The 71,820-nt window shown below is 44.8% G+C and overlaps 2 protein-coding genes and 1 long non-coding RNA gene across 7 annotated transcripts in view; 1 reads left to right on the plus strand and 2 right to left on the minus strand.

The window, feature by feature from the left end:
* Positions 1-3,705: 3,705 nt before the first annotated feature.
* Positions 3,706-22,208, minus strand: LOC308576118. The gene is made up of 3 exons (XR_014003104.1): positions 21,873-22,208; positions 6,426-6,653; positions 3,706-3,824 (listed from the first exon to the last, which is right to left on the minus strand). It is a non-coding gene; the product is annotated as an uncharacterized lncRNA (long non-coding RNA).
* A 1,165-nt stretch (positions 22,209-23,373) lies between these two features.
* Positions 23,374-53,482, minus strand: STX2 (syntaxin 2). Of its 2 annotated transcripts, XM_081175125.1 has the most exons (11): positions 53,296-53,470; positions 43,504-43,578; positions 42,121-42,220; positions 38,013-38,087; positions 36,288-36,361; positions 34,813-34,921; positions 33,145-33,218; positions 32,810-32,947; positions 30,021-30,131; positions 26,833-26,960; positions 23,374-25,614 (listed from the first exon to the last, which is right to left on the minus strand). In XM_081175125.1, the coding sequence occupies exons 1-10, from the start codon at positions 53,323-53,325 to the stop codon at positions 26,877-26,879; spliced, it is 870 nt and encodes a 289-aa protein (XP_081031251.1). In that variant the 5' UTR covers positions 53,326-53,470; the 3' UTR covers positions 23,374-25,614; positions 26,833-26,876. The 2 variants fall into 2 exon arrangements, with proteins under 2 accessions (XP_081031251.1, XP_081031252.1); XM_081175126.1 differs by lacking the exon at positions 26,833-26,960 and having other exon boundaries at positions 53,296-53,482.
* Positions 53,483-70,054: 16,572 nt separating this feature from the next.
* RAN (RAN, member RAS oncogene family) overlaps positions 70,055-71,820 on the plus strand; it is a 7,791-nt gene continuing 6,025 nt past the window's right edge. The window contains exons 1-2 of one of the 4 annotated variants that reach the window (XM_081174496.1): positions 70,055-70,266; positions 71,255-71,303. In XM_081174496.1, the coding sequence (XP_081030622.1) occupies positions 71,265-71,303 (39 nt within the window). In that variant the 5' untranslated portion in view covers positions 70,055-70,266; positions 71,255-71,264. Of the gene's footprint in view, positions 70,267-70,560; positions 70,703-71,251; positions 71,304-71,820 lie in introns of those variants that run through there. The other 3 variants (XM_081174495.1, XM_081174497.1, XM_081174498.1) reach the window with 3 other exon arrangements.

The following is a 71,820-nucleotide window of genomic DNA, read 5'->3' on the forward strand; positions in this document are numbered from 1 at the left end:
AGGGAGGGGGGGAGAGAGAAGAGATACATGGACACAGTAGCTGGCATGGTTACTAACTTTGCCCCACATAGAAGCCATAGAAGCACAGCAAAGCATCATCAGCCACCAGCAGACCCCTGTCTGCCTTGTCTTAAGAGAGAAGGCCAAGATCCTGCCTGGCAGGCGAGAAAGGGTTAACCCTACCCCCAAACCTAACATCAAATAGATTGCAGGGGGGGCAGTGGGGGAATGGAGGGAATGAAGGACAGGATAGAATAATCTAGCAAAAGGGCTTAATCCCTTTTATATATATATATTTTCTGCACACAGGATGAGAGATGAACTCTCCTATCTGTTCAAGCAAAAACCTTTCTCTCTTCTCCCTCCCCCCCCCCCCACTCTAGGGAGGACCTGAAGGACATCCAAGCTCCCCCCCCCATCACATTCCAGCATAATAATAAAGTTTGCTTGCTTGCAGGGAGGGCTTTCTGCACCAACAACGCTGCTATCAAGAGAGGGCCGAGGATGTCTTTTACTCTAAGCCAGTTAAGCAGCCGAAGCTATTTTTAGGAAAGAGAAGGAAAAGTTGGGGAGGGGGGGAGAGGAGAGGAGAAGAAGAGGAAGAGGAGGAGGATGAGAACGCAGCGACGGCAGCAAAGCTGTCTCGTTCCTTACCTTAGAATTTAGCACTCCTCATAATAAGCCGGAACAGATGCTCGCCACCGGGAACCAGACAGCGATGTGAACAGCAGTAAAACCAGCACGAAAATATTAAGTAAATAAAAAGGAGACCGCAATCTGGGCTTAGGACTACCGGCTGGTCCTGAGAAGAGGAGGAGGAGGAGGTGGAGGAGGAGGACGAGGCAGCAGCAGCATCAGTGCGCACATTAACTCCGCTTGCGGTCCAGGCTCAAAATGATTCTGTGGCTGTCTGCAGAGAGGCAGGCGATGGGGAGAGCATCATCAGCCATGCAGCAGCTGCCAGAGCCTATGAAACAGCAGTGCTTTGGCGCGCGCATACCGCACACAGAAAAGAGGCACACACGCGCTCTCGCCCTCTCTCTCTCACACACACACACGCGCGCACACACTTATGCACGCACACGCGCGCGCGCAAAGATGGCTTTCGCTTCCTTTGCCAGTTTCTCCTTCACCTAAGCGTTTGCCCCCCGCGCCCCAGAGCAAGCGGGCGCTGATGGAAACTGACCGGAGGTTGAAGGCAAGGCCCCGAGGGCCTGGCTTCCAATGCAGGAGGGTGGAGGAGGGGAAGGAGGGAGGGAGGGAGGGAGAGAGAGAGATAGAGAGAGAGAGGCAGCTGTGGATCTTATTTTACCTCCGCGCAAAGGCTATCGCAGGACAGCCTCAGCAGGTCAGCCAAGACCTGCAAGCAAGTCTGGCCAATGAACTGCGAATTGTAGCTGCAATATTTTCTCTCTCTGTGTGTGTGTGCATTTGTACCCTATATAAATATATAAAATATAAGCACACACATATATTCCTTTCAAAGCCTCCCTCCTCCAATGCCCAGTGGAAGCGTCTGAGACGCAAACACAGAAGGGTATTAAAGGCAGATTAGCTGTTGGAATCAACCATTCTGTTTCTCCCCCCACCACTTTTTTTTTTTTAACAGAAGACAACTGCAGCCAGCACACACACACACACACACAACTTCAGCCCTTCGCTGTGTGATCTGGCAGCTGCCTAGCAACTGGAAGAAGAGCAGTGGAAATAAATATACTGTATACATGCACAGGACTATACCCCAGTCCTTGTGCACCTGTCTTCTTCTTCCCTCATTTGAGTGGATGCTTCTTCGTTTTATAAGTCTCTAATGTATGTTATAAGGACTTTTCCATTTAATAAAAAGCATTTGCCATCTGTGTGTGTGTGCGCGTGTGTATGTATGTATGTATGTATGTATAGAGAGAGAGAAAATAAACCCCTGAAGTTAAGAAATGGCTGTATGGAAACACTTTCAATTTAAATAATAAATGGAAACACTTTCAATTTAAATAATAATATGCATCTAATGAGGCACTAAGTTAAAGTCACTTAGCAGTACATTTCCTCCTCTCCAGAAATGTTTTCTTGCCAGCAGGATGTTGTTGTTGTTGCTGCTGCTGTTGTGCAAAAGAATGCATAAACAGGTTGCAGGTAACTTGGTTGCGCAATAGATTACACAATCTGTTGCTCCACAAGCCTCCTTTAGCACAACTGTTGCATGGGGTTCCTCTGCTATGCAAGGTGAGAACCCGCTCCTCTGCTGGCTGAAGAGCCCTTGCACCACAGAACAGAGACAGCTGGCTGCATGGCAACACTTGTTAGGTTTCTTACCCGCCCTTTCGCCAACAGTTCCTGGGGCAGGGGGTGGGCGGAAAGAACTTATTTATTTGTACAGTGGTACCTTTGGTGGCGCTGTGGGTTAAACCACAGAGCCTAGGACTTGCTGATCAGAAGGTCGGCGGTTCGAATCCCCGCGATGGGGTGAGCTCCTGTTGCTCGGTCCCTGCTCCTGTCCACCTAGCAGTTTGAAAGCATGTCAAAGTGCAAGTAGATAAATAGGTACCCCTCCAGAGGGAAGGTAAACGGCGTTTCCGTGCACTGCTCTGGTTCGCCAGAAGTGGCTTAGTCATGCTGGCCACATGACCCAGAAGCCGTACGCCGGCTCCCTCGGCCAATAAAGCGAGATGAGTGCCGCAACCCCAGAGTCGGCCACGATTGGACCTAATGGTCAGGGGTCCCTTTACCTTTACCTTTTTACCTTGGATTACATATGCTTCTGGTTACAGACTCCACTAACCCAGAAATAGTACCTCGGGTTAAGAACTTTGCTTCAGGATGAGAACAGAAATCGTGCTCTGGTGGCGCGGCTGCAGCATGATGCCCCATTAGCTAAAGTGGTGCTTCAGGTTAAGAACAGTTTCAGGTTAAGAACAGACCTCCGGAACGAGTTAAGTACTTAACCCGAGGTACCACTGTACTTCCAAAAATCTCTGTACCTCCCGCTTGCGGTGTTGTTAGTGCTGTTTTGATTACGTAAGCAATGGCACTCACAGCATGAATATATCTCTCTATATATTCCTTACCCAAACCTCACCATGAAATCCCATGGTGGGTTACAACAATTAAAAAAAACACTGGTATGAACATCAATTAAAACAAGTCAGTTGGCATCTGTTTGTCTTGGGAGACAATGGAGGAGTGTGTTTTTGGGGGTGAAGTCAAGCTGCTGGAAGTTTGCAGCACCCGCTGTGACTGTAGAGACAAATGCAGGAGAGACATGTTTTGTTGCAGCTGGGACAGAGAATGAGTCTGGTTGTGCTGATGCAGAAGAATTCCCTCTCCTAGCAGAGTGTGCCATTTTAGGGGGTGATTTTTGCAAATTTCTTCAGTGAGAGTCTTAAAAATGTGTTTTTGGGTGTGAGGAATTCAAATCTACCTTGGTTCTCAAACTTAATCCGTTCCGGGAGTCTCCAAACCAGGTCGGGGAACAGCGGGATGGCAGCGCTGCGCCTCCCCGCTGTCCCCTGAGCTTGTGGGCTACAGGCTGCTGCCTGCAAGCCTTGCGAGCCTTGCGAGCCCGCGGGAACTCCCCCCGGGCACACAAGGCTTGCAGACACTTGTCCAAAGCACGGGGCGTCCTCCGGAGGGGGAACAAAAACTTAAGATGAATCGAAGTTGTTTGCATTTTATACCCAGAGCAATAGTACCTTGCTTGATGGCAAAATGCATGCAGGTGTCCCGTCGGAGAGAAAAGACAGCTGCCTCTGGAGCCACAGGAGTTCCATCTGAGACTTCTTCATCAGCTCCTCCACGTCACTTGGCTTTTGACCCATCAGTCCTTCCTGTAAAACCAAACAATTCCCCTTCAATAGTTGTCTTTGTTCAGCTTTTGCTAAATATTTATGTTTCCTTTGCACTTAAAATGAATGGGGTAGAACAATGTAATGATGACATAATTTATGTAATTCATTATATAAATGTACATAGTTACTTATTTAAGACCTGTAATTTTGTCACAGTGGACAGCAAGGTGAAAAACAGTTTTGGGCAGGGACTTCCGGGTTGGCGCCATCGCCGAATGGCGGACTCCCTCTGAGCTCCGGAGGGAGTCTGCTCGGCAGGGGCTGGGTCCTACCGCGCCGGCGACGCGGGGACCCTTAAAAACCACGGGCACGGAGCCCGTGGACATGGGGACTCGGCTGGCACCGCTAGCGCCCTCCCGACTCGTGAAGGAGCCTTTTTAAAGGCTTCGGATCGGGTGCCGGGGAGTGGCGTGGTGCTTTGAGTCTATCGCTTCCCCTGCCGAGCGCAGCCGCATGCCATTCGACGGAGAGCGCTGGCTTCTTCCATTGGAAATTCGGACTATCAACAACAACCCGTGAGTAATTTGGAAACCGGGTACAAAAGGAGAAAAAAAGAAAAAAATTTCGGATTCGGCACGAGCGGGGGTGATCTAAAAAGGAAGTCAGTCCCCCCCTGATTGTAAACATTCTAAAACAAGGACTGGGTAACCAAGATCGAAAGAGAAGTTTATTGCTGATAAAAATCATTAATTCCACGATGGGAAATTACAAGAATTGTGCTGGAGGAGAAGAGTGGAGGGTGAGAGGGAAAATGCAACCCCCCCTGGGAACCGGGGCGATTCGTAGAGCCTGGCGAAGAGAGACGGAGACTTTGACAGCTGTCAAAGTAGCTGTCAAAGTTGGAGAATATAAAGAGGACTTTGTTACAAGGATTTTGCTGGCTAATTCTGTTACAATTTGACATAATATGGATATAAACTGTCGGAAAATAAGGAACAACAAGTTGACTTTTGGATTAGAGGATACAAAGTTACTGCAATCCCCCTAGAGGGGTTTCGGGACATTACAAGTGGTCGTACGTGGAAAATTACTCTGGGACTGGCACAGGACTTATCTTCTGGGAAAGCTGCAAAACTGAAATAGTATTTTGTCTACAGAGGTGTTTACATTAAAAGGAGACAATAGAATTTTCTATTGAAGAAAGGAAGGGACTGGACGTAAGTTTTTGTTCCTGAACAACAAACCTCTGTAGAGACACCAGATCTCGGAATAAGAACGTTTTAGCAGCTGAACAAGACAAGAAACCTGAGAAAGTAAGGAATAAAAAGAACAAAGGACTAACTACGACACGGAAAGAACAATGGGAGGAGCAACAAAGACCAAGGAAATTAAAGGCCTCTATTAGACTGGATTTTTGGAAGTTAAACATCATTAAAATAAACAAATTAAAAGAAAACCGGCAAGGTGGAAGGGGGAAAAATTTGGCCATGGACTTGAGACCTCCAGGCTGACAACATATAGACTGATGGACATGGGGAATTCAAACCGGGGAAGGGAGGGGGGAGTTTTGGAATCCAAAGGCTATATAACCAACTTTTTGAATTTTCTTATATTTTTTATCTTCTATTTCTTTATATAACTTTTCTACATTATGGTATTTTGATTTGACATGTTTTAAAAAAAAGGGAATTCGTGGAAGGAAAATGGGGCAGATCTTGGGGGAAAATCTTTTTTCTTTTTCTGTTAAAGATGAGGGGTGATGGTAAGATTGTATAATTTAAATTGGTTAATGGGTTAAACATATTAAGTTTTAAACTGGGAGTGAGAGCTTGTGGAACCAAATTAATGAAAGGGGAATATAGTCGGGAGGGGGAGGAGGGAGTCCTAGAAAGAAGGTAACGAAAGTAAGGTTTTAAATATATTTCTTTCTTTTCTATTTTTTCCTTTCTGTTATAGTGGAAACTCTAATAAATATGATTTAAAAAAAAGAAAAAAGAGAAACAGTTTTGGGCAGAGGCCGAACTGCAGTGAAATAGAGACAGCACTGCAGGGTAGAACTGAAAACTAGACCTACAGTACTTACATTACTACTTAGGGATATGGGTGGCGCTGTGGGTTAAACCACAGAGCCTAGGACTCGCTGATCAGAAGATCGGTGGTTTGAATCCCCTCAACGGGGTGAGCTCCCCTTGCTTGGTCCCAGCTCCAGCCAACCTAGCAGTTCGAAAGCATGTCAAAGTGCAAGTAGATAAATAGGTACTGCTCTGGCGGGAAGGTAAATGATGTTTCCGTGCGCTGCTCTGGTTTCGCCAGAAGCGACTTAGTCATGCTGGCCACATGACCCGGAAACTTTCTGCGGACAAACATCGGCACCCTCGGCCAGTAAAGAGAGATGAGCGCCGCAACCCTAGAGTCGTTCACGACTGGACTTAACTGTCAGGGGTCATTTACCTTTACCTTTCCATTACTACTTGGGCCCCACCTCCCACCTTTTCCCAGGTTTCAGCTCTAGGGAGAAGAACTGAAGCTCATTTCAGCTCATTCAGCTCATTAGATTCCAGAGCTTTTATAACAAAAGCATAAACATCCCTCCCCCTTGGTTCATTGCAGTCCCAACAGAAGTATGAGTTTCATATTTACCCTCAAGCACCCAAGCTTATTCCTGAGCTCCTCACACTCAGCTTGAAGCAGGCGAATCTCTAGCCAGTCCTTAAAGTCAGAACAAGACTGGCCAGCAATGATCTGCATCTTTGGGGTCTGCTTGTGGACCAGGTCCATTTTCTTCTTTGGCCGAGTTTTTTTAGCCGCTGATCTTGATGGCTGCTTGAATGAGGAGGAAGTGGAGGAATATGATGGACTACCAGCTTTCTAAAATAGAAGAGAGCAGGGAATAGAGTTGATTGTTGTTGTTTAGTCGTTTAGTCGTGTCCGACTCTTCGTGACCCCCTGGACCAGAGCACGCCAGGCACTCCTGTCTTCCACGGCCTCCCGCAGTTTGGTCAAACTCATGCTGGTAGCTTCAAGAACACTATCCAACCATCTCATCCCCTGTCGTCCCCTTCTCCTTGTCGTCCCCAACATCAGGATATTTTCCAGGGAGTCTTCTCTTCTCATGAGGTGGCCAAAGTCTTAGAGCCTCAGCTTCAGGATCTGTCCTTCCAGTGAGCACTCAGGGCTGATTTCCTTCAGAATGGATAGGTTTGGTCTTCTTGCAGTCCATGGGACTCTCAAGAGTCTCCTCCAGCACCATAATTCAAAAGCATCAATTCTTCGGCGATCAGCCTTCTTTATGGTCCAGCTTTCACCTTCCATACATCACTACTGGGAAAACCATAGCTTTTACTATATGGACCTTTGTTGGCAAGGTGATGTCTCTGCTTTTTAAGATGCTGTCTAGGTTTGAATCAATATCATTGAGGAGTTTCACCTTGTCCTACATTTACGGGGGAGGATTATGCTTGGTCCCTGCCAGTCCAAGTTGGGGAAAAAGGTGTGCGGGCGTGGCGACAGTGGCCCCACATCCACATGCCTCTTTCCCCAGCTCGGGCTGGCAGCAGCTCAGGCTGTCCTCTTTATTGCTCTTCAAGATATGGCAACCCTAATTGGGGCAAGTTCTCCCCAACTGATGAGAGAATTCCAGCAGAAATTTAAAATCACAAAGCATGCAGCAAGTTTCACTAAAATAGTCATTTTCAATGTACACATTCCCCTAATGTATGCATCCCCCCCCCTAAGCGTTGGTTGGTTGGAGAGCTGCATCACAGAATGTGCATAAGTGCAATTTTCAATAGATGGCTGTGTTTTGGTTCCCACATTGTTTCAGAAAGTGCTCATTTGATAGATTCACTTTCAGATGGGAACCAAATCAAATTTCTCTCCCATCCCTAGTATGAGAGGAAAAAGAAATTGCTCTGTTGGTGGGTATATAAAGAGAGAGTAAATGTGTGCATATTGATTAGGTCATTTTAAAAGCATTCAATTTTTAATTTCCATTTCCATTTTATTCTGTGTCTCTTTTTCATTTAGCTGATGATTTTACATATTAATAATGGTATCAGACAGTATTTCATCAGCCTACAGTTTTTCTATGTATTCTTTGTGTGTGTACGCACACACACATGCATATACATAAATACACATACATAAAGCCTGCTGCCGCTACACGGGAGATGTAAAACAAACTGGTCCAGCCCCATAGCTTGACCAATTGAAGTTAGGGGCGGCTAGGAGCTAGGTAGAGTCATACACCTAAAAAAATTGTAGACTCACATGCTGACCAGCTTCTGATTTTACCGTATTTTTTGCTCTATAAGACTCACTTTTCCCCTCCTAAACAGTAAGGGGAAATGTGTGTGCGTCTTATGGAGCGAATGCAGGCTGCGCAGCTATCCCAGAAGCCAGAACAGCAAGAGGGATTGCTGCTTTCGCTGCGCAGCGATCCCTCTTGCTGTTCTGGCTTCTGAGATTCAGAATTTTTTTTTTCTTGTTTTCCTCCTCCAAAAACTAGGTGCGTCTTGTGGTCTGGTGCGCCTTATAGAGCGAAAAATACGGTACATGAAATGTTTGGTTTTTGCTTCTCAGAAGTATGTAAAGGCAAGAATTGGGGGGAGGGAGCCCCAGCACGCAATGGTGCTTACCTGAGAGGTGCCGGAACTGCACTCCAGCAGGCTCTGGCTGAAAAAAAAGCTCCAAATGTTACACTACGTTAAGGTCTCTTAGTGGCATATTTGTTACACTGCCAAAAATGCTTTGTGCGAACAGGACCTTGCTGAGCAAGAGAATGCATAAGCAGCTACAGTGGTACCTCTGGTTAAGAACTTAATTGGTTCCAGAGGTCCGTTCTTAACCTGTTCTTAGCCTTGAAGGGGGAGAGGACAGGTTACCCCACCTAGGCCTGTGTAGTCCCCCCCCCCAACTAGGCCCCAAGAGTTTTCAAACTTCTTTCTTTGAGGATGGAAACCTAAAATGCATTAGCTTTGCTGTATAACAAAAAGTAGCTGAGAGTGGTAAACCAAGTTACCACTGTAAGGTATTATTTAATGGTACTAAGAGCCATTATAAAATTGGTGAATTAATTGAAAGGTTAAAAATTGCTTAGAAACATAAAGAGTAGGTTCCTATTTAAAAGGTCAGTCTATTGACGCTTATATAGTGGTACCTTGGTTTAAGAACAGCTTTGTTTATGAACAACTTGGATTAAGAACACTGCAAACCCGGAAGTAGGTGTTTTGGTTTGTGAACTTTGCCTTGCATGCAGAACATGTTTCGCTTCCTGTTGAGTGTGTTCCATTTGTAAATTGAGTCCCCTGCTGCTATGGGAAAGCACGTCTTGGTTTAAGAACGCTTTGGTTTAAGAACGGACTTCCCAAACGGATTAAGTTCAAAACCAAGGTACAACTGTATATTGAAATAAGTGTGTTGAATCAAAAGTCTTAACAAAACATCCTTAAACAATGAAAAGGCAACAATCATTTCATTTCCTACACCCTTTATTTTACACCAGTGTAAATTGTAAAAAATAAATGGTGTTTGCTATTTAGATCAATCCGTATAGCTCATTGAGTAGAGCACGAGACCCTTAATCTCCGGGCCGTCCTTTGAGCCCCACGTAGAGCAAAAGATTCCTGCAGGGGCTGGACTTGAAGACCCTCGTGGTCCCGTCTAACTCTTCCATGATTCTGTAATCTAAGGGCATTGCTTTCAAGTGAAATCATTCTCTGCGCACTCAAACACAGTTCAAACACATTCAAAGGTTTTAATAAAAAGTAATCTTTATTAAAAAGTTTTCCAGATGAAATACGTTGTTTCCGAGAGATTTGCATGGGGAAATTTTTTCAATTCCTCAAGAGTAAGGGGCAGTGGGGTGAGGGAGGCCAGGGCCACATCCACACCATTTCATGTGCTATGAAGCCGCTTTAAACACTCATGGCTTCTTCCCCCAAAGAATCTGGGAGCTATAGTTTGAAAAGGGTGCAGAGAGTTGTTAGGAGACCCCCTGTTCCCCTCCCAGAGCTACAATTCCCAGAGTTCCCTGGCAAAAAGAGAACTCTACCCCTACCCCTGACGCTAACCCTAACTCTAACGCTAACCCTTAACCTTTAACTAGAGCTACAATTCCCAGAGTTCCCTGACAAGAAGGGAACCCTACCCCTACCCCATAACTCTTAACTAGAGCTACAAATCCCAGAGTTCCCTGACAAGAAGGGAACCCTAACCATAACACTACCCCAGCTCAACCCTACCCCTACCCCTACCCTACCCCTACGCCTACCCTACTCCTAATCCATACCCCTACCCCTACCCTACCCTACTCCTAATCCATACCCCTACCCCTATGCCTACCCTACTCCTAATCCATACCCCTACCCCTACGCCTACCCTACTCCTAATCCATACCCCTACCCTTACCCCTAAGCCTAAGCCTAACCCACCTAACAACTCTCTGTCCCCTTAACCACCTACAGTTCCCAGAATCCCTGAGGGGAAGCCATTCCTGTTCAAAGCGTCTTCATAGCACTTCCAATGGACTAATGTGGCCTAATGTTTCCTCCCTCATTTTCTTCCCTCTCCCCACTGCCCCATCACTTGCAATGCAGCAGAGGTCTGCCTGCAGTCTTCCTTCAAAGTTCCTTCTCTCAGGTACGGCCACGGCCTTGTCCATTGTTCGCTCCCAGTATTTCATGTTCATTTCTCCAATGTAAATTGGGACGTCCTGCAGTTCTCTTCATGACTTTGAAGGCTGGACTTGGGGAAAACCTCACCGGCTCCGGACATCCCTGTAAGGCAAAGGCAAACAGGTGAGTGGGATGGCCACCATCCAACAGCGTCCCCCCAGACTCCTCCTCTGTTTGGCTGCCTGTTAACAAACAAGGCTTCCAAACCCCATTGCATCCATCTCTGCCAGCGTAGCCTCACGGCATCCACTAGCCTGAACGCAAACTCTTCCAACAGCCACCCACAAGCTGCAGCCTCGCCAGGTCCATTGCCAGACATCAAACAGCTTCAGAGCTGAATATCCGTCACCTTCAGGTAGCGATCCCACCAGCAAGTAAACTTTGTACTTGCCTTCTCCTTACTCCACAGCATCCCAGCACCAGCCGATTGCCTCCTTCCGCTTGTCAGCTTGCTGCCACGGGGCAGGAGACCACCAGGGCTGAGTGCCACCGAGCTGCCCATTTCTCTCTGGGAAGGGCAACTGTCAAGGCTTGCGCCTTGGCCCACATTTATACCCGCTCAGCTGCCAAATGTTTTTGTGGCATCACAGTCAACCCACAGACAATGGCATCACTGGGGAGGCATCACCACCACACCCTCAGCCCTCACAATGGGGGGGGGGCGCAGCTCATTTAGCTATGCTTTACCGCTCATTGCAATGCCTTGGATACAACTCGGCTGAGGAATGGCAATGCTTATATGGTTGGTATTCTTACTCTAAAGCGAAGAAGCTGACACTAATGTTTTACTGTAGTTTTATAATTTGTTTTATAACTATTATTATTGTTATACTACCTCTGGAGCCCAGCAGGTCATATTTTATTCAGGTTGTGCTTTAAGATGCAACACTTAAAGAAGTGGCAAAAGCTCTGCCCCCAAGGAGCTTGGAAGGGTGCTTATCAGCCTGGCCCAGCCAGGCCACCAGTCCCTGCCACTGGGTCCTCAGACGCTCTTCAGTGGCAGTGTCGCTTCTAAAAAGAAGCCAAGCTCACTCCCATCCTCTCAGGCCACAGATCCCTGTGATTAATTCTGAGTTGCGTAAAGTATTGGGCAGCTGCCACGGGTGGGAGTCCAGCTGAGGTCCCATTCAAAAGCGCTGCCTGGCATCCATCAGTGAAGGACACCCAGGGGCCACTGGGAGGCGGGGAGCACGTGATGTGCTTTTGCGGGGATGGCAGTTGTCAGCACCATGCCAAGGGCTGATCCTGCCCTGAGGGGTGGCGCTTACCTGAGATCAGGGTTGCGAAGAGCAAGGCGCATGGTGCACAGGCCAATTCCAATCAAGACGAACAGAGGAATCAGCTGTGATAAACAAAACGTTTTGAGATCAAAAGCCAAAGTTGAAACCTGGAATAAGTCTAAGTCGCCTATGACAGTGTGCGTGGGAGAGGTCAGCTACGAATGACACCAGATTCAGGTGGAAGGCCATGTTGATCTGTCATAGTCATAATAAATAACAAGATGAAAAAATCTTTTTTAATAATTTCAGTGGCACCTTAAAGATCAGCTCAATATAAGTTTTCAAGGTATGAGCTTTCGTGTGTAATACACACTTTGTCAGATACTTCAGCCTTATAACTGTTGAGGACTGTTATGGCCAGTTGGTTCCACAGGGAAGGGCAAGGGATTCTTAAAGGGATAGATGACCAAAATTAGCTTCTAACTGCATTCTATACAGGATCTTAAAGTAGCTGTCTTATTGCAGAAGAATTTTAGGAATACACTTGAAAGAGAAGTTGCTGAATTACAACTCATTACCAAACTTAAAATTATGGAGAGACCTGATCTGAATGGAGATATTGGATTCATGTCCCATTATACATACTAAAGCTAAATTACTGGAATTATTAAAAATTCATATTCACCCAGTGCTTTTCCAGCTGCACTGGCTCCTGGTGGAGTACAGGGTCAGATTTAAGGTGCTGCTTTTGACCTTTAAAGCCCTTCATGGCCTAGGACCCTTGTACCTACGGGACCGCCTCTCCCGGTATGCCCCACAGAGAGCCTCAAGGTCCATAAATAGCAACACCCTAGTGGTCCCGGGCCCTAAAGAAGTTAGATTAGCTTCAACCAGAGCCAGGGCCTTTTCAACATTGGCTCCAGCCTGGTGGAACTCTCTGCCTCATGAAACCAAGGCCCTGCAGGATCTGATTTCTTTCCGCAGGGCCTGTAAGACAGAGTAGTTCCGCCTGGCCTTTGGCTTGGAGCCATTTTGATTCCCTCCCCCTCTTTCTTTTTTCTTTTTCCTTTTCTCCTCCTGTGATGAGGCTGCATTTTAATATTTTAATGTTTCAATATTTTAATGTTGTATTTTAATCTTGTTTTTAAGTTGTATTCATTCAACTTATTTTTTTATTGCTTGTTAGCCGCCCTGAGCTTGGCTGGGCATGGGGTATAAATAATAATAATAATAATAATAATAATAATAATAATTATTATTATTATTATTATTATTATTATTATTATTATTATTATTATTATTATTGATAAAAATTAAAATTATTATTTTTTATCACCTGCACTGATAATAGTCATTGTTCGGATGGGGGGGGGGCTTTTATCTATTTCCACATTCACACAGTCAACCAATCAGTAGCTGAACTGGATTCCACACACTCACAAAAACAAATTAACCAAAAAAGCCTCAAAAACAAAAATGCAAAATAAACAGCAAAAACAAAAGCGCCAAACTTACGCCATTCTGGAAGTCCATTTGACTTCCGAAATGTTCGAAAACCAAATCACAGCTTCTGATTGGTGCAGGCGCCCAGGAAACAATAGCAGACAGCGACACTGGACGTTTGGCTTCCAAAAAATGTTTGAAAACCAGAACACTTACTTCCGGGTTTTCGGCGTTTGAGAACCAGGGGACCACTGTAATTTAAACAGAAATGAAATACCTCTAAACATGGGGTGTTGGTGGCACTGTGAGTTAAACCACAGAGCCTAGGACTTGCCAATCAGAAGGTTGGCGGTTTGAATCCCCGCAACGGGGTGAACTCCTGTTGCTCGGTCCCTGCTCCTGCCAACCTAGCAGTTCGAAAGCACATCAAGTGCAAATAGATAAATAGGTACCACTCTGGCGGGAAGGTAAACGGCATTTCTGTGCGCTGCTCTGGTTCGCCAGAAGTGGCTTAGTCATGCTGGCCACATGACCCGGAAGTCATACACCAGCTCCCTCCGCCAATAAAGCGAGATGAGCACCGCAACCCCAGAGTCGGCCATGACTGGACCTAATTTCCAGGGGTCCCTTTACCTTTACTTCTAAACATAGAGGGGAAGTCTGTGGGCAGGTGACTTGGGTGACAGGTGCTCCCTATTGATGGCACCTTCAAGGCCCCTGCTGCTCTCATTTCTTAGGTCTCCTCATCTTTAAGGTAGACTCAAACTGGGAAGCTCTTCAAACAGAGGATCGCTTAAAATAGAGGACTGTCCTGTGTTAAGTAGGACACATGACTACCCTTACCAGAAGAAGATATTATTCAAAAAGGCACAACAGCAGGGCTGTTATGAGGTAAACTGAGTCAAACACTTCAGGTGACTGATTTTGGGTGCCATGAAGCCGTTAAGCTCTTTAACAGACTTTTGTTGAGCTTTTACTGCCAGGGTGGGGGAAGAGGCATGTATGGGCTTCTCTGCTTCAGGTGCCAAAACAACAATAACAACACCTGAGTAGCTTTGAATACTCTAGTGTGCACCTTGGCTTGGTGAGGTCTCCTTTGCTGCTATACCTCAGGGAGCAAAATGTCTGGCATGGGCTGCACCAGAGAGGATTGTCACTTTTCTGACTGAAAGTCTATAAGCTTTGCTCAGAATTTCAAGGGCAGAAACCCTTGTGTCCACTGCTAAGCCTGCTTTATATGGAACAGGGGGGCTATTGCTCCTTCTGCCGTCCTCACCCACCAGTCAAAACAAATAAGGCTACAGCCAGCACCTCTCCAAAAACCCCTCAGGGAGACGCCCCTTCACAGATAGCAGCCGCCCTCTGCTGTTAAGTTCTGTTCCATGCAGCCGGAAGGCTCATCCTTTTATAAAAAGAGAGAGAGAGAGAGAAGGAGCTAGGGAAAACTATTTCCCAAGCTAGGGTCAAAGAAGGCCAAGTCAAAATCTCAGGAAGAAAATCTGACGCGGCTAAAATGATCAGCTGGGCAAGCAAAGGCATTTAATGTGCCCGATTTTCAAGGCCTATAATGGCATGAAACTGAGGGACTGACAGAGAACGTCTTCTTGCAGACCTGCTCAGGGTGTGTCCTCTCTTTTTTAAAAAAATATATTTTTATTAGTTTTACAACACAAAATTATAAAAAAACACAACACATATTTTCTCACAAATTACATTCATTATGGACTTCCCTCAGCTCTTCTGATAATCCTCCGTATTGGTTATTTCTTACGCATTTCCTAATTTTATATTGCCTTATACTAATTACCTCTCCTCCCTCCTTTCCCTTTTTTACAATATTCCTGATTTCCTATCTTCACAGAGCTTCTTGTAAGCCCACAAACGTTGTTCCATAACTGCATATACTTTTCAAATAGTCCACAAATTTACTCAAGTCCTCGGTGAACTTCTGGTCCCGCCGGTTTCGGATCTTCCCTGTTAGTTTATCAAGTTCTGCATAGTGCAGCAGGGTGTGTCTTCTCATGTCGTAAATAAGTATGAGAGCCACCGAGACTTCCTTTCTCTGTATTAGGTGTCAAAAATTATAATTTTCAGCATCAGAGCGGGAGTCTAATGGGATTTGTTGTTGGTGGCAAAAATCACGTGGTTCTTTTCACATAGAATCATAGAATCATAGAGTTGGAATAGACCACAAGGGCCATCGAGTCCAACCCCCTGCCAAGCAGGAAACACCATCAGAGCACTCCTGACATATGGTTGTCAAGCCTCTGCTTAAAGACCTCCAAAAAAGGAGACTCCACCACACTCCTTGGCAGCAAATCCCACTGTCAAACAGCTCTTACTGTCAGGAAGTTCTTCCTAATGTTTAGGTGGAATCTTCTTTCTTGTAGTTTGGATCCATTGCTCCGTGTCCGCTTCTCTGGAGCAGCAGAAAACAACCTTTCTCCCTCCTCTGTGACATCCTTTTATATATTTGAACATGGCTATCATATCACCCCTTAACCTCCTCTTCTCCAGGCTAAACATGCCCAGCTCCCTTAGGCGTTCCTCATAAGGCATCGTTTCTAGGCCTTTGACCATTTTGGTTGCCCTCCTCTGGACACGTTCCAGTTTGTCAGTGTCCTTCTTGAACTGTGGTGCCCAGAACTGGACACAGTACTCCAGGTGAGATCTGACCAGAGCAGAATACAGTGGCACTATTACTTCCCTTGATCTAGATGCTATACTCCTATTGATGCAGCCCAGAATTGCATTGGCTTTTTTAGCTGCCGCGTCACACTGTTGGCTCATGTCAAGTTTGTGGTCAACCAAGACTCCTAGATCCTTTTCACATGTACTGCTCTCAAGCTAGGTGTCACCCATCTTGTATTTGTGCCTCTCATATTTTTTTTGCCCAAGTGCAATACTTTACATTTCTCCCTGTTAAAATTCATCTTGTTTGTTTTTGCCCAGTTCTCTAATCTGTCAAGGTCATTTTGAAGTGTGATCCTGTCCTCTGGGGTGTTAGCCACCCCTCCCAGTTTGGTGTCATCTGCAAATTTGATCAGGATGCCCTTGAGTCCATCATCCAAGTCATTGATTAAGATGTTGAATAAGACCGGGCCCAAGACAGAACCCTGTGGCACCCCACTAGTCACTCTTCTCCAGGATGAAGAAGAACCATTGATGAGCATCCTTTGGCTGCCCCATTCACACATCTTTGTTCTTTGGGGAGGCAGGGGGCAAATTTGCCCTAATTTATACTCCTTTATTGAAGGGCTATCAAAGGACAGCCTTCTAACCTTTGTTTCAAGCATGGGTTCAAAAAGAGGGATTCTAGCTGAACTGCTTTCTCTCATCAAAGGTTATCTTCAAGATGTTTTCTCTGTTTCTTTGCTCCACAGACCAGGACCATGGCAGTCCATATAGATGACTAAGCTTGTGAATTTTGCAGGCAACCGCTTTTTAAAAGGGGGAGGAGAGACTTTCAAGTTGTGTGTGTGTATGTGTGTGTGTGTATGTATGTGTGTTCACCAGGTGAGGGGGCGAGCACATTGGAATCCATCTTGTTCCCAGTCTAACCATAGGTTCATATAGCTCAGTATTATTTACACAAGGGGTCACCAGTGTGTCAACCACACAAGTTGTTGAAATACAACTCCCATCTTTCCTGATCATTGACCAGGTTGAATGGGACTGATGGGAGTTGGAGTCCTAACAATACATGGAAGCTGTCCTTGCTTCCGTACAAAATACAACATGACAGACACTCTTACTTGTGAGATATTCATTTTTTCTTAGTCAAAATGAATTTCTTAATCTCTCTCTCTTTCTCTCTCTCTCGTGTGTATACACACACTATCAATATCTCATACACCTACCCCTTTGACTTACAAAAACAGCCACAAAAACTAGTTGTGAAATGGCTCTAGGGATTTCAGAGGGCAGTGCCATTGGATTCCAGTCAATAAGCTGCCTTTGCCTTCCATCCTGGAAAGATGGAAGGCACTTTCCCCAAAGCTATGTTTATTTCTACATCATACTGCTCATGGCATCAATCATGTCACTAACCCATCCGTGATTTGGTTTTAATAAGCAGCAGCTGCTGGAGAAAGTGAGATGAAGCAGATAGGGATTGTTGTGATGGACCGGGGGGGGGGGCGTTTAACTCTTTGCCCCTTCACAATCTAATTCCAGGGAGTAGAGATTCCTCCTGGGGCAAACAGCACTGGGATCTGGATCAGAACCATGATGGGACAAAGGGTTAAAGCCCCCCTTCCTTCAGTGCCACATGTCTCAGGCTAATTCACTACAATTTATTTTATCTTATTTATATCATAGAAGGTCTAGTGACATGACTGACTTCATGTTGAGTCTGATGACTCACTGCACCCATATCATCTTCCTTCACCTAGATTAAACCTGTGATTTCTTCCTGACCTTCACCTCTTACTTTTAATCAGTGGTGTATAACAAACGGTATGCCTTCCTTTCACAAACGCTCACCCAAAACATGAAAAAGCAGAAGATAAATATGCCAGGTTCGTTCACATCTGGTACTCTCCACTAAAAGCCTGGGTTTTTGAAACTACAAAACAGGTTTCCCTTTGAAATGTCCATGGCTACACCACTTGGGGACTGGAATATTAACTGGCCCTTATGAACAGGCTGTGGTGCTGACCTCAAAATAAGTAATTCAACTGCAACGCCTTCAGCAAATGCAGTTTTCATTCTCTCGAAACAGTTCATTTTGCTGTGAATGAACGGTGTCAGGAAAATTAAATCAAACTGTGATGCTTTACCCACTGATAGTTTGGCCAATGAATATTTAACAGGAGAGGTTCCTATTAAGCATTAACATGTCAAGTGAACGGCATATGCTTGGATTTACTCATTGATTATATGTGTGTTTGTGTATGCCTGCACTCATAATGGGTACCTTAAGAGGGGGGAAGAAAAGCTTCCACTTGAAGAACATCTCAATGGTGGTTCCTGAATTACCTGGTTCGTGAGCTAGATTCAAATCTGAACTTTCAAGCCAGAGCTCCACATTGTATATCTCCAAGAAACAATTGTCAGCACAGAAGCAGGAAGCTGAGGAAGGCTTGCACTTTGACCTTCATCCAGTCAGCAGGTAAAGAAATACTCCTGAAATTCTCCAAATTTCTCCCCTGATTTTGGAGTTCCAAATTGGTGGATCTTGTTACTGAGGTGAAATCAGCAAATTAGAAATCCACCATTGTTTGGAGTCAGGGATGGGGCGTGTTGCTGGACCACAGCCAGCATGGGCAATGGTCAGGGTTTATGGGAGTTGTAGTCCAAGAACACAGTTTATGCTTCCCTCCCTTAACTTTACAAGGATGCTTAGTAAAGTGTATTATCTAGATGTGTGGTTACCAAGGAGATGGAAAGGAGACGATATGATGGTATCTGGTTTGTCTGTGTGTCTTTAAATGGATGTGGACTGGAATGCATATGTCTGTCATGGCCTTGAGCTCAGAGGAGGAGGCAGCCAGGTACTGCAACGTGTTGTACGCAGGGCTGCCTCTGAAGGTGGTTTGGAAACTTCAGCTGGTGCAGAATTCAGTGGCCAGGTTGGGGCAAGACGGTCTGAGCCTATAACACCATCCTGGCCCAGCTGCACTGGCTGCCAGACCCAATTCAAAGTGCTGGTTTTGACCTATAAAGCCTTAAACAGCTCAGGACCACAATATCTCAAGGGCCACCTCTGTCCATGTGAACCTGCTCAGACCCTGCAACCATCATCTAGGCCCTTCTTCATGTGCCTACTACAGGAGAGGTCTTGAGGGTGGCAACACAGGAATGGCCCTATTCTGCAGTGGCTTTCCGTTTGTGGAATACTCTCCTCTTCAGCCGGGCCTGTAGCACTGACAGGAGAACTGCATCACAAAATTCAGAGAAGTGTGAATTTTAAAGGATAGCTGTGTTTTGGTTCAGATACTGTTTTGGGAAGTGCAAATCAGGTAGATGTCCCTTTAAATGCAACCTGAACTGAATTACTTCCTGATTCCTGTTTCTGAGCCCAGTCCTGGCTAAAATTGGCCCTTGCCGTGCTCCCTGATGTTGCCAGGGAGAGCATGCTTATCCCTCCTCCACCTGCCACCAGATGAATGGTGAGCATCACAAGCCTCTCCTTCCCTCCCACCCACATGCCTCCCTTCCTCATTGTTTCGTGGTGCTTAATTTCCAACCGGAGCACTGGGTTTGGAGGTAGGAAAGAAGCCTTCCATTTCACTGCAGCCAGAAGTAAGGGTTGCATCCAATGCTAGTCCTACCCAAGAGCATTAATGAACCCAAGTCAAGTAATGTCCATTGATTTAAATAGGTCTACTCTGAGTAGGACTCACATTGGAAGCAACCCCAAAACTCCTTTTTGAGGGGTTGTGGTGAGGTTAGGAAAGCTTTCTGGCACTGCAACAGAACCAACTCGATATCAGGCAAGTCCATGGTTCATTGTCATGAGTTACTTCCAGTGGGAAGAATCCTGAATTTCCCCTGGAACACAAGACATTCTGTACTGTCCACAACACCTTGCTTTTCTTCTTAAGGCTCACAGAGCTTCTCGTTTTAGCCGCAGTTCTGACTTTTATGGGCTTGGTCCTCTGGCACCAAAGCTCCTTTTATTCCTCTGTCCTGCGTTTTAGGCTGTGGGGCATAATTTCCTATCAGGGAAACTGCAAATAGGACCATCCTCAAGAACATTTGCCTTCAGAACTTTAGCATTTGGTTTACATTCACAAGCATAAGGTCCTTCAAATTTATACAGGTCACACAATCCACATTTTCTGGCAGTGGAATTTGGACTACCTCAGCTGGACTGGTGTACAGTATATTGGATTTGATTTGTGCTCCATCCAAACCATATGCATTTAAAACAGTTTCATACCACTTTAAACACCTGTGGCTTCCCCTGAAAGAACAGTTCCTGTGAACTGTTGTTTGCCAAAGGTGCTAAAAGGTGGTTAGGAGGTGGCTGAAAGGCACTGCTCCTGGCAAAACTGAGATCACTGATGCATACCCTCCAACATTCCTCATAAAAATAGGGACATTATTTTCTAAAGAATAGACTGTCCCTATTTTCATGTGGCATGTTGGCTGGGCTGCTTCAGAGGAAGGGTGGGATGCAAACTGAATAAATTACAATGATGATAAGAGATATGTCTGTCCACGTGGTATTGTTCTATTGGGGGGGGGTATTCTTGCGGCTAAAAGCAACAAAAAACACTTCGAGCTTTGTTTCAAAAACAGACACTTGGGACACCACCAAAGAATTGTTTTTGGAATCGCTCTCAAATCTTGTCCAAAGCTCCCAGAGAATTCATTTAGAAATGGTCTTCGTTTGGGCTTAGTCTGCTCAGAGCAGCAATTTCTGACCCAACCTGCCGCCATCACAATCCACACTGTTCCCTTTTTGCTGCAGTTCCATTTCCATCAAATGTTTTTGTTACCCTTTTCACTGTTTGTTATTTATTGTAATTAAATTTCGTATGATTCTATGTAATGTACGTTCATCTCCATGTAAAGGAAACACCAACATGCTGTAAACCAAAATCATTAGGTTTCATTTGTGGACTTAAGAGCAACCATGTGAACAAATACTAGTTGGGTTCACTCAACTGATTTCTGTTCCTGACTACAGATGAATATGCAAATTGCTTCAATTTCTACTTCCTTTCTCATTTTTGTTGGAATTCTCCAACATCCCTTATTCCCACCAGGCCGATTTTCAAAACACCTGCTCAGGTGAGTGGAGCTGGGGCAACCCCTTAAAAGCCAGCTGCCAGTATTTTGAAAATGACATGTTGTTAAGCTTACCTACCCAAGGACTGTTTAAGAACTCAGATTCCTCTTTGGACACTGAAGAGAAAACTGCAAGCAGCCTGGAGAACATTGTTATTGGGGCTGCCTAAAAATTATGCAAATAAAATATAAGGACTCTCCCCAATATGAGCTCCTGTGACTTGTAGGCAGTATATAACCATCTCTTGCAAGCTTTCTCTCTTTTCCAGGTTTGCAATGCCACAGCTTGGGCCATCTGCATCTCTCAGCTTCTCAGCTCTAGCAACTGACCTGTGAGATTCTGGGTTGCTTATCTGTATGTTGTTGGACTTCAACTCCCATGAGCCCCAACCAGCACTACCAGGAATTATGGGAGATGTAGTCCAGCAACATCAAGAGGGCCCACAGGTTAGCCACCACAATCTATGCAGTGCCATCTGCTTATGTGATGCCTTATTAAGGAAACAGAAGCAAAAATTATTGTTCCTTGCCCTCAAGGAGCTTACACTCTGAATTTTGATGTTTGGGAATACAGAACAAGGGCAACAAAGCAGACAAATGAGGTAATTTACTGCCCATGGTAGCTTAAAGATGAACTGAAAATATTTCATTTAATTACATTTTACTAAGGAGGGAAGTCTGTGAAGAATTTAAGGTGCAGTACTAGCAGGACAGAGCATTGGAGTCATCACTTTCGTTATCTAACCCAAACAGTGCACTCTGATTTAAGTCGTCAGCAGCATGGTATAGTTGAGAAACGTTTTCTTTCTTTCGTCTTCTTCTACACCAAATCAAAGCTCAGATGCTTTGACTGTTTTCCACCTCCAAGTAAAAAATGCATACCCATTTTCTACCCTGCTTTGATCGGTAACTTTGTGGTTTATTCCAGCCTCTTCCTATTAGAAGTTTGCTCTGAGCAAAGCAGGGTGCTGTATACAATTCTTTTCAAACATCAAAACCATGCAACTTACCGTTTCCATTTCCAACCCCCTAAAGCAATTGACAAAGATGAGTTATGAGTCTACTAAATGCCTGCACGCCTGGACAATGTGCTTCCTTGATCAGTTCCTAGGATTTATCTGCCCTCCTTTTCCTGCGTCGGCCGTGTGAAGCTGTCGGTGCTTTGTATCGTTCACCAAAATAGGGATCGCAACCGATGGTTGCATAAACCAAGAAGGCGATCGTGGTACATGGCTTATGTTGCTTCACAGGTGCAGAGAGTGACCCGCTGGCCTGTGTCTGTACCATGGCTATATTTAGCAAGGTATATGAGGCACGGGGACATATCAAAAGGACATTTCAGAGAGGCTATGGGTGGGTGGGGGAATTCAAAAAGTTAATTCTATTTTCCCATTTTTGTTAAAAGCCACACTTCCTGCTTTTCTCTCTCCGTTACTTGCTAAATGCAATAAATGGAAATGGAAAATATCATCGGAAGAGCACGCGCACATCCAGCAAGGCATTCCCTTCCACACTTCTTGGAATTCTTACAATTCATTGGTAATAATTGTGTTGTTGAAAGGAGCAACTGCAACCCCTGCTGTTCCAACTACCGAGGAGGACTTTTTTAGTCCGGTCCACCTCTCAAGAGCTTCAACAGTTGTGCAGACTCTGCCCCAACTCTCACTAGCCTACAGAAAACATCCAGCTTTCTTAACCAACCAGTAGCTTTATTCACAGCTGACTATAGAAGCCGTTCAACTAACAGCTCTTGAAGGTTACAACTGTGCTGATGGAAGGAGAAACTCAGGAAAGGCAGAAACAAGCACAGCAAAGACTGTAGTGTCAGGGCAGTAACAGCAACTCTCCAATGTTGTAAGAGCTGGGTGATGGGGTGTTGTTTTTAAAGCCTGGTGCATGTTCCTTAACAGTGTGAGGTTTCTAAGCAGAGGTTGGATGGCCATCTGTCACGGATGTTTTAGCTGAGATTCCTGCATTGCAGGGGGTGGACTAGATGACTCTTGATGTCCCTCCCAACTCTACAATTCTATTATTCTAGATACATTATGATGCACGTCTTCAATGCCAACCTCGCTGTCCCCTAGTGGCCAATGGTTTGTTCCAAAGTTAAGAAACCTATTTTGTTTCAATGCATTTATTAGAAGGTATCATTCTGCCTGCTTGCCCCCCACCCTCCCCAAAATTAATCTCTGCAAGATGTGCATGTCTTGGAATTTCAAGAGAAAAGGTGTGGCTACATAGGGAATGGAACTTTAAAACACTTTAACAGAAATAATTAATTATTCCTACAACGTGTAGTGAGTAACATTCCTACAGATGTTTGCATTAAATAGCAAAAGATGGTCAGCAATCATTTTAAAGAAATGAATGAACAACAATTAAGGTTATGTGTCAATAATTCTCCTGGAAATGCTACACAACGTCTCCACTCCACACTCCTAACTCAAATATTTAGAAAAATCTTATATTTAAAAAGAGATCCTATGTTGGTGTTTTTAAAGGATCAAGAAACTTATTTGGAATGTTATATTTACTAGTCTCCATATTTGCAGGGTGAACACTTTCCACAGAACATTTGTAGTGCGCCAAGAATTTATACACATCAGAAATAGCCACTATTACAGACACCTTTTTAGGTCACTGCATGCGTCACAATTGTTTAACAGTATGTCTTTCAAATACATAAAAAGTAAAATAAATGAGAGGTTACATGGGGGGAAAAGTTCATTGCAAGGCAAAATATACCTGCAGTTTATGTTTACATATATACATATCCATTATACACACAACACAGAGAAATAAGCATTTCAAGGCCACATTCTGGTTTGGTTTGGTTTTTTAAAAAGGCACCCGTTATAGTTTATTTCACTTTCAGCATAAATATCGACATTACTATATTTAAACAGTAGCAAATCAAAATACACTTACAAATATTTTACACAGTAATAGAAACGATACAAAAAATAACCAACAAAATTCAAACATCTGGGTTACTTCAGAAATGCTTAAAAGTTGCTAACAGATGGACACTTTGGCCTCAAATCCAGAGGAAGTTATGTGTGTTAGGTCCCATTCATTTCAGTAGGATTTCAGTGCAACCAACTTTCTTTGGATTGAAGCTTTTGCTGTCACAAACACTTCATTCATGTTTTGGAAACTGAGAAGCCAATTCCCCAACAAAATCAGTGTTTTATTTAAGATTATTATTATTTTTAAACATGCCAGTTTCTCTTGATCAATCACCCACTCTTCAAGGACCAAACAGAAATGGTAAAGAAGCAATACCTTGATTTTTGCTCCTTGGCAAAGAAGTGGCTCACTGCATTACACCCAATATTGTTAACGCAGATCTGATCTGTGCGCATTCGAGTTCCTTTGCACATACCGCAGATTGGAAGTATTTCAAAATTAAGTCAAGCTTCAAGACACTTGTATCTTTGCTCCATCATCACATATTTTTTTTATTGCAGCCCATTTTCTTACTAGGCATTTTGAATACAGCCCACTACATCAGCCTCAGGTGCAGGTCTTGCTAAAATTAACAGGACTTGCACAAGAGGAGAGAACTTGGGACCCAAAGATCCTTTACCAAATGGGCCCTGGTGCGTGTTTGGAGCAGTGCCACCCATGAAGGCTTCCCCATTCACTTCAGCGGAGGTGGCTGAAGAAGCATGCAAAGCTTCCCTTCCCTCCATTGAAGTGAATGGAAGGCTCCCTCGCATGGACTGCACCTCTCATTCATCTCAAGAAATATTGCGTCCTTTAAGCATTTTATAACAAAACTCTGAAAGAACATACAGAAAGAGCACTTAGCAAACTTCACAGTGGAGTGGATCTTCTTTAAAAAGAGACAGTTTTATAGCACAGATTAGCAGTTATTCATAATAGAGTTTAAGTTTTAAAAACAAAGAGTTGATGAGGTCACTGTTAAAGAGGCACTTCAACTTCTACTTGTTTGCCTTGACGCTAATAAAAATGAATATAAAAAATTACTTGCTTTTTTTAAAATATCACACACAAATCTTAAGACCTATAGTTTAAGACCGTTTTTCAACATTAAAACTGGAGACAAGAGAAAGCCACTTCGCATCTCAATCTCAATCACATTTACTTCAGAGTAAATCCAGTTGCTTCAGTGTGACCCACCTCCAAAGTAAATGTGTTTAGGATTGAAGTCAAACAGTTATTTAGAGAATGTGGCTGCTTTAATTTTAAACAAGATTGTTATGCTAAGAAGATGAATTAATAGTGGAAAAAACCGAAGCCAAATTTCAAAAGCTGAATGCATCTGGCAAAAGAACAAAACAAAAAAAACACAAACTAATTCCCTAATCTATACTGGTAACACTGATGTACCTAAAGTTGGAATTCATCTTCAAATCAGTTAGTGCAGAAAAGATTTAGCAGCTTTTAAGGTTACATGTCCATATGATAGGCTTTCCAGCTTTTTCTTGTTTGGAAGAAGAAAAAACAACAACCATGGTTACAATTTGGTTCCGATTTGCAGGAGTAAAACGTAAGTGCTATTGACTACTTAAATAGCTAGTAAATGGCCAATCCTGCAAAAGAAACTTTCATTATGGCAAGAAAAGGCATCTTTACAAGAACTAGGCCACGTTGGTTTCCCTGCATGTGTGATTCAGAAGATCCCAAACTCTTGGAATGTGCTGTTCGTTATGAGAAAGTCGCTGCTAGGACAATTCCAAGGATTAGAAGGATTACGGCTACACAAATTATTATGAACACCAATTTCTGCAAAGAGAGGAAAACTGTGGTTAGCTTACCCCCCAGATGATGATGATGATGATGATGATGATGATGATGATGATGATTATTATTATTATTATTATTAAATAAATGCAAAGATGCAAGAATTTACAATACGCACCCCCAAAGCTAAGCATAATTACCTGACAGAAAGCAATTTCAGTTGTTTTTACTAATCACATATAGTAAAAACTAAAGTCAAGGGACTTTCTGAATTCAAATATGTAATAAAAGAATCACAAACTAGAGCACTGTGATGTTGGTGTAGGAGCAACAAACATTTGGAGTTACACAGAACCATGTTTAACAGAATGGAACAGTGCATCATTTTTTGTGGTTTCTTCTTTTGTGTGGTAACATCAGAGTTTCAGGTACTTAACAGAGCAACAGAAGTAACTGGGATGTGGGGCTGGGGTGGGGCAACAGAAGAAAAAGGGACAAAGCACATATTCATATGGATCAAATATGCAGCAGTATATACAACTCAGCCTTTGCTTTGTTGTTGTGAGAACCAGGGGCTAAAATGTTAAAGGCTGTACGGAAGCCTTCGTGGGGAATGGGCATAGCTTATGTTTTGCACTCACAAGATCCCAGGTTCAATCTCTGACTTTTCAAGTTACAAGGATCAGTTATCAGCTGCCTGAAAAGACCCGAGACCCTGGAAGTGTTAAAGTAGATAGTAATGAGCAGCCTGATCAGGCGTAAGGCAGCTTCCTGCGGAGGAGATGGGTTTTGAGACAGGACATGCCACATAATTCTCAACTACTGCCTAGCAAGGATCCTTACAAAAAGAAAATAGCAGCTTCATCCACGTTATCAAATATACAAGAACAAGAGAGGCCCAGTTAGCAATTTGCAGCAGAGATCCAAATTCTCTCTCCAGTTCATCACTTTCTCTATATGTTGATGAAATCTGTGTAAGCCCCCAAGCTTGCTTGTTTCTACACCAATACAAAACAGATCTAGTCCCAGTGGGTATCACTCCATCCAAAATCTCTTGGAAGCGTTGGAAGGAAATATATTCAGCAGCTAGCCACTAGGTGTCTCAGTTCTCACTATGCGCATGACTTCTGCTCTCAAACACATTTAAGGGTTTTGACGTAGCTGTTGAGTGTAACCCACCAGCTTGGCGGGTGTGTTAAATCACTTATCACCGATGAACAAAGGTTAGCATGCACGGCAAGTTAGTTGATTAGTACTTACTGCACGACAGCAGAGCGAGGCTGCATGCTGAGGTTATCGAAGCATCACTTAATCCCGACCGACAAGCCAATGATTAAAGCAAGTACAGCAAGCACCACCAGCACTATAATGAGAATTATCCACTTTTTCTGCCAAAGGAAAGTAAGGCAATTGTTTCAGTTTTGCAAAATGGTGTTAAAAGCTTCGTTTCAGAAATGTCAAGTACCGTTCTACCACCCAGCCTGAAAAAGTCAGTGTGGTGTAATGCAGGCTTTCTGGATCTGCTTTGGGTTGTTTTTTAATGGAACCTCCAAGGCTGTGTCCTAGAGCAGGGGGAGAAACCTCCAACTCATGGGTCAAATATGGCCCAACGTGGGTTTAAATTTAGTGCACGAGACAGCTTTTCACCAAACCATGCCTGCAAGCCCCACACTCGACATCAGGCGTCACATCAGATGTGGGTCAGGTATAGACGTGATTGCCAATACATAATCAGGAGCCCCAAAGCACTCTTCTGATTGTGCACTGGGCAAGGGAAAACAAGGCCGGCCCACCTGCCAAATTTGGCCCACAAGGCTGGGATCCGGCCTGCAGAACCAAAAGGGTTTTCCACCCCTGGAGTAGTCAGGTGTAATATAGTGGCCATGGTAGATCCAGATGCAAACTCCGGGCCACAGGAGGGAGAGTCAATTATCCAAAGAACCTTGAAAGCCATACATTGGGAAGGGCTGTAAATTCAATTTCAGAGCAACTGCTTTGCATGCAGAGGGTCCAACGTTCAACTCTGGTATCTTCAGGCAGGGCTGAAAGTGACCCTTCTCTAAAACCTTGGAGAACCGCTGCCTAATAGTCTGACTTGGCACAAGGCAGCTTCCTATGTTCTTATGAACTGTGTTTCCAACTACAAATTTACATTTGATTTTACTACAGATCAGAAATGCCAAGTCTAATTGAGAAAGTAAAAAAGTTTTATGGTTGCTACTGCTAACAATGGGGTGTCAGGAAGCCTTGCCAATCTATTGTAAGTAACCAACCATTGAACAGCAATCCAGTGCAGAAACAAGGGAGGCCAAGGGTGTGGGTGGGAGGGGTAGGGACGTTTAATGACATTCATAAGCCCCATGCACTCTCTCCCCAGTTGAACCAAGCTATACCACCACCATTCGTCTTCTAAAAACAGTAGCTGGGGGGGCATCAAAAATTCAGAGAGCTGACCTCCCTCTCTCATGCCCCCTTGTAATTCAAGAATTGAAGGAGACACTTCTCCCCACCCTTGGCACAGAGGACAGGATACTCGACTAGGACTCAGGAGAGTTGAGTTCACATAGCCCTGAAATTCACAAGTGGCCTTGGGCACATCACCATTTCAGATTAACCTCTAACAAATTTTGGCAGCAAAACAAGATGGCTCCATGTATTCCACACTAAGCACCTCAAGGTGGGATACAGAAGCACAGAGTTTTCCCCAGACAATAAATCACTTATGAACTTTGAAGCCCCTTGCAATTTTAATAGAAAATAAATGCAATGCTGTGAGAGGGAGATGGGGAAGGTTATCATGACACATCCCCACACCATTTCATCCTGATCCATCCTTTTCTCTTTTCTTTGGAATATACTCAGTGACATCATGAAGGAGGGTCTCCATCCCCATCGTTCAGCCTGGACACTGAGTTCCTGTGCCGAGGGCCTTTTGGCGGTTCCCTCACTGCAAGAAGCAAAGCTACAGGGAACCAAGCAGAGGGCCTTCTCGGTAGTGGCACCCGCCCTGTGGAACGCCCTCCCATCGGATGTCAAAGAAATAAACAACTACCTGACGTTTAGAAGACATCTAAAGGCAGCCCTGTTTAGGGAAGTTTCTAATGACATGTTTTAATGTATTTTTAATCTTTTGTTGGAAGCCGCCCAGAGTGACTGGGGAAACCCAGCCAGATGGGTGGGGTACAAATAATAAATCATCATCATGCCAGTAGTACCAGCTGCCCTTACCAGGATGAGGGGGTTACAACTGATTGTCTGTCCACACTAGAGAGCCACAGGACAAAACAAGAATAGCCAAAAACCGTTTGTCAAAGTTAAAAATAGCTTACTAACATCCCACCAGTTCATATGTGGGGCTGTACAGTTAGCCCCAAAAACAATAAAGCCATTTTGGGGTCAAAAAGAAAGAATGAAAAAGTGTGTTTAAAATAAACCCATTCTGACTGTATTAGGTCAGCTTAACTTTCTGACCCACATATGCCACCCTGTGGAATTTCAGTTCCCATCAATGAGGGAAAGTGCGTGAAGGGCTTTGTGGAAAAAGGAAGCTGGAAAAAAATGTGTAACAATACATGCAATTAAATTAGCAAAGTTTCCACTGCATCTTTTTTTTAAAAAAACAACAACCCAAACACTCTGGCAAATCCACTACAATCATGACAAATAAACTTCAGTAGCCCAGCAAATTCCCTAAAGGCCCATTCACACATGCACAGACATAATGTGGATTCTGCATCTCTTGATGACTAGTAGCTGACTCTTTCTGAAATGCATCGTGCTTGTAGCATCTGTGGTATATGATCAGCAATGGCCTGTTCACATGTGAAAGTTGTTATGTGACTGTGCATTAATCAAGCAAGCAAGCAAGTGACCATGTATATAGCATTAGTCCCCAGCCGTGTAGCATGTCAAATATTTAGCATGCGCAAGTATGTTTAAGAGAAGGTGGGTGTGTAGCTATGCCACACTCGCAACATTTCAGTGTGTGCGTGCGCATGCATGCATGTGTGCAAGACCCTTTTAACACTTTGAAGCACTATATTTTTTTTAAATCAGTAGATCCAAGTTAGTCATGTTCATCAATTTCAATGGCTCCACTCTGAGTAGGACTCTAACCCTTAAGTTTATAGGACGAAATCTTAAGTTTATAGAACAAATAAACACAAATGTTTGGAGAAGAAAAGAGAGAAACAACCCCTCTCTCCAACTCCTTCCATCAGTGAGGCAGCAATACTACTAGTACTACTACTACTACTACTAATAATAGTGACACACACGAAAAATTGCTTTCCCCAACTTAAACTTGATCATTTATTTGGGATTGCTCCAGAAAAGGTGGCTTTGTAGCAATCTTGGTTTTGCATGTCATGCCAAAATAAAAAAGACAGCTAGCTAGCTAGCTATGCATGCAATAAAAGCAAGACTTGCTCACCAACAGGAAAACTTACCCTGCGAGCCTTGCTTTGGTATTTAACTGCCTTTTTCGTCTCTTCCTTTGCATGTTCTACATAATCAACTGCATTCATCACATTTTTCTCTATGCTGTTGACCATGTCACCCTTAAAGCGAAAACAAGAACATACAGCAGAAACAGAGCTTTATTTCACCACTGCTGGAAATTTCCAGAATTTTTTTAATGGCTCAGAACGAGAAGAAACATACTTAAATGATTGTACAACATGGATTATGTGATGACATTTACATTTTAAAGAAAAAAGGCAGGTTTTTATTATTATATTTGATGCTTAACTTAAGACATATGGAAATCACATCAGTAAAAGCAGGCAAGGAAAAAAATACTGATAATTGAAAGCATAACTACAAAAATGAGATATGCTTCCTTAGGACTGGCATTCTAACATGGAAATTTTATATCTTACACTCTCCATCCACCAGAACACACCTCTTGCTCACACAGCTTCCTGTGCTGCAATCATAACTTTTTTTAAAATTGTCATGTGTCACAGCTAATAAGCTTCAAACCAGCAACTCCCTAAAGAGTAAGGAACCAGTTTATTTCCTACAAATTAAATTTATTTCTCCCTCTTTCAGGGACACCAGACTGCTCTCCAAGGCAATATGTCCCCTGAGGAAGGAGCTCCCAGAGAAGCTATGCAATTAAAGCGCTCTACCTTGCTATACAGCAACTCTTTGCAATGCCACCCCAGCATTGAAAAACGAGGCTCAAGTTTTTCCGCCTCACCTGTCCTTGACTACCTTCCCTCCAAGGATGCAAGAGCAGCCCTGGTCTGCAGCCTGCCTTTTCTGTGCAACAGTCTCTCACACAGTGAACCAGCCAAACACAAGCACGCTGGGCCAAGCTCAATACTGAGAGGGACAGTGGGATGAATGTTCTCCCTTTCCTGGCATTCACGCCTGATATTCCTCAGGTGAGCCAGATTACACTTCCTACTGGCACCAGATGTCTGGCACCCAGCGCTAGATCAGAGACTCTGTGTTGTCAACGAGGGTCAACGAGATTTGACACTTGGTCACTGCCACACAGATCTGAGCTGTACAGTGTTTGCACATAAGAGTCACTATGCTTCTGTGAGAAAGAAAAAAGGTAAGCATGCCCCAATTATTATGAAGACATGTTTTCACAGGTCAAACACATGCTCCCCACGTGCATCCCAGAGACACGCACTGCACTGATGGGAAGTTATCTTTCTGCACATTGTATCCTCACAACCCTGGAATGTTCAGTTCACATTGAGTTCATGAGGCATCGTGTCCTGACCTGTACTTATCTATCTGTGTACCGTATTTTTCGCTCGATAACACGCACCTGACCATAACACGCACATAGTTTTTAGAGGAGGAAAACAAGGGGGGGAAATTCTGAATGAAACAGTGGCTGTATCATTTTTGTGCTTCATGCTGTGGCCACAGACATGTGATTTGACGGTGAGTTTGGGGTAGCCCAATGCAAAAATCCTGAGGATCCATGCTTTGTAACCACGTTTTTGTACCATTGCAGCCCCAGGCAACAGTGGGTGTGTGATTTTTTTGGTGCAGGCTGTAGCCATGGATATGCTATGTGATCTGATGGTGAATTTGGGGTGACCCAATGCAAAGATCCTGAGGATCCATGTGGATCTGTGCTTTGTAACCACGTTTTAAGTGGGGAGGGAAGGAAAAACATAGAAGGGACAAGGAGCACCGAGGAGATAAGGTAACAGAATGCAGGTGCTGTTAAGATGGTGTGGGGGAATAGACAGACCAGAACTATGCAGCAGTCTGCTGGGAAACTCTCCTGCTGAAAGCTATAGTGAACAAGGTCTGAACAAGAGAGCTAATTCGTAAGGGAGAGCACGTTTAGATTGTCAGTTTTCTCCAAACACTCGGAGACTGTCCTTGCTGGTTCAGGGCTAGGTTGGAGGCATGAGATATCCCTGCATGAACTTCCTTTAAAGCAATTCCAGTTAGAATGCCAGTATATATACATATAATATGATATCATGTTTGATGAACTAACTCGGGAAATGGCACATGGGGAAAAATGGGAATATTGCAGGAGTGTTACCTGTGCGGTTCTGTCCATCAGCAGACATTATCAGCAGCAATAAACAGCAAAGTGTTAAAAAGCTCATTCAACGTTTCACTTCTGCACTGCTAAAAGCCCCCAATAGGAGTCTAATTAACATGAAAAACCACAGAGCCCACCCAAAGCATCACATTACTTGGAGACTTGAGTCATTATTTATTTGCTATAAGCCTGGTCAATCATAAGAAAGCAGTTATTACCCTTAGTAATAATTAAAAAACTAAGCTACCTGAATGCAACTGTTTATATAATCTCAAGGAAAAGAACTGAACAAGGAACTAAAGTGGATCTGAGTATCCGATTGGCTGCTACCCACAAAATCTGCATCAAACCTCCTTAAATATGCCATACAGCCAAAGCACAGTTGAGAAATGTATTACATTTTGAAAATACCCTTGTACAAATTTTTTTATTTCCACCCCCCCTTTTTTTTTTACTTTCCTCAAATGAAAGGAAAAGCAGCTCACAAAACAGAAAAACAGTTTGGGGGTTTTGCCTGCTAGTGATGACATCTCCCATTTTTGTGGCTGCTTTATCACACACCCTATGGGACACACCCTACGTGCTTTTGGGGGGGGGGTGTCACATGTGTCCAATGCAATTAATTGACTGTTGCTCCAACTAGAAGACCTCAAACGTTTTAATAAAATACTGCACTGCAACAAATTAAGTTATAGTTTGGCCACATACCTGAACCTCAACAAGCATTGCCATGTCCATAAACATTTCATGCAGCTCATGTATACTGGATTCCAGTTTTATAATATCTTTGTGACGTGACTCGATTTCATCAAGAGCTTCTCTAGTAATTTTGGTGTCTAAAATAATCTTTGGGGAAGAAGAAAATATGCATTGGATTTTTTCATTTATTGGAGAAATAGTACACACAGAGAGAGAAAGACATTTAGGTTGTAAGCCTGTGAGCCGAACTTCTTAATTCTAAAAGCACACTGCCTTGTTTTCATTTTAAGCACTCCAGAAATATTATACATACAAAGGAAGCAAAGTAGGCGTGAAATACATACGTCAGAAGTGAAGATAGAAAGATTGCCACTTTCCAGCATTTCTTCCAGCTCTTCATCAGAAGTGCTTTTTCCAGCTAGTAAGAAATTATAGACGTCCATTTGTTATATGCTGCAAAATAACTACTTGCTCAGAAGCTGAAAGGAAACGTCTGCCTCTCACCAAGAGGAAATTGACAGTGTGGAGAGATGACTCCTCTTAAGCTACTTCATCAGAAGAGCAACAGACGTATGCTTAGTATTTAAGTGGACAGCTTCTGCTACACTTCTACCAACAATTATTATTGCTGCATATTTATACAAAATATATTACTTCCTTCAAATGCTCAGAGCACTTATATTATTCACAGTGGTGGAGGAAGCTGCTCGGGCACCCAGGGGTGGGGCAAGGCGCACCGCAGGGCCTTCAGAGTCTGCCTGCCTCCTCCCACTCAGCTGCCCTACAGCTGAGGGAGAGGCAGTGGGTGGACTGTTTGGGGCAACGCGAAGCCTGCAGGTGCCCAAGCCACCGCGTCTCCCCCAGGAGAGATGTGTGGCTCGGGCGCACTGCAGGTGCCGCGGTAAGTGCCGCCTGGCATTTTGTCACCACCCTCAGTGGTGACACCAGGGGCAGACCGCACTCACCGCATCCCCTTCCTCTGCCCCTGATTATTCAGTAATCTTTTAAGAAGGGTTGGGAAACCTGTGGCCCTTCGAGATGTTGTTGAACTGCAAATCCACCACGACCACCACCACTGACCATTGGTCAGGCAAGCTGGGGATGATGGGAGTTGGGAGTCCAACAACCAATGGAGGGCTACAGGCTCCCCATCTGTGGTTTAAATGAGTTTCGTCAGCAGACCCTCCCACATTCTCAAGTGCAACTAAGGAGGACTAGAAACAAATGCATTACTGCCTGCCAACTTCATCTGTCTCACCCTCCAGAGGGAAGAACCTAGAAACTGGTCGCCAGTTGCCAAGGGACAGAGGAGACTGACGCACTCAAGCACCAGCCTATCCACAACTATTATTGTATTTTGGGGTGGATTTTAATTGTAAGCCACCCTGAGAGCTGGAAAAAACGGATCTAAATTGCTAATTGTGTTCAGTTCTTGTGCTACAGAAAGCAGGGATGGGAAAAAGTCAGGGATGGGAATCATGCAGTCCTCCAAATGCTGCTGGACTCCTGAATCAGATCAGCCCCAGCCAGAATGGCCAATGGTGAGATGATGCTGGAAGTTGCATTCCAGCAACTTATGGAGAGCTGCAAGTTCGCCATCCTGGTAGTACGTTTTCCTAGCTGCAAGCATCTTATATGTCATATTGCCTGGCACTGGGGAAGAGTTGGGATCAGCCCTAGTTAACAGAAGAACAAGCATTCAGATTATTCAGGACTATCACCACAATCATGCATGGATCAAGGAAGCAGCGCAGTTAACAACCCTGCTGCCCCATTCTGCAAATTTTATTGCAAAGTTCTCATTTGTATAGCATTTTTTGTATATATGCATTTTATTTATAAATATATTTGTATCTCACTATTCATAAAAAATATGTAAGCAGTTTATGACATATACAAAATTAAAAACCACTTCTTTTGTTTAGGAGATCAGCTATTATAGATGGCTATGCATAATCCTGACAGCACAGAAAAGCTTTCAGCAGTACTAAGCAATAAAGGAAATCCCTTACTTATTTCTAGCTGCCGCCGTATCTGATCCTTGGTACGTTCCCGAAAGCATGTCTGGGTTGTATTGTATGTTGTCATGACCTCCACAAACTTCCGGGCCAACACTGTATGCTGGGATTAGATATAAATAACATTTGCAAAGTTACTTTTAGGACTTATTTTTTTATGTAAAGCATATTGCTCTTCCACATACCTATGAGCCCACCCCATCCCCAAAGGGCAGTTTAGGAGGATGCTGAGAGTTGTTTGCGATCCCACTGGCCCTTTCACAGAACTACAGTTCCCAAGGTTCCCTGGGGAGACTGGGTGATGATGAAACTAGCAGTCTGGAGCATAGCTACTGTAGCCTTTGCAATTTTGAAGCCAATTTTGAAGACAGAGCTGTTCCGCCTGGCCTTCGGTCTGGGCCCAGTTTATGGGATCCTGTAAGTTATCTCTTTGGTCATTTTATCAGCTCATGTGGGACCAACATAGATAGCTGGCCCCGAGGAATATTTGAAGTTCCTGACCCCTATGGCTGTAATTCGTGGGCAGTCATTTAATTTTATCCTGATTCTAATTTTTAAGCTGTACTTTAATCAATTGTTTCATTGTGTTTTAATGTATTTGATATTTGATGTTAGCTGCCCTGAGCCCGGTTTTGGCCAGGGAGGGCAGGGTATACTGTATTTTTCGCTCTATAAGACGCACCTTTTCCTTCCTAAAAAGTAAGGGGAAATGTGTGTGCGTCTTATGGAGCGAATGCAGGCTGCGCAGGTATCCCAGAAGCCAGAACAGCAAGAGGGATCGCTGCTTTCATTGCGCAGCGATCCCTCTTGCTGTTCTGACTTCACTGAAGAGGTGCTGCGTGGAGAGGGAGAGCTGCGCAGCGCCCCTTCAGCGAAGTGGGAGGAGAAACAGAGCCCCTTCCATTTCTCCTCCCGCTTTGCTGGAGAGGCGCTGCGCAGAGAGGGGGAGTATTTTTTTTCTTGTTCTCCTCCTCTAAAACTTATGGTCTTATGGTCAGGTGCGTCTTATAGAGCGAAAAATACGGTAAATAAAAATTTAGTTATTTACTTACTTACAATTATGCAGAATGCACTGCTTGTTCCAAAAGCAGGCCAACCCACTTTGGGAGGATAGCAAAGAACTGACATTGGACCAGTGCAGACCTTGCAGCTCTAAAGGGAAACAGCTGTGCAGGGTCATGCTGGCAGCCTCAAGACAGTGGGGAGCTGTCTAATGACTGCTTTGCTGCTCACCCAGATGCAGCACAGCTCACATCCAGGCATCTAGTTCTGTGAATCATCCCCTTTGTTTCCCATTTTAGTGCTTGCGGGGGACTTAACTTTCAAACTGAATTATTTTGAACACACACAAAATAATGAGAAAATAAACCATAAACTCAAGCAGAAAAGAGCTACCATTTCCTAACACACATCTCTCTCTCTCTCTCTCTTTAAAATTCTCTTCAGGGCACCTACCAGCCGTACCATACCTGTGATTTTCGTATTCTGACATCAGCTGAAGTTCGATTCACATTCTCATGTCGAGCTAAATTTTGTTCTATGGCTGCAAAACCGACAAAAGCAATTTGTAGAACTTAAGATGCCACACACAGTTACTACCCTTCATTCCCTACCATAAAAATGGAAATTGCATTAAAACATTACATTTCCTACAGAAACAAAACTCAGTCAAGAATTAAATCCTATAAATAGCAAATGGATCGTCTAAGAGCCTAACCCTATTTAGCCAAAACAGCACTATCAATGCACAAGAAAGAGGGAGATTGCAGGAGGCCAGGAGGGGGGCATCAAATTTTAAGTATCAATTATTTTTTCATAAAGAACTTTAAAAGGCTGGGCTGGGATGGACACAACAAAAGCTATTCAATGAGGACAGAGGATGCCCAGTGTGTACAGAATGCTGTCTGTTAGGCATAGGAAAATTGACAAGCAGGAGAAAAATGCAAAATCCTACAAGAGGCCATAGCTGGCTGACTAGCTGAAACTCTGTACAGGAGGAGCCGGCGCTGCAAATTTCTGTTGTTTGTTAGTTTGAAACAACAGAGGCTGGAGAGCCAGCTTGGAAACATGTGGCTAGCTGGAAAGAGCCAGCTGCTATGCTTGCTGTTGCAATTTTCATAATAATCATTATATTATCAAGAATCTGGAAGGTCATTTCTACTTTTTAACATACAGTCGTACCTTGGGTCTCGAACGCCTTGTGACTCGAAAATTTTGGCTCCCAAATGCTACAGACCCAGAAGTGAATGTTCCAGTTTGCGAATGTTTTTTGGAAGCCAAACATCCGATGCAGCTTCCACAACTTCTGATTGAGTGCAAGAAGCTCCTGCAGCCAATCAGAAGCCACACCTTGGTTTTTGAACGTTTTCAGAAGTCAAACGGACTTCTGGAACGTATTTCGTCCGAGAACCAAGGTACGACTGCAATTTGTTTGAAGAATAGCAGTTATCTTCCGATGCAGTGGGGGACAGAAGAAGGGAGCCTTTAGGGGAAACTCACATTGTTACTAGAATGGAAGCTGGAACTTTTTTTTAAAAAAAAAGATTCTACCTGCCGGATACAAACTGCCCCTTATGCTGCTCACCATGCCTCTGTGGATCTTTACACTGACCTCTTTGCTTTCGCTGTGAAGCAGGCCTGCAAGCAGCCTGTGGCCCTTGAAGTCAAATTTTGCCCACCACCCTGTGATCTGTCAGTCTCGTTTCTGCAGTTCCAGGCTGTCAGAGACAGCAGCCACCATCGTTACGTGACGTGTTCCTCCTTGGCAGCAGTTGGCCAGTGGAAAGAGGAAGGATGGCGCTGGAAGGCAATGCCAGTACTAAGGGCACTGCAAAAGTTGTTTAGGCAGTGAAGAGCCGGGGAGGGGGGCGAACAAAGCTTTGCCTAAACAAACCATGGTTTGCTTGGTAATCTGTATGATAACTTGTAGCTAACTCTTGGTTTGTTAAACAAACCATGGCTTAGTGTTACATGTGAAACAGACCATTCGTGAGCTACCATTTTTGCCTGGTAGGCTGCGTTTGGCTTGACTAGCAGCAAGCTGTGCACGCCTGCTGTAAGGCTATAAAAGCCTACCAATGACACCGTTACACAGCTATGGCCTGACTTGTGTTTCTTTGCCCTCAGCTATGTGACACAGTATTTTAGGAATCAGGCCTTTAGTGTGCTATAGATATAACAATAACAGCACTTACTTTTCAACTTAGCACGAACAATATTTGCTGTTTTCCTGATCTCTTTGTTCAGTTCTTCAAGTTCTTCCTTTGTTTCTTAAAAAGGAGAATTTTGAAACATCTTTTAGAGCTGTTTATGACAAATGACAGCTTAAGTATAAGCTTTGCTTATTAAGTGCTCCTGCCCCTCAGAAAACAGCCACCAAATTCTGCAATGTTCTTATTTAGACTAGTCTCTTTTATTGTCTTGTATTATGGAAAAACTTTAATAAACAATTAATTAAAAGAAAGAAAACAGTACCCAGACACCGTGGTGTGCTGTTTCTGGCTAAAGGATCCCCAGACCCTGCAGAGAGCCTTGCACCAGAAAGAACACTACCCTGCTCCAGGCTCATCCTATATGGCTGAAATGATCCTGGACTGAGTCAATGCAAAGGGGTTGCAGGCCCCTGCTTCCTATGTCTCATGGCAAGGGCCACAGGCAGAGAAAGAGAAGATGGAGGAAGCCTGCTTCCATCTCCTAGGAGCCAGAAAGAACTGCAGAGATACAGTGGTGCCTCGCAAGATGAAAATAATCCGTTCCGCGAGTCTCTTCGTCTAGCGTTTTTTTCGTCTTGTGAAGCAACCCTATTAGCGGCTTAGCGCTATTAGCGGTTTAGCGGCTATTAAAGGCTTAGCGGCTAAAAGGCTATTAGCGGCTTAGAAAAAGGGGGGGAGCGAAAAAAATCGCAAGACGTTTTCGTCTTGCGAAGCAAGCACATAGGGAAATTCGTCTTGCGAAGCGCATCGAAAAATGGAAAACCCTTTCGTCTAGCGGGTTTTTTGTCTTGCGAGGCATTCGTCTTGCGGGGCACCACTGTAATTTGGCTCCAACTGCAAGTTGCCCTGGAACAGCAGAGTGGGGGGAAAGCACACTCTGGCCTCTGCCATTAACTAGGGGACTAAGGACTGCTGGAATGATTTGCTTACTTAAAGACTGGGAGAGACCTGGCTTCAATACCACTGAGATCATGCAACTTGAAAAAGTGAATTTACTTTATTACAGTCACAGACCAGCATAAGCAAAACATCTAAATTGAAAAAGTGAAATCTGAAATGGTTTGCTTTATTCTACCCTTACTGCTCGTTTTCCCTTTTGTGTTGTGTCTATTTCTATTGGTTTATTTGGTCTACAGCCTTTAAAAATTCGTGTCTATTAGACACTGAGCCTGCAGGCAAGGACTGCCTTATCTTTTGACACCTGCACTTTATTAGTGATTAAAAAATAATAATTCCAGTTTTATATCATCTTCCAAATCAAGCTAGCAGACAAGAAACAGCTGCAATCAATTTACACTTTACATAACCACAGACATCCGTTTAAAATTTAAATGATTTCTTATAAAACAATGCTCTATATATCTGAGCCTGCATTAGCGGATCATTGTCGTCCCACCCCCTGCCAGCCAAACAACTGTACCAAGCACTGCTTCGTATTTCTCTAGAGAATAGTGTATGCTGCATTTAGCTCATTCTGCTCTTAGATGTATAGAGAGCTAAAATTAGCTCATGATCACAACTGTTAGGGAAACAAGTGGATTTTTAAAAGACTCGTGCTCAATAGGCACAGCACAGTTAAGCCAAATAACTAAGTTTCTTTTTTAAAAAATAAATAAATTATACCTTACCTCTAGGCATGCTCACTTGAAAGCAAGATTTCAGTGGAAACGCACTACAGTGGTGCCCCGCAAGATGAATGCCTCGCAAGACGGAAAACTCGCTAGACGAAAGAGTTTTCCGTTTTGGAGGTGTTTCGCAAAACGAATCTCCTATGGGCTTGCTTCGCAAGATGAAAATGTCTTGCGAGTTCCTGCGGGGTTTTTTCCCTCCCCCCCTTTTTCTAAGCCGCTAAGCCGCTTATCAGCTGATCCGATGAGCCGATAAGCCGCTAAAAGCCGCTAATAGCGTTAATCCGTCAATGGGCTTGCTTCGCAAGACGAAAAAACCGCTAGACGAAGAGAAACACAGAACGGATTCTTTTCGTCTTGCGAGGCACCACTGTACCAGCCTTAGACCCACAAATGCTGATAGAACTACCCTAGCTTAAATCCTTGCGTTTTCATTTTATCTGGACTCTAGGTTTGGATGTGAGGGCCTGATCCAAAGATCTGAGGTGGCAGCAAGTAAGCATTTGGGATGAAAAGGTATAGATTGCTCTGTCAGGCCAATAAAAGATGCTATTCCAGCATTATCAGGCTGAGGCAGGCCTCAATGGATAGAGTGCCTCAGTTCAGGACCGTGCAATTTTTTAACCATGACCTCAATACAGCACCAATTTTTTATGGTTGCAGTATAAAAAACAAATCATACACAACACAGGGCAGGGATCAGCAGAGGCAAGGGGAGGCTGTGTGTGTGTCTGCGTGTGTGCATGTCTCTGTCCATGTGCATGACAGCATGCTGGTTAGAGTGTGAGATGGTCACACCCACTTTCAACGACACTTGCTGCTGGCATGGAGTCTCCGAGGGTCGGCCAAGGGTGAATGCAGCCCTCAGGCCAAAGCAACCTAGCCAGCCTTGCTCTCTGGGGAAAGAGAAACTCATCATCACATCCTCCTTTTCCAGCCCAGTCCCTACAAGTGTTACAAGATGCATCTGCCTTCTTCATAAAAGCTGGCCTGGTACTCTTTCTCCTGATATGCTACTCTTGTTTGCAGAAGAAGAAGAAGAAGAGTTTGGATTTGATATCCCGCCTTTCACTCCCCTTCAGGAGTCTCAAAGCGGCTAACAATCTCCTTTCCCTTCCTCCCCCACAACAAACACTCTGTGAGGTGAGTGGGGCTGAGAGACTTCAAAGAAGTGTGACTGGCCCAAGGTCACCCAGCAGCTGCATGTGGAGGAGCGGAGACGCGAACCCGGTTCCCCAGATTACGTGACTACCGCTCTTAACCACTACACCACACTGGCTCTTTGCCACCACACTGGCTCTTTGCAAGGTGCAAGTGGGTGTTTTTTGTTGTTTTTTCACAAGGTATGGCGTGGACTAGTGATGTGAGGTAAGAATATTCTCTGTTGAATATTCTCAAGAATGAGAATATTCTCGAGAATATTCCCTGCTAGAAAATTCTCTCCTGAGAATACTCTCCACAACTGTAAATTCTAACGTAAGGACCAGTTTTACAACCCTCATTTAAAAAACCTAGTAAATAATAAATCAAGCTGTGATATTGCCAGTGTAAGTAATGAATAATGATTTTTTTTTGATCCAGTTACATAACTGGGTCATTCACCATTTGTGTTTTATTTACTGGTTGCCATCTGAACAAGTTTATCCATGAATAAACATGTATATTAACTAATTATGTCATTTTCAATGCATTAAAATTATATAATTTTCAATGCATTAAAATGAATATTCTCCTATTTTAAATTAAAATTCTCTAATATTCTCGTTAATCAGGAATATTCTTGAGAATATTCGCTAAAAGATTATTCTCGAGAATTTAACATCACTAGTGTGGACCACTCCAACACCACAACCGGCAGAATGGAGCACTAGTCTAGGAGAAGCGTAGCCACCTAGTTCCACAAAATGTATAACTAGCTGTGCTGACTGCCCCCTGGCCATATAGAAAGCATTTAGGGAGCCAGAGCATCAGCTCAAAACCATAAACTTTTCCCTTCCTTGGGAGCACCTTGCAATGTTTCCTGCAAAATATAATGTTGTATAGCAAACATTACGCCAAGACCAAAGTTTCCTTGTGGATTTCGTGAGAAATGGCAGGAGCTGGCTAAGGCCTGATGAATCTTTCTCACAGCATCCACAAAAGAAAGGGGGAAAGCAAATAAATAAAATGCCCCTAATGACCCCCATCATGACAGAATGCCACACTGAGAAGCACACACTTTCCTGAGCAGGCACTGGTTGTTGAGGACAGGTGTGGCACACAGATTCCTAGCATGCACAAGCACCAAAGAGGTTACAGAGGAAGCGATACCACCCACAGAAAACACCTGGACCTTTCCAAGGTAGGCTTGCCTTCCAGGTTAGATGCTATTCTAGCTTCACTTGCTAACCCATCACAGACTATAACCTTTCATGCAAATTCAGTGAGCATGCATTTTCAGAGTCACAAAATTAAAAGCTTACTGTCTTTAGGATGTGTGGCAGAAAGAATAACGCTGTGCTTCTTCTTCACTTCTTCCACAACGTCTGCTATTTTGGTAATGTACTTTCTAACTTCCTCAACCTTTAAAGAGAACATGAACGAGAGAGAGAAATGAATAAATTCAGCGAAGGGAGAGGTAGCTTTGCTTCTAATCACAATGAGTTAATAATCTGTTGCAATACTAAATCCACAGTTCATTTGTCTGCATGGGTCCATTAGGTAGCGCCTAGCAAGAGATGATATCCTAGAACAAGGAGGAACAACAACACACCCCTTTTCTGTCAGTGAAGCAGGGTATTTTCCATTTCATAATCAGTAATAATGACTGGACACCAACTGCTGATACAATATTAGGCAAGCTTGGTTGTTTCAGAAGTTTTTAGCTTTGTTTACCAAGTACAAGTAAAATAAGCATGCTAAATGGGACCAAACTTTTGGGTATCAGAAATTTCCCAGAAAACTGATATTACAGTTTGCTGTAAGCAGTGGTTTTTTCTGGGGGGACGCATACATTTTGCAAATCTAAGTTTGGCCTCATTAAGGGGCAGTATTTCAATATGAGTAGGAAAATGAGAGTACCCCTAAACATTTTTAAAGAAAAAAAGCACCGGCTGTAAGTCAAGCTACAATCAAAATATTGCACAAATTTATCTAAGACATTTTCACATCATGTTATCATTATTTCAATGTGATAGGAGTGCTCCAAAGTAAAAGTACCGTATTTTCTGAGAGCAACTAGAATAGCTCAGTCAGTAGAACATGAGACTCTTAATCTTAGGGTCAAGGGTTTCAGCCCCAAGTTGGACAAAAAGATGCCCGTATTGCCAGAGGTTGGGGCTGGACGACCCTTGTGGTCCCTTTCAACTCTAGAATTCTATGATTCATCCTTCCCCTGTCTGGCTCTTTTGAATTTGTTCACAGATTCCGATCGAGACCCAAATAACAAGGAACTGATTTCACATCTTTTGACAGCAACCCACCTCACAATTGTCACGTTTTGGAAGACATTTGATATCAATAATCTGGACTACTGGTATTCCAAGACTTGGCAAACTGCCCTTCTTGGAAAAAAAAGTCTCACGTAAGTTAAAAGTGCTTGAGATTACTTGTTCGTCGTTTGGTCTAATTTTATTTTATATACAAACACAGTGGCTCAGGTGTGTCAGGTACCACAGGTCCATGCAAGTGTTTGGAATGAGTACTGTTGACGGTTGCGGTTGTGTAAAATGAAAACATGTAACTTCAGAAGTGCTAAGCACAGGGGTCCCCTCCAACTCTACACAATTCTATGATTTACTGCATTAAATAAATATGATTAATACAATATGCAGCTCCTTCTTGGTTGTCTCTTGCATGCATCTTACCTGCTGGAAGAAGTCTTCCATATAATGGTCATTTTCAACAACAACAGATGCCTCTCCATCTTCATTTTGGGTACGCTTTAAAAAAACAAGTATTATGTTATTCAAAGCTATCCATTAAAACACTGGTAGGGAACTTTTGGCCCTCCTGATGTTGCTGAACTGCAACTCCCATCACCTCCAGCAAGCATGGCTAATGGCCAGGGAAAATGGGAGTTGTAGTTCGGGAACATCTGGAGGGCCAGAGGTTCCTTGTGCCTGCATTAAAAGAAGCAAATTTGTTTCAACCTCAAGACAAAAAGAAAAGAAAAAATGATTTCTAACTTTGCAAGCTATTATACTTGCAAGCTATTATACAGCAATAAAATTGGCTATCACTTTGTCCTTGTGTAAAACAACATGTTTTACTAATCAAGCTACATTTTAAATGTAGTACTTGATGTACTGAACCACACTTAAAACACTGACAACAAAAATTCATTACTGATTTTCCCTCATTTGCAATAAACAGGCCTTTCCCTCCTGTGCTCCCTGCACCCCCATGACTCACTGGAAAGACGTAGAAGAAGCTTATGGCACACAAGACAGATCGGAAATATTTATTCCTCAAACTTTCCTATGAAGTCTTTGGAGAATAACTTATAAAATGTTTTTTTCCCAATTAAGCACTTCCTAATTATGTAGTTAAGGCTGCAATCCTATGCACACTTACTAGGGAGCAAGTCTAAGAAAAACCAGTGGGGCTAACATCTGTTAACCAAATTCTCCATTCTGCTTTGCTTGAATAAGTCCCGTTTTCTATAGCCACCTCAGCACCCAGCGGCCCTGGAGGAACAACTTATCATCGTTCTAGCTTAGACTGGCGGTTGCATCTGGGACAGTTCCCTGATCCAAACTCTACTCAGCTGAGTGGTTGGTTGTCTCCTCGAAATTGTGTGTTTGTGTCTGTGGCTGCAATGCAATACGCACAAAGTACCCTCCCATGCAAGTGACGTGGGTGGCGCTGTGGGTTAAACCACAGAGCCTAGGGCTTGCCGACCAGAAGGTCGGTGGTTTGAATCCCCGTGACGGGGTGAGCCCCTGTTGCTCGGTCCCAGCTCCTGCCAACCTAGCAGTTTGAAAGCACATCAAAGTGCAAGTAGATAAATAGGTACCGCTCCGGCGGGAAGGTAAAGGGCGTTTCCGTGCACTGCTCTGGTTCTCCAGAAGCGGCTTAGTCATGCTGGCCACATGACCCAGAAGCTGTACGCCGGCTCCCTCGGCCCATAAAGCGAGATGAGCGCCGCAACCCCAGAGTCGGCCACGACTGGACCTAATGGTCAGGGGTCCCTTTATCTTTACCTAAACATGCAATACAACCAAAGCCTGCATTCTACAAGCACTGGGCATGTGAAGGAGTTTGGCAGCATTTCAAAAAACTGATACATGGCTTTTTTAAAAAACAACAAGAACAACCTCAAAGTAATTTACAAAAACAATAAAACAGTAAAATTGTAAGAAAAATGAACGCTAATTCAAGACTTTCAAAAAGTTAAAATAAAAATAGGCTTAAGGCTTCTGATTGTGCGTTGGCAGCTACCCAACCCAAACCTTACATTTCATACTACATCAGGTGTGGAGAAAGGGCCTCGCGGGTCCATGGGCTAGAGGTTCCCTGCCCCTGCAATAGCTTAACTGAAAGATGCAAAACTATAACGACAACAATAACAACAACCCTGTATTCCAATCACACCCACATGACAGTGATAAAGCAACTTTGGATGTAGCTAAATCAAATAGGAACAGCCTATCCTGAAGGGTTATTGGGAAAACAGGATACGTATATTGCACTGCTTTGGTGCTCTCCAGAATACAGATGCAAAAGCCGAAGGCATAATTCTCCAAACGCCATTTCATGAGTTTCCACCAATGCTAAAACAAAAGACCTCTCTCTCACACCCTCAACACCCCCCTCTCAACTTTTGCTGCGTCAGGAAGAGATAAGAATAGGCGGAAGGAAAGCATATATGTATCTCTCTCTCTCTCTCTCTCTCTCTCTCTCACTCACTCACACACACAGCTTGAATGCCCACTTGTAAACATACAAAAAATGCAGGCAGATGCAGTACTTTCATTGTTCCCAAAGGAAGCTCGAACGCCTCTGGCCCTCCTAACTTTGCTGAAGTGCAGTTCTCATCATCCCTCCCTGTTGGCCATGCTGGCAGGGGCTGGTGAGTGTTGGGAGTCCAACAGCCTCTGGAAGAGCCACGCGATCCCTATCCCTTTCCCCATGGGCATAAAACAGAGAAATAATCTTATCTGCATCTGTAACTGCTATAACGGGGGCTGATTTGAACAACGGAGGGGCGTTTCCGCTCCTCAGGGGACTGATTCTCACACGAGCAACCTGCCTCTTAACTACACCACTTCAAACTCACAAGTCCAAAGGTTTTTCTGTATACAGTGGTGCCTCGCAAAACGAAATTAATCCGTTCCGCGAGTCTCTTCGTCTTGCGGTTTTTTCGTCTTGCGAAGCACGGCTATTAGCGGCTTAGCGGCTATTAACGGCTTAGCGGCTATTAACGGCTTAGCGGCTTTAAGAAAAAGGAAACAAACTCGCAAGAACTCACAAGACGTTTCGTCTTGCGAAGCAAGCCCATAGGGAAATTTGTCTTGCAGAACGACTCAAAAAACGGAAAACTCTTTCGTCTTGCGCGTTTTTCGTCTTGCGAGGCATTCGTCTTGCGGGGTAACACTGTAAAACCAAAGACAAGAATCCCTGCACATAGAAACCTAGGGTGGGAGAATAGCCAGTTCCCAAACATGCCACCGATCTCAACGCTTTCCCCCTGTAAATGCAGGTTTACCCACTAACGAACTGGGGAAAATTGGGTTCCAAAACACAGCACTCAGGGTTGCAATTTACTTCTGTGTTTTTGGGTGGGTAGACGAATTACCACTTTCTGCAACTCCCCTTTTCCACACACACTGATTCCGTCAATGCTTTCATTTCTCTCCAGCTGTGCCCCTAACTAGTTCAAGCATGATCCTGAACTGTTTCCCCCTTTGACCCCTCAGATTTGCACAAAACCAGAAAACTACATTGGCAAATCACATTAAAAATTGCAGGATTAGTTACACCTCCTGTTTTCTAGCAAAACAGATAAGGAAGTGACTCTTTTTTCACAGTAGAGAAATTTATCTCAAAGGTACATTCCTGGAAGAGTCCCTCTCTGATCCTTATGTGAAGTTAAACACTATATGAATTAATATTCATTTTAGTTCTATTACATTTAGTTCTACAGTGGTACCTCGGGTTAAGAACTTACCGTATTTTTCGCTCTATAACACGCACCCGACCATAACACGCACATAGTTTTTAGAGGAGGAAAATCCATAGGCATGCCACCCGTAGGCATTTCCTCCATAACACGCACAGACATTTCCCCTTACTTTCTAGGAGGAAAAAAGTGAGTGTTATGGTGCAAAAAATACGGTAATTCGTTCCAGAGGTCCGTTCTTAACCTGAAACTGTTCTTAACCTGAGGTACCACTTTAGTTAATGGGGCCTCCCGCTGCCGCCGCCGTGCAATTTCTGTTTTCATCCTGAAGCAAAGTTCTTAACCCGAGGTACTATTCCTGGGTTAGCAGAGTCTAACTTGAAGTCTCTGTAACCTGAGGTACCACTGTATTGCATACCTTGGAGATATTGTGGGTTCACTTCCAGACCACTCTCAATAAAGCAAGTATTGTAATAAAGCGAGTTAAGCATTATTATTATTTGTTCCCCAGTGCTAGTGCATATAAAAGTGATGTTTACACTATACAGTAGTCTATTATGCCAAGTCCTGCTGGCTGCAGGAGTGAGAGGGGGAAAGCCCAGTTCCAGCCCCAGTCAGCTCCACTCCCGTGGCCAGAAGCAGAACAGTGGAGGACTTCCTTCCCCCGGAAGTGGCCAAACTGCCCATGTCCTCGTAAGGAGCAATATCTTTGACATGCAATATAATAAGGTGTGCTTGTATTGATAAAGCATACATGATATTTTACAGAGTAAACCAAGAAGAAATTGGGTCAAAAGACAGAGAAACAGCCACAGGAACACACAAATGGGAAACAAGAAATGCGAGAGTTGGGGCAATGGAAACGAATGCAGTGCATGTGGGTAGGCAGCTGCATTTTGAGACTGGGGTAGAGGATCACGGGGTGAAATAAGATGAGATCAGCACAGGAGCCACAAAAACTTGGACTAACACTCAATTTCCCATCATGCCTTTATTTGAAATTTTCAAGGCTAATCTGTTGCTTTTCCTTTGCACGCTATCCTTGCCACATGGCAACCCTTCCTGACCCATATTTCCTGTTTGCATCTCCTGACTATCCCAGCGCCTGTGATACAGGCCCAAGCTGGATTCTGCTTTCTGCATTAGCTCTCATGCTAAGCTTCCCCTGATTCATGGATCAGGTTGCATATATTTTGCTGAGCGGCTGGGGTAAGCCAGTCGGGTGGGCGGCATATAAAATTATGTAAATTATTATTATATGTGTGTACATGCTCACACGGTTGCTGTTCAAATCCAGTTACCGCCTCACAACTCAACTCCCCAAACCCACATCAGTCATGCCACGCAGATTAATGTACCACAAAGCCTCACTCAAATGGTACATGTCGTGACTCAACTTGGTAGCATCCCCTCCATGCTGCCATACTGACCAGTCTAACACCCCGTGATCCTCTCAAAACACAACTCCAACAGTCATATCCCACCCCAGCTTTTTTATTACTATTTTTTTATTAAGAATATGTCAACTGAACAAAATAAAATGGAAATAAAAAGTGAATTTAAAAAAGAAAAAAGGGGAGGAAGGTATATTATGTCACTGTATATGCAAACAACTACAATTCCATATATGCTAGACGAGCACATATGTATATAAAGGTTACTATCATCCAAATACATATATGGTTATTTATAACCCACTATACAGTTTACCTCGGAAGTCAATCTGTTTGACTTCCAAAATGTTCAGAAACCACAGAACCCATGTCGGACGTTTGGGTTCCAAAGAACATTCTCAAACTGGAACACTCACTTTTGGGTTTGCAGTGTTCAGGAGCCAAAAAGTTTTGAATCGCAAAGCGTTCAACTTATGAGGTACAACTGCATTTTAATAAACGTATTCCTAATAACGTTATACTTGTCCACATACCGTCTACGTCTACAAGCAATCAGTTCATAAGTTGTGAGTGTTGTCATATCCTCAATCCATTGACTGGAGGATGGCATAGATTTATCTTTTCATAAATATCCCACCGAAGCTTGACTACCCTCCCATAAGCTCCATCTAAAAAGGTAAAGGTAAAGGTACCCCTGCCCGTACAGGCCAGTCTTGGCAGACTTTAGGGTTGTGCGCTCATCTCACTCTATAGGCCGGGAGCCAGCGCTGTCCGCAGACACTTCCGGGTCACGTGGCCAGCGTGACAAGCTGCATCTGGCGAGCCAGCACCAGCACAGCACACGGAACGCCGTTTACCTTCCCGCTGGTAAGCGGTCCCTATTTATCTACTTGCACCCGGGGGTGCTTTCGAACTGCTACGTTGGCAGGCGCTGGGACCGAACGACGGGAGCGCACCCTGCCGCGGGGATTCGAACCGCCGACCATGCGATTGGCAAGTCCTAGGCGCTGAGGTTTTACCCACAGCACCACCCGCGCCCCTAAGCTCCATCTAGTTTAAACCAATTCACATCCACTTCCCTTGCAGCTGCTGCTGCTCTCTATTCCCTGCCTACACAACCCATCTAAAGTCAATGCACATTTCCCAATCTGTAACACCTGAGCAATGCGCTCCTTCCCATTTGCCTCACTAGCATGATTCCCATGCTCAGGCTACACAAACACAACATGTGACTTCTAGAAACAATAGACTGTGTACTTGCTTTTTCTATGTAGCCCATGTGCAATAAAACTCTACTACATATACACTTGCCCCCCTGAAAAACACTTCCTGAAAATCTGGCTTCATTCTGAAAATAAAAACTTAATGTGGATTGATTCTGCACCACCTCACAGTATGTCCACTTGAAAACAGATGTAGGAATGGGCCGTGTGTGTGTGTGTATCCACACCTGCCCAATAAAATACCAGATAGGTACATACCAAGATCACCACTTCCTCCTTCATTCACCTTGGACAAGTGCAGGAAGGAAAAGGAATGGATAACCTAATCAAGGGGAGGGTTTTCAAAAGCATATAAATTAACCACACTCACCCCTGTGGATGGCAGGATCGCAAATCAATCAAGACGGGAAGAGGCATGCTGAGGACAAACTTGAATAATTCCAAATTGTGAAAAACTACATTTTTGTGCTGCAAATGGGTTAGACTTCAGTTACACTTCACACAATGCATCTGTTCCTGTGTACCGATCCTCACAGTGACCTTGTTTCTTCCAGTCCCCACCCACCACCTTCTTCTTTGGAAGCATGAGCCCAAGAGATACAGCTTGCCTAAAGCTACCTCAGGAAGTTGCACTTCATCCAGGAACCAGTTCAGGCTTTTGCTTCTTAGAGACTGTGCCTCACTTTAACCCGTGCCTTCTCATATATCCCTAGCAGTTATAGTACGGATTTCAAACCTCTGCCCCACAGACATCACATTCATTCACCTCCCCATTCCAGTTGCCATCTCATGCACCAAATGTCACCTCCAAACAAGCATGACAAACCCAGGGGCCAAGCTGTCCTCAGCCCCCTCAATATTTGTGGGCTAGGGATCTTCGCACTGGTGCATCCCTTTGAGGATTGCAAGGGCTACTTATTGGTAGGTGTGCTAGGGACATGGTGGGGTGAACTGTCTTTGCCCTGGTGCGTCCTCCACCAGGGATGTGGTGGGGCAAAACATCTTCATCCCAGCTCATCCCTTTGATGATTGCCAGGGCGCCCTCCAAGAAGGCGCCCTGGCAAACTCAAAGGGATGCACTAAAGCACCTCAGCAAGCCCCACAAAGGGGAAAGAATTAGCCTTGAGACAGCGCAAACAAAGACAACTTAAGATGGGGGTGGGGTGGGGGTGAGGTGACCTAACTGGTTTGGGGGGCCATGTGCGTGTGACATCATGCACGCACGCACGATGGGTACCCCAATGTTGGGCGCAACTTGGCACCTTTGCCTCCAACCATCATCAACATGATTCACTGCCTTAAAGTTCCTTTACACTGGCACAAATGCACCTGACCCCAACTTGCACATCCCTCAAAGAACATCTCATTCATTAACCATACTCTGAAGGTAAACCACCTATAAGGGCAGCTGCCAAACTGTATGCAAAACTAAACCAATCATTAGAAGAAATTGTAAGCCCCAAATACCAACCCACCCAAACACCTCCCCACTGCACCTCAGCTACTGCATTCCAACCAGGGTGGGTAATTTGACACATCTCTGCATTAGGTGTGATTTGAGTATTTGATCCCTTCCAGCAGAGAGATACTGCAGACTTATCCACTATCAGAAGAAGCGGCCTGTTCTGTATTAATTACTACTCTGGGCTTTCTCTAACACATGCAGAAGCATTAAGGAAGATCTGTGTTCTTCTAAGGGCAAATTGTTCTTACCCTTAGGAATGCTATATGGGGCAAAGGAAGTCAAATGTGGCTCCACTGCTTCAGAATGTCAGGGAAGAAAATAATTCTTAGATGCAACAAGGGCCTGAAATACACCTCTTCCTAGCATCTAAAAAAATCACAGAAGAAACAGGTACTTCTAAAGCTAACCACAGCAAACCAACTGGGAAAGCGTTAAATATTTTTAAAAGGTAACTAAAACTCCCATCATCCATTCTTATAGTCCCTGTTGTAAGTGGAGTTAAGGAGTACAGAAACACCTGAAGGATTGCAGGTTATCCACCCATTTAAAAGATAAGTACAATCCAGTCCAATACATACACAGTTGCACAAACACACTTTACATTAGATGCCTCTAAAAACAAACAAGCTCTATTATATTAAATGTATGCATACATATTTTTATTGTACTGTACTAGATAGTCATTAAACTTGTTTATACCTTTTTGTGTTTCTTGTAAAAAAATTATGAAAATGTAAAAAAGAAAAAGGGAGCATATACACTACAGATTTCCCTACCCAATGAACCTTGGGAACTGCAGTTCACTCCTCAGAGCTACAATTTCCAGCACACTTAAACTACAGTTTCTAAGATTCTTTGGGAGGGATGTGCTTTAAATGTATGGTGTGTACACAGGCACATACACATTTTAATATGTACATTATATAATGTGTATATGTGTTAGATTACATATGTTTCTAAGCATGTTCTGCTTTTCTGCACACAAAGAGAATCTGGAGCAGTAAAGAAAAACAGATCAATTTAGCATAGTAAAAACATACATGCACACATTTTATCTGAAACGAGTTTTTATGAGAGCAGTACAATGAGGATGCTATAAAGACAGATCTCAAGCTACTCAAAAGTGAGTCCCATAAAAGAAAATGTAAAAAACAAAAGCTAATCAATCTAGCATAATAAAAATATGCATACACACGAGTCTTTATGAAATCCATGCACATAGGACAGATAACGACAGTTCTCAATAGCAATCCCTTACTTGCCTAATCAAAAGTAAGCTCCATTAAAGAAAAAGAAAAAACAACAACGAAGCAATCCAACATAATAATATAGTGCACATGAACATTTAAAGACAAACACATACTCAGAGCCCAGTCCTTTACACACCTACTCAAAGTTAAGCCCCATTAAAGTAAAAAAAAATCCAAAACCGAATACAGCACAATAATCATCATAATAAAAGTGCACATGCACATTTTATATTAACATGAGGCTTTAATGAGAGTAAGGCAAGGAGAATGCTATGAATTAAGAGCTCTTTTACATATTTTCAAGGCTCTACACACACACACACACACACACACACACACAATTGTGAGAGCTAAACACCCATTTTAAAGAGCATGTTCATGCTTAGCCTTTTAGAAGCAGGTTATTGCTTATGTTTTTCCTGTTATTTGTCTTCTCAATTTGTATTTTTACACTGCAAACTGCCCTGTGATCTTCAGATGGAGGGATAATACATACATACATACACACTCAAAAAAATGTCTCTTTAAAGTAAGCAAATAACCCCCAAATGAATAAATCCAGCACAATAATAATGAAAACAACAACATTAATGAAATGCGCACTCACATTTTATATTAACACGGGGGTTTGTTTTTTTAGGTTTTTTTTATGAGAGCAAAACGAGGATGCTGCTAACACGGAGCCCAGCCCTTTAGGCGCCTATTCAAAAGCGAAGACCCGCTGCAAACAAAGTAAACAAAAAACAAAACAACCCCCCCAACCAAAATCCAGCAAACTAATAAACAATAATATGCACAAACTAATAAATAATAATAATAATAATAATATGCACACAAAAACACACACGAGTCTTTCACGAGTGCAACACGAGGATGCTGCGAACTGCCCAGCCCCTTTACATATGCCTACTCAGAAGTAGCACAGAAGAAGGGGACGAACGAACGAATAAATAAATCCTAGCAATAAAACAGCATTCTTTCATATTATACGTTTTACGTTACACCCGAGAGCAGCAGTGCGCAGTGGACGCGAACTCGGGGCTCAGCGACCCCGGGGCGCGCCTACTCCAAAGTAAGCCCCCCAGAACCCCACCCCAGGGCCTGGAGCCCCTCTAGGGGGCGCCCTCCGGACAACCTGATGCCAGGCTGCCAACCCCCCCCCCCCGCCCCCCGGGACCCTCCCTCTGCCGCCGCCGCCCTCACCGCTGCCAGCTCGGCCAGGCGGTCCCTCATGTCGGCCAAGACGGGGCCCGGGCGGCCCTCTGCCTCCTCCTCCTCCGGCCGCTCCCGGGGCGCCGCCGCCGCCGCCTCTCCGCCCGCTTCCCCTCCGTCGTCCCCCTCACGGGCTGCGGCTCCCTCAGCTGCGATGCCAGGGCAACCACCGCCTCCCGCGCATGCGCCGCCGCCGCTCCCGCGAGCCGAGCAGCTGAGGAGAGCGCCGGGGAGGCAGAGAGGACCGCGCGAGGAGAGGGGCGTGGTCCATATGCAAATACAAGCAGGTGGGGCGTCGCTTACGCAAATCGAGAGCCCTGGGCGGGGGGGGGGCGCGTTCGGGGATTCGTGTTTTTTTTTTGGGGGGGGGGGTAAATTTTGTATGCCGCTTTCGCCCGCGAAACGAGTAAGGATAATGAGATCTTGCTCGGGGCTGCTTGCAGCAGAAGGAAGCAGGGGTGCATAATGTTCCTTCTTTTTTTTTAAAAAAAAAATAGTTTTAATTAAGTTTTGCAGTTTTATATTCATCGCAATAACATTATCTCACAGAGAAAGAAAACTACAATTCCCGGACTCCCCCGTCAACTTCCTTTCCTGGTTCTTTACATATTAACTTCTCCTGCTTATTTTATTATACCTTAATATTGCATTCTTTAAGCTGAATATTGTTATGTTCTTATCATTTTTATACCATAATTGTTTTCAAATTGCCTCTTGCACTTTGATTTTTCCAATTATGACATACATCTCTGTTTCTTTTCTCAGTTTCTCAGCCAGTAAAGCAAGATGAGCACCACAACTCCAGAGTCAACCATGACTGGACCTAATGGTCAGGGGTCCCTTTACCTTTTTAAATTTTCAAGCGGACGCTACAAGAAACGATTTCGTGATGGCACCGCAAGGCAAAAAATATAATACAAATGAACTGCGTTTGAATGCTTTGTATATTTAACTGGTATAGCTCAGTTAGTAGGGGATGAGGTTGGTGATCTCAGGATCATGAGTTTGAGCAGAAGATTCCTGCATTGCAGGCGGTTGGACTCAGTGACCCTCATGATGCTGTCCAAGTCTACAATTCTGTGTGGGAAGATTACTTAAGCAACATACAACATCCCATAGCGATTAGTTATCATTTGTTTTTGTTTAGTCGTTTAGTCATGTCTGACTCTTCGTGACCCCATGGACCAGAGCACGCCAGGCACTTCTGTCTTCCACTGCCTCCCGCATTTTGGTCAGACTCGTGTTGGTAGCTTCAAGAACACTGTCCAGCCATCTCGTCCTCTGTTGTCCCCTTCTCCTAGTGCAGTGTTTCCCAACCACTGTTCCACGGCACACTAGTGTGCCGCGAGATGTTGCCTGGTGTGCCGCGAGATGTTGCCTGGAGGGAGGCGGGCGAGTCGGGCGGCGAGAGGTGGGGCGGCGGTGGCGAGGAGAGGCCGCCCAGCGCGGGGCTCTCGCCGTCTGCCTGCCTGGCTGCCTGCGAGCTCGGCGGGCAGCGCCTCCGTCCGCAGCGCCCGCCTCGCGGCTCTCATTCCCTGCCCCTGCCAAAGCTCACCCAGCCAAGCCGCGCTTTCCTTCCTGCCTCACTTTGCTGCCTCCTCCCCACCCCCCAAAGCTTGGAGGTTCCCCGGCAAGGGGGAGGGGAAAAAATTGAAACTTACACTTTCGTGCGTCCCTCCCGGCGTGACGCTGCGCGCTGACGTCACGGGGCTGTAATGGTGGTGTGCCTCGAGATTTTTTTCATCAAACAAGTGTGCCTTTGCCCAAAAAAGGTTGGGGAACACTGTCCTAGTGCCCTCAATCTTTCCCAGCATCAGGGTCTTATCCAGAGAGTCTTCTCTTCTCATGAGGTGGCCAAAGTCTTGGAGCCTCAGCTTCAGGATCTGTCCTTCCAGTGAGCGCTCAGGGCTGATTTCCTTCAGAATGGAGAGGTTCTTGCAGTCCATGGGACTCTCAAGAGTCTCCTCCAGCACCATAATTCAAAAGCATCAATTCTTCGGCGATCAGCCTTCTTTATGGTCCAGCTCTCACTTCCATACATCACTACTGGGAAGACCATAGCTTTAACTATACAGACCTTTGTTGGCAAGGTGATGTCTCTGCTTTTTAAGATGCTGTCTAGGTTTGTCATTGCTTTTCTCCCAAGAAGCAGGCATCTTTTAATTTTACGGCTGCTGTCACCATCTGCAGTGATCATGTAGCCCAAGAAAGTAAAATCTCTCACTTCCTCCATTTCTTCGCCTTCTATTTGCCAGGAGGTGATGGGACCAGTGGCCATGATCTTCGTTTTTTTGATGACATGAGTTAGTTATCATTATTATTTATTAAATTTGTATACCGCCCTTCATCAAAGGGTATGGTATATGGAAAAGCCATAATATAAACAGCTGAATTCCTTACACAGAATGTCACCAACTGAGTCCAGTATCTTGTTCTCAATAGCAACCAAGCCGGTGCCTAAATTTGAGTTTTGGAGTGCAGTGGATCTTGTCCTTGTTTTCTTTGAGTTGCTTTCAGTTCTATGTTTTATATCGTATTTAATTTACTATATTTATTTAGACACTTTATATGCTGCTTAATCACAATCATTTCTAAGTGGTGAACAGCAAACACAACAAATACTATATAGATAAAAATCAGTTTAAAATTATGAAACCAGAAAAGACTTCAAAACCTTCTGTTTTTTTTTTTTTTTTAATCTTCAGTAGGGACGCGGGTGGCGCTGTGGGTAAAACCTCAGCACCTAGGACTTGCCAATCGCATGGTCGGCGGTTCGAATCCCCACGGCGGGGTGAGCTCCCGTCGTTCGGTCCCAACTCCTGCCAACCTAGCAGTTCGAAAGCACCCTTAAGTGCAAGTAGATAAATAGGTACCGCTTTATAGCGGGAAGGTAAACGGTGTTTCCGTGTGCTGCGCTGGTGCCGGTGTGCCAGAGCAGCTTCGTCACGCTGGCCACGTGACCCGGAAGTGTCTGCGGACAGCGCTGGCCCCCGGCCTCTTAAGTGAGATGGGCGCACAACCCTAGAGTCAGACACGACTGGCCCGTACGGGCAGGGGTACCTTTACCTTTTTAATCTTCAGTACGTGCTGGAAGCAGAGGACCTGTCCGATCTCAGCTGGGAGGGTGCTCCACAAAATTGGGCTCACAATATTGTATGCACGGCTCCTGGTGAATACAAACACTGCGTCTTATCCACAGAGGACTATAAATTAAATTTATGAATTGTACACCACCCAGAAATCTTGATATCCTGGGATGGCATTCAATTGCCATTGATAAATAATAGGTATTTGTGAGAAAGGATGCTGAATTTGCCGTTATGTTTCATCAAGGGCTATATAAGCCATAAGAGCAAAATGAAACTTCCCCATTCAGAGGATGTTTATCTCCCAAGTACTGGGAAACAAAGGAAGCAGCCTCACCTTCCTGTCCTGCAGCAGCTTCTCAGAGGCATTTAAATGGCTCCAGTTCTCAATGGAATGTCAGCCGCCTTAAGGAACCTTAAGTGCGATTCAGAAAGGCAATTATGTTGTTAAGATTGCAGCTTTAAAAAGCTGGACATGTTTATCTAATGTGGCATACCTATTGAGAAATAAATCTGAAACAGGCATGTTTCCAAAGCGTGTCCTGTTCTTAGCATGAGCTGGAGCAGAACGAACAAAACTTTTCTTTGGGAACTGCCAGCCAGTGACCTTTTGTTAACGATCTTAGGACCAGAAAAGAAAAGAAAATGTTTTAGTATAGATTGTCTGTTTAGCATATTTACATATTTTGGTACTCTCTCTCAAACACAGTCCACAAATGTTTTGTTTGCTTGTTTCTTTATTGCATTCTGTACTGCTGTTCACACTCAAGGCGGTTTACAACTTTAAAACACTGATACAAATAAATTTTATAAAATGTAGAGTGACAGGATGCTTTCAGATGAACCATTTGAGCATTCATCCAGCTTTGTTTGCACAAAGTTTGCTTGGATGTTAGAATACCCTTGCACATACATACATACATACATACATACATACATAAATGTGGTGCAACACAGTAAGGCTAGGATGAATCCTGTTGACTGAGCATTCACAGATCCTCCAAGTGCCCCTATTTTCCAGGGACAGTCCCAGATTTCCAGAAGCCGCCGCTGTTTCTTACTGGATCCTGGAATGTCCTACTTTCCTTTAGGATGCCCCTATTTTCATAAGAGAAATGTTGGATGGTATTGAGTTATGCGACCTCCGAGATAAGTAACTATACAACTTTTGGAAGAAATCTGAAGGCAGTCCTGTACAATATAGGGAACTGGGTTTTTTTGTTTGTTTGTTTGAAATCAAACCTTTATTAGGCATTATGCAAATAAAACCGTAAGAAGGAAAATAACATGTAAAAGCCTTGAAATATATATAAAAAGGCAGCAGTTGGCTACAATCATATATATATATATATATACATATAAAATCAGTGGTTTTCCTTGTTAACCTGCTCCTTGGAGGACTGCAGCCAAAAACTCGGCTACCCCCGCCGTAACCCTTTGGTCAACGTCGGATAGGCAGAATCCCGCACATTTACCTTGCTGGGGTTCCAGACCACCCAAAAGAGGGGACAGCACGCGTTGACGGAGCGTACTGTACAATGGGCAATGAAAGAGAATATGCTCTACAGTGTCCGGGACATTCATAGAGCATCTGCAGAATCTCTTGTTTCTAGGGATGTTTTGATATCTTCCCCAGACAAATGCTGAGGGAAAGACATTCAACCGGGCCAGCATAAAAGCCCTACGTTGGGCTGGGATTATTAATTTAGTGACGTAATTGACTCTGCTATCTAAGATATTTAAATCATAGAATATGGGGGAGCAAATTTTGTTTACAGCCGCCATAATATTTTGTCTCTCCACATCCTTTAGTCTAGCTAAAACACCCTGTTTAAAGTTTAATGTTTAATTACATTTTAATATTATGTTAGAAGTGTACAGCTTCCGGGTCTTCTGGCCAACATGACTAAGCCGCTTCTGGTGAACCAGAGCAGCGCATGTAAATGCCATTTACCTTCCCACCGGAGCGGTACCTATTTATCTACTTGCACTTTGACGCACTTTCAAACTGCTAGGTTGGCAGGAGCAAGGACTGAGCAATGGGACCTCACCCCATCGTGGGGATTCGAACTGCCGACCTTCTGATCGGCAAGTCCTAGCCTCTGTGGTTTAACCCACAGCACCACCTGCATCCCTTTTAATCATGCAACCTGCATTTGATGGTAGGCGATTCAATCACACCCCAAAATATAGTCTGGAAGCACCCCAGAGTCTTCCCAGGCTGACCGGAAGCTCCCTGGCTTGCGCCTCCTTGTTCTGCCTCCTCCCATGTCTTTCTTAAGTGGCCCCAGGGAAGGTGGGGGATTGTTTTGACCTGCATATATTTAGAGCAGGGGTAGGCAACCTAGGGCTCGGGGGCCAGATGTGGCCCAATCGCCTTCTCAATCCGACCCGCGGATGGTCCGGGAATCTGTGTTTTGACATGAGTAGAATGTGTCCTTTTATTTAAAATGCATCTCTGGGTGATTTGTGGGGCATAGGAATTCGTTCATCCCCCCCCCCAATATAGTCCGGCCCACCACATAGTCTGAGGGATGGTGGACTGGCCCACAGCTGAAAAAGGTTGCTGACCCCTGATCTAGAGTCTGGCCATGGAGAGGTTCCCCTTCCCACAACCACCTTATGCCTGTTGGAATTACGGGCAGTGAAACCCGAAGCCTGCTGATTAATGAGCAGCAATTCCTGCTGAACTCAGTGGGATAAATAAATATGCTTCAGATCATACTGTGAGTCTGTCTACATTCCATTCACAACAGCTCCTGGATACTGTAACAGTACAGTGGTACCTCAGGTTAAGAACTTAATTCGTTCCAGAAGTCCGTACTTAACCTGGAACTGTTCTTAACCTGAGGTACCACTTTAGCTAATGGAGCCTCCTGCTGCTGCCGGCGCGCAATTTCTGTTCACATCCTGAAGCAAAGTTCTTAACCCCAGGTACTATTTCTGGGTTAGCGGAGTCTCTAACCTGAAGTGTCTATAACTCGAGGTAACACTGTAATCTTACTCAGAACCAGCCCAAGAAATTTTGGCACCTGAGGTGAATCACAAAAGGGTGCCTCCCTCCCCACCAGGGAAGAAGGGCTGAGTGGGGATCTACATCAGGAACAAGCAGAGAATAAATATCAACATGGGGATCTGCTGCTGTTGCGGATCCTGCCACTGCTGACGGTTGCCTCACCTTGCCTCATGATTGAGCCGGCCCTGGTCTTACTGTTCTCTTGATGATATTCTTATTTACTTTAAAGTATTTTATATACAGTGGTATCTTTGTTTAAGAACGGCTTAGTTTATGAACAACTTGGATTAAGAACACTGCAAACTCGGAAGTTGGTGTTTTGGTTTGTGAATTTTGCCTTGGCAGCAGAACACGTTGAGTGTGTTCCATTTGTAAATTGAGTCCCCTGCTGCTATGGGAAAGCACGCCTTGGTTTAAGAACGCTTTGGTTTAAGAACGGACTTCCGGAACGGATTAAGTTCGTATCACTGTATGGCTTTCAGAGAGACCCTCCAAAGCAGTTTACATAAGATTATAACAATAAGCATCTTTTTTAAAAAGTTTGCATTAAATTAAAGGGAAAAGACAACTTGCTTGTTTTAGAAGATGTTGCTGCAGCTTCTCTCCCTTCAGAGCAAGATGACGCCTCTGTGGTGGTAGTTGGGAGAGAGAAGGGACACTATGAAGGCTGGATGGTGGTCACTCCCCAAAGCTTCTCCCCTCCCCACTCCTCAAGGCAAGATGGTGTGCTTTCCCTAATGGTTATTACATTTTGTTGTACAGTGGTACATGTGTGACATTTTAGTGTATTTTTGGTCTCTGTGGAAGCTGCCCAGAGTGGCTGGGGAAACCCAGCCAGATGGGCGGGGTACAAATAATAATTTTTTTTATTTTATTATTATTATTATTATTATTATTATTATTATTATTATTATTTTAAGAACAGCCCTGTTTATTAACTATTTGGTATATGAACTCCGAAAAACCAGAATTAGTGTTCCAGTTAGTGAACTTTACCTCGGTCTACGAATGGAAGCCAAACGGTGGTAGGGCTCCAGCGGTAGGAGGCCTCATTAGGGAAAGTGCGCCTCGGTTTAAGAACGATTTCGGTTTAAGAACGGACTTCCAGAATGGATTAAGTTCGTAAACCGATACCATTGTACTGGGAGTGCATCTTCCCATACGGCACCTTACCCATCTATTTGTCATTGATATGCTACTCAATATTGATCCAGAGTAGATTCCAGTGTATACTTAGCAGAGTAACAACTTAAACATGTTGCAGGATTCCCAGAAAGAGACCAGAGGCAATTGTATTTCATCCAGCAGAGCTTTACTGCTACTGAAGGCAAATGAGCATAATGGTCACAAATCCAATACATTCAGGACTGGCACTGTTCATAAAAAAAATCCAGTTGCAGCAGACTTAACCTAAACTTACAATATCTTATAATACTGTAAGTCTAAACCTTAACACTATACAGTGGTGCCTCGCAAGACGAAAAGAATCCGTTCTGTGATTCTCTTCATCTAGCGGTTTTTGATCCATTCTGTGATTCTCTTCGTCTAGCGGTAGTGGCGCCTTCCCTGTGGAACACCCTCCCACCAGATGTCAAAGAGAACAACTACCAGGCTTTTAGAAGACATCTGAAGGCAGCCCTGTTTCAGGAAGCTTTTAATGTTTGATGTATTATAGTATTTTAACATTCTTTTGGAAGCCGCCCAGAGTGGCTGGGGAAGCCCAGCCAGATGGGTGGGGTATAAATAATAAATTATTATTATTATTATTATTATTATTATTATTATTATTATTATTATTATTATTATTATTATTTCATCTTGCGAAGCAAGTCCATTAAAGGATTAGCGGATTAGCGCTATTAGCGGCTTTTAGCAGCTTTTAGCGGCTTATCTGCTGATCGGATCAGCTGATAAGCGGCTTAGCGGCTTAGAAAAAGGGGGGAAGGGAAAAAAACCCGCAAGAACTCTCAAGACATTGTCATCTTGCGAAGCAAGCCCATAGGAAATTTGTTTTGCAAAGCACCTCCAAAACGGAAAACTCTTTCGTCTAGCGAGTTTTCCGTCTTGCGAGGCATTCGTCTTGCGGGGCACCACTGTACAGTACAGCGGTACCTCAAGTTACCGTATTTTTCGTTCTATAGGACGCACATTTCCCCCTCCAAAAATTAAGGGGAAATGTGTGTGCGTCCTATAGAGCGAATGCAGGCTGCGCCGCTAAGCCCAAAGCCAGAACAGGAAGACGGAGCACTGCGGAGCGCTCCGTCTCGCTGCTCTAGCTTGGGGATTGCTGAGCGCAAACCTCTGCAGGGCAGTGGGGTGCCTTCACCCCGCTGTCCAGCAGAAGCTAGCAAGGCTGTTCCCAAGCCAGAACAGCGAGAGGGAGGGCTCCGTCTTGCTGCTCTAGCTTGGGGGCGGCTGCGCGCAAACCTCTGCAGGGCAGCGGGGCGTTGCGCTCCAAAGGCTTCAGGGATCTTTGAGGCTGGCGGTGGGGGAAAGCAGCGCTTCCCTCCACCGCCAGCCCCACAAGCTCTGGTGAATGTACCTTGAACGCACCTTGTTTTAGAGGGGGAGAACAAGAAAAAAAAAATTTACCTGTTCTCCCCCTCCTATGGTCCGGTGCGTCCTATGGTCTGGTGCGTCCAATGGAGCGAAAAATACGGTACATATGCTTCAGGCTACAGACTCCGCTAACCCAGAAATATCACCTCGGGTTAAGAACTTTGCTTCAGGATGAGAACAGAAATCGTGCAGCGGCGGCACAGCGACAGCAGGAGGCCCCATTAGCTAAAGTGGTACTTCGGGTTAAGAACTGTTTCAGGTTAAGAACGGACCTCCAGAACGAATTAAGTTCTTAACCCGAGGTACCACTGTATACAGAACACCACACCAGAACAAAGAGATAGAAAGAGAAAGAAAGTGAAATCCAGGCTTCTTATGGCCTTGACAGAAAGATAACAGAACCAGTTTAAACCAGCTGTACTCAGCTTCGCAGAAGGAATAACCCAAACAAGGTAAAGGTAAAGGACCCCTGGACGGTTAAGTCCAGTCAAAGGCGACTATGGAGTGTGGCTCTCATCTCGCTTTCAGGCTGAGGGAGCCGGCCTTTGTCCACAGACAGCTTTCCGGGTCATGTGGCCAGCAGGACTAAACCACTTCTGGCGCAACAGAACACCTTGACAGAAACCAGAGCACACGGAAACGCCATTTACCTTCCTGCCACAGGAATACCTATTTATCTACTTGCCCTGTTGTGCTTTCGAACTGCTAGGTCGGCAGGAGCTGGGACAGAGTAACAGGAGCTCACTCCATTGCCGACCTTCCTATTGGCAAGCCCAAGAGGCTCAGTGGTTTAGACCACAGCGCCACCCGTGTCCCTACCCAAACAAGAACCTTCTTTCACGCAGAGTAGAAACCTTCCAGAACCCTCTTGAACTAAGCAGAATAGGAAAGATCTGTACACATCAGATCTATACTTCCTGTACTAAGAAATGCAAACTGACACTATTAACATCTGCCGGGGATGTTACCTTCTACTGGGCAGGCATGAAACAGGGCTTTTTCTGTGGCTGCCCCCTGATTAGAGAACTCCATCAGAAATTACATTCAGTTGTCTCCACATAGGCCTCATTTAGGTGTAAGCTGAAAGCCATTTCGGAAAGTCCGTAGCTCAGTGGTAGAGCATCTGCTGTGCATGCAAGAAGGTGACGAGTTCAATTCCCAACATCTCCAGGTAAGACTGGGATAGAGGCCTGCCTGAAACCACGGAGAGCCACTGCCAGTCAGTGAAGGCAATACTGTGCTAGGTCCCCCAATTAGACAGCATTAAGCAATTTCCCATATCACTGTATTTCCCCCCGCCTTTGGAATACAACGAGTCTTTCAGCGGACACTTCTTCTGCATTGTTATGAAGCTAGCATTATTTTTTACTGTTGTGTTGTGTCCTGCAAACCCCCCTGGCGTTACTTTGAATGACAATACACAAAGGATACAAACAGAATCAAAAAATTATGCCAGTTTTTTGGAACTATAAAGCAAAGAGAAGGCTTGTCACCATCGTATTCATAACTGCTCTTTCCCAGTCCCAAGATAAGGCTGGCATTCTCTTTTGACACATAGGCGCATGTATCAATGGGTTAGTTTATCCATTCAGCAGAAATGAGTGGCAAAGCTTTTCCTGGGCTTTACCACCAGAGTTTGCAGGGGTGTTGTTGTATCTGAATGCTGCTACTATACAAAAACTCAAATAATCTCCCTGCACGACACAGCAAAGCTAGGCTGAACTCTTCCCATTGCTACTTTTGTACATGCAGGGTGTTTTAATAGGACCCTGCATTCAAACCGGCAATGTCTAATGGGACATTTCAGAATTGGACCTGCTGCTTGTTTCTGATAAATGGTAGAGAACATGAGAAGAGAGGCAGGCAAAGACAACATCTACACCAGAGGTGGGCAGACATCAGGTTGCTGCTACTGTCTACCATCCAGGTCCACTGAAAAGAGGCAAAGGCAAAAAGAGCCCTCAGTCTGAAATTTTGTATTCTGGTCTAGAAACTAACCCTAATCCCAATATTGCAATTTAAAGCAAGTAGCTTTTCCCCAAAGAATCATGGGGGCTGAAATTTCTCAAACTGAGCTAAATTTCCCAACACTCTTAACAAACTAGTTCCCAGGATTCTTTTTTTTTGGGGGGGGGGTGGAACACAAGTGATTGAAAAGTATATGTATGCAGATGCTTGCCTATGAGCCCTTCAAGTTTTCTCTGCCAGTTCATAGGAGCTTTGGAACACTCAACAATCAAAAGCAACTTTTTCCACAACATATTGTATTGCCTGCACTCCAATTTACCTGGAGTGGTGGGACTCCAGGGGTTCCGGCGCTTACCCAGCATATGGTTTCCTTGGAATGAAAGCCAAATAAGACTTTAGTCTTTTCGGTATACAGTGGTGCCCCTGCAAGATGAAAAACTCGCTAGACGAAAGGGTTTTCCGTTTTTGCGTTGCTTCGCTAGACAAATTTCCCTATGGGCTTGCTTCGAAAGACGAAAACGTCTTGCGCTTTTTTTAAAAAGCCGCTTGAAGAGGCACAGTTGCGACAGACTGTGCTTCACAACATGAAAAACATCGCAAGACGAAAAGACTCGCGGAACGAATTCTTTTCGTCTTGCGAGGCACCACTGTACAGTGGTACCCATTCGTTCCAGAGGTCCGTTCTTAACCTGAAACTGTTCTTAACCTGAAGCACCACTTTAGCTAATGGGGCCTCCTGCTGCTGCCGCACCGCTGGAGCACCATTTCTGTTCTCATCCTGAAGCAAAGTTCTTAACCCGAGGTACTATTTCTGGGTTAGCGGAGTCTGTAATCTGAAGCGTATGTAACCTGAAGCGTATGTAACCCGAGGGACCACTGTACAGTGTTTTATTTACACTTAATGTACACCTCATTAACACTCCCAACATATATTTCTTCCGCATTAAGTTTATAGGTATAGGTAAAGGTAAAGGTACCCCTGACCATTAGGAAGTCGTGGCTGACTCTGGGGTTGCGGTGCTCATCTCGCTTTATTGGCCGAGGGAGCTGGTGTACAGCTTCCGGGTCATGTGGCCAGCAGGACTAAGCCGCTTCGGGCGAACCAGAGCAGCGCACGGAAACGCTGTTTACCTCCCCGCCGGAGCGGTACCTATTGATCCACTTGCACTTTGACATGCTTTTGAACTGCTAGGTTGGCAGGAGCAGGGACCGAGCAACGGGAGCTCAACACGTCACGGGGATTTGAACTGCTGACCTTCCGATCGGAAAGTCCTAGGCTCCGTGGTTTAGCCCTAAAGGTATCATAGCTTTGGGTTAAGCACAGCTGATGGGAGTCAAGCTTCCCTCTGCAGCTTCCAAGCCAACCAAACTCTCTCTCCAACACTAGTTCCCTGGCCTATTGTTTCCCTTCCTAAGATGATGTGGAATCCAGCTAGGTGAGAGAGGTGGCAGATTGCCTCATGGAAGTATCTTCCATTGCGACTAGGGCAACATGTCTCTTTTAGCTAACTCTTTGAGATGCTGGTGAGGCCGCCCAAGGCTGTTACCTTAACAAAGGAATTTGTTTGATCTGTACACCATGTTTCCGCTTGTAGATTCTAACCCCCTCCATGCAGGTCCTGATGGGACCCACTCTGCCCACCTGCGATTCCCAACAACTGCTATTCATTTCTGACAGTGGAGATGGAACATGGCTAAATCAACTAAAGGTTCTCGTCTCATCTGAGCAGCAAGCCAGCTGGTACCCTTGTTGTTAGAGCAACAAAACCCACTGGGAGTTCAGAAGCCATGGTATAGGTCAACAATGACTCAAAATAGCCAATTAAGTTTGTATTTCACAGGGATTTACCAGTCAGGAGCTGCAATACTGTATTGGGTAGGCAATGCAGTCTTTTTGCCTCTTAGTTTCAAATCTGAAACATGTTTCATTAAGAGGTGTGTTGTGTTGAACTCCTTAACACATAAAAGGCACAAGGGGGGGGGGAGTGCCAAGACAACACTTCATTGTTTTGCCAGACTAGATAAAAGCTAGGGTAAGTTTTTTGAGGACTGAAGCTAGGCCAGGCAAGAAGACAGAACAAAGGCAGAAAAGGAGGTAGTGAAGGAGGCTTGATAACATTCTGGTCTGCTGCTGTGGAAAACCAATCTATAAAGAGATAAGGTGAGAAAATACACAAACTCCCTTCCTGACCTCTAGAGGCAAACTGATAAATTCTCAGAAGAAAAACACCCACAACCAACTCTGTTCATCACTTCATATAGCATGATCCATTAGAATCTGCTCTAATCAAAATAAATTTTAATTTGAATACAAATATTACTTATTTGTATAGCTGAAGCCATTACAAAGCAAAATACATAAAACAGAATAAAATTAATTGCAGTTAAAATAACTGTTAAAACCAGGTATTCTGTCAGATAGTTTTGCTCTCTTGAATTTATCACCCCCACAAACTTTTCTCTTTAAAATGTCTGCTGTAAATGAGAAACAGACCACTTTTTCAAAGCTGTAGGGAACTGTCCCCTAATAAAAATTTAATCAGGACACCCAAAGAAATTATGATTGTTCTTCCTATTTATCTGGATGAAAACCTTTAGTTGATTTGGTTGTATCTAGTTCTGGCCGCCATGTTTTAAGAAGGATATTGGAATGGCATGTTGCCAAGGGTCCACTGGGGGGGGGATGAGTAAGATGGGGTGGGGAGCATTTTTCAGCCTGAGGGCCACATTGCTTTCTGTGCAACCTTTTAGGGGCCATATGCTGGGGTGGACGGTGCCAAATGCAAAAGATCAGTGACTGTAAATTTTATCTTTGTACAGGTTAGTTTCCACACATGCTCATGTATTACCCATCTAGGCAACAAAGAGGCATTATCTGAGTTCAGGGATGTATGCCAGTTGGGGGAAAAACACTCAGAGGGTTTGGTGAGTTGTGCAGTCTAGGGAGAGTTCCAAGGGCCAGAGAAAGAGATGCTTGGCAGTTCTCACTCACAAACCCTCCAAGTGTCCCTAATGTCCAGGGACAGCCCCAGATGTACAGAAGTCGCCCCGGTTTCTGATTTGATCTTTCAATATCCCACTTTCCCCTAGAATGTCCCTACTTTTATCAGAGAAATAATGGGAGCATATGGAGTTAAGTGACCTCAGAGCCAAGAAGAGAAGCAACTATACATCCTCTAGAGCAGTGTGTCCCCAACCTTGGGCCTCCAGCTGTTTTTGGACTACAATTCCCATCATCCTTGACCACTGGTCTTGCTAGTGAGGGATGATGGGAGTTGTCGTCCAAAAACAGCTGGAGGCCCAAGGTTGGGGAACACTGCTCTAGAGGACACCTGCATAGGGAAGTTTTTAAATGCATGTTTTATTACATTTTTATATATGTTGGAAGCTGCCCAGAGTGGCTGAAGCAACCCAGTCAGATGGGCGGAGTGTTATTATTATTATTGAATAGCATGTCCCTATTTTCATCAGATAAATGTTGGAGGGCATGCTCTCAGCACCCATGCCTCAGGTTCCCTAGCCCCTGGTATAAGGAGAGGCAACATGAAGATCTTGAACTATCTGAAGGCCTGGCCCAATGAAGGTGTTAGTATTTCAAGCCTCTGATGCTGCAGATGAAATTGGCATAAATCACATGCCTGTCTGGGAAGAGCGTGGGAACGGAAGACAGTCTTATCTCTTCCGCAGTATGTACTATTTGTACTGTACTTTTGCTTTTACTTGTGCCTGTTCTTCTCTCGGAGCTGGAGAGAGAAGACACCATGAAACCTTTGAGGGCGCGAGTGATAATAATAATAATAATACTAATAATAATAATAATAATAATTTATTTATACCCCACCCATCTGGCTGGGCTTCCCCAGCCACTCTGGGCGGCTTCCAACACAATATTAAAATATAGTAATGCACCAAACATTAAAAGCTTCCCTAAACAGTGACTACTTCTGAAGATGGTGGGCTCCTCTCCCTTGGCTTTTTAAAGAGAGGTTGGATGACCAAATGTCAGCAAGGCCGGACCACCCATGAGGCAAGTGCCCTGGACTGCACAGCAGATCCAGCCTCCAAGGAATGCATTGCCGGCTGCTGTGTGACACCTGCTCAGCAGCCCCACCAATGTCACCTCTGCAGCAGTCTCAGGAGGTGCTGCTGGTCTCCTCTTACCCTTGTTCCTGATGCAGATCTTCACTCATCCCTTCTTCCCTGGAAGGGTATGTGTGTGTGCGCCATTTTGTGGTTCGCCTCAGGTGCCCAAAACGGGGCTGGCCCGGGCAGTCAGGGATTCTTCAGCAACTATTCCTGCATTGCAGGTGGACAGGCATGGACTAGATGGGGGGGGGGGGGTCCATTCCAACACTACAATTCACCCAGTATAGCCGTGAGAAAACGTGTTTTGATTCCATTAAACGTTAATTAACGTTTAGCTGTTAAGAAGCGTAATGTTTAGTTGTTAAGTGTGGCGTGACAGTTAGCGTCTGGACTAGGACCCTGGACAGCAGGGTTTGAATGCCCACTCAGCCTTGGGCCAGTCATCATCTCGTAGCCCAGGGGTCAGCAAACTTTTTCAGCAGGGGGCCGGTCCACTGTCCCTCAGACCTTGTGGGGGGGCGGACTATATTTTGGGTGGGAAAAAATAATGAACGAATTCCTATGCCCCACAAATAACCCATAGATGCATTTTAAATAAAAGCACACATTCTACTCATGTAAAAACACCTGGCAGGTCCCACAAATAACCCAGAGATGCATTTTTAATAATAATTATTATTATTATTATTATTATTATTTTATACCCCGCCCTTCCCGGTTCAGAAAACTGGGGTCAGGGTGGCTAACAAATTTAAAACACATAATTGTAATACGACATAGAAGCAGCATAAAATACAATATAAAAGCATGAATAACAATAAAATTCAAAGTTCAAAATCAATTTGGGGGAAATCCATCCAATAAACATTAGATAGTCACCAGGGCTAGCTGGCTGAATTAGTCCTACTTGGGCCAGCGAGGAGGCCAGGGGAGAATTAGCTGTGGGGTCCCAGAGCAGGTAATCTTCATAAAAGGGGAGGGGGAGGGAAGAAAAGGGAAATAAAAGATCAGGCTGAATTCAAATTAAAGGCCAGTCGGAATAGCTCTGTCTTACAGGCCCAACAGAAGGTTAAATCCTGCAGGGCCCTAGTCTCATGGGACAGAGCATTCCACCAGGTTGGAGCCATCACTGAGAAGGCCCTGGCCCTGGTGGAGCATAGTCTGACTTCCTTAGGGCCAGGGACCTGAGTCTAAACTATGGTTATTCATGGACCTTAAGGACCTCTGCAGGGCATACCAGGAGAGGTTTAGACCACAGCGCCATCCGTGTCCCCAGAAGGGAAAGGGGAGAGCAAAACTGAGCTCAGAAGCGACAAGACACAATAAAAGGCTACAATCTACTCATGCAAAAACACGCCGATTCCCAGACCATCTGGGGGCCGGGTTTAGAAGGCGATTGGGCCAGAAGCGGCCCCCGGGCCTTAGTTTGCCTACCCATGTCTTAGCCTAACCTACCTCACAGGTAGGATGAAACGGGGAGGAGGAGAACCATTGGGTTCATTGGAAGATAAAGGTTGTCTATAAATGTAATAATAATTTAAAACGCGGCCCACAAAGGACAGGAGCTGCGTGTGGGGGAGAAGGCCGGCCCTCCCCTACAGCTCCTCTTCTGAGGTGAGCACAGCTGAGGCGCCTGGCTCTGCCTCATGGACGGTCTCCCGGCCCTGGAAGTGAGTAACAGTAAGAGGCGCCCCGAGCGCAGGAGAGGGTAACTCTGTGGGAAAGACGGAGGGAGGAGGGGAAAGAAGAGGGAGGGGAAAGAAGGAAAACAAGGCTTTCCCGCCACTATCTCCCACTCGAGGCTCAGCGCCGGGCCGCTTGCGTGCCTAATGCGCACGCGCGCCCAGGACAAAAAGTGTACTTCCAGGCTACGGGCGGCCTTCGAGACGGGGCCGCGCATGCGCGCAAGTCCCACGCGACTCCCCGCGCGGCGCGTTTCAACCCTCCCCCACGTGACAACCCGGCTCCTCCCACGGCGCTCTAGGCGTCCGTTGCGTGCTGCCCCCCGACGTCGTCGCGTCTCCCGCCGTGCGCGCGCACGCAGGCCCTCCCTCCCTCCCGCCTTTCCCAACCCACCCAGAGCCGAGCCCGCCTTTGCCTCGTTCTTTTTACGGCTATTTGAACCGCCGCGCTTCCGCCATCTTCTTCCTCAGCCGCCCGCCCAGTTTAAACACACACACGGAAAGAAAGAAAGAAACCAGAAGAGGAGGCGGCGGGAGAGGAAGAGCGGAGAGACGCATCGAGAAGGTAATGGACGGCGGTTAACGGGGTGGGGGGGGAGAGAGAGAAAGAGATCCATGAGGAACGAAGCGGCGGCCTCTCCGCGGCGACGGCGAGGAGGCCTCCCCGAGGAAGCGGCCTTTGAGGCCTTCGAAGCTCTCGGGCCTCCTCGCGTGATTCCTGAGGAGAGAGGCCCAGGATTTACCTCACGCCGGCGGTGGGGGGGGGAGGGGAGGGTTCGGGATGCGGCGACGGGGTGGGGGGGAGGGGAACGGCGGCGGCGGGGACGCGGACGCACGCGCTCCGTCGCGCGCCCGCGTCACAATCCCTCGCGGTCCCTTCCCCTCCTCGCGCCGTTAGTCGGGAGGCGAGGCGCGGAACGGCGGTTTGGAGGGGAGGCCGTTGAGGGAGAGAGAGAGAGAGAACCGCATTCCGCCCCCCCCCCACCGGCTCGAGGGCGCGAGTGAGTGCGGGGGGACGGGGATTCCGGGGGGGGGGGAGATGATGGGAGGGTCGACGCGCGGGGGGAGGGGGAAGAAACGAGAGGGAGCCCCCCCATTCCTTCCGTGTTAAATCCTTATGTGTGCGTATATATGATGCATGCTGGTTTGGGAACGTAGAAAATGGAAAAAAGGTGGAAGGCCTTGGATATGGTTTTTTTTGGCGGGGGGTAGTCTTTAGATTATATTCTAAAATATTGTTTCCTCTCTGCCTGCCCACGCCAATAGCAACTCTCCCCCCCTCCCCATTTAATGCAGTTTCTCAATTCTGCTGAGCCATCCTGGGGGGGGAATGGGGGGGTGAGAGGGAGAGCATGGAGGGCGGGGAAAGAAAGGCGCGCGCGCGCACACACACAAAAAAAAACCCTTGGCCGCCATTTACTGCTTCCTCCCTGACCCGGATGGAGAGCGAGCCACGCGCCTTTTGGGCGGCGTGGGCAGATGAGCGCAGCACGGGAGTTTTTTCTTTCTTTTCCTTTTTAACCTCAATCGGGCCTTTCTCTCTCTCTCAGTAGACGCAGCAGCATGGCCGCCCCGCAGGGAGAACCGCAAGTGCAGTTTAAGGTAAGGAGCGAGGCCGGGACACCCACACTTCCCTTATTTTCTTGCTTTCTCTTTAAAAGAAACCACTTGTTTAAAACGCCTGGATACTAGCTTGGGAGCTTCCTTTGTTAGGCTGATGTTAAAACCCACAAGGATGTTCGTTAGGCTACATGTCTTGTAACCATGGCGGGCCGTTTTGTTAGGATTATTTATTTTTTTAAACCCCACTCCTCTGTTGAGAAGGCTTCTGAGAGCTGCTTGCTTAAGGTCGATAAAAACAAAATGGACCTTGTAAATCTTAAAAGTCTCCTAGGTTTGTTTGGGATCGGACATGTGGGGGATGCAATTCTGCATGCTTACTTAGAAAAGGGTCCATTAAGTTCAATTGGATTTAACTCTCATTTAAGTGTGTATAGGATTGGAGGCTTGGGTGTCTGTCTTCGTTTCCATAGGTTTTGATTACATTATTTATTCAAGAGAGGACTTGATGCTCAACTTTTCTGCCAGGGCTATACAAATTACAATTTGATTAAGTTAC

This window comes from Podarcis bocagei, assembly GCF_964188305.1.
Source record: "Podarcis bocagei genome assembly, chromosome: 16".
In the NCBI taxonomy this organism is placed as follows: domain Eukaryota; kingdom Metazoa; phylum Chordata; class Lepidosauria; order Squamata; family Lacertidae; genus Podarcis; species Podarcis bocagei.

Coding starts and splice junctions, on each gene's coding strand:
- STX2 (XM_081175125.1), bottom strand. CDS start 53,325: ATGAGGGACCGCCTGGCCGAGCTGGCAGCG. Junction 32,948..33,144: donor TTTCTATCTTCACTTCTGAC/GTATGTATTTCA, acceptor TCTTCCCCAAAG/ATTATTTTAGACACCAAAAT. Junction 30,132..32,809: donor CAATGCTTGTTGAGGTTCAG/GTATGTGGCCAA, acceptor TTTCGCTTTAAG/GGTGACATGGTCAACAGCAT.